The sequence below is a fragment of the Mirounga leonina genome, unplaced genomic scaffold (genome assembly GCF_011800145.1).
Source record: "Mirounga leonina isolate KUSES-001 unplaced genomic scaffold, KU_Mleo_1.0 Mir_174, whole genome shotgun sequence".
Taxonomy (NCBI): domain Eukaryota; kingdom Metazoa; phylum Chordata; class Mammalia; order Carnivora; family Phocidae; genus Mirounga; species Mirounga leonina.
The window spans coordinates 20,749,168-20,821,256 of NW_023270451.1; the positions used below are offsets into that span (position 1 = coordinate 20,749,168).

Consider the following 72,089-nt stretch of genomic DNA (forward strand, 5'->3'; position numbering starts at 1 on the left):
AAGGAATTCTCCAAGATAGAGAAACGGAGCTGCAGGAGGAGGGGAGTCTCCCCTCCTTCCTCCAGTGGTGTGTGGCAGCAGGTGGAAGGCTGTGTGAGGGCAGGTGAGCTTGGGGCAGGTGAATGTGGGTGCTGGGTTCTGTCAGCAGTTCTTGAATCAGCCTCAAGTGCCTTCGCAGTGTTGTGCACGTGTGTGTGTGTGTACGTTGTATGTGTGGGTGTGAGCATGCGCCTGCTTGTGAGGGAGACTAAGAGGCAGAGAGACAGATTCACAAACATGTGGAACAGGGTATTTCATAGACATGCTTCTGCCTTCCTGAATGGATAGGTGTTACAAAAAAGAAACCTCAGCAGAAAATAAGCACTTCATTAACATCTGTCTCATAAAAGATAAAGAAGACTGCTAGTTGCCTACTGAACATGTTTTCCTCTTCTTCCTTAGTAACCAAAACCTGATTTTGGGGGGTGTGGTCGAAGCAAGTTGCCTAGGAAGCTTTTATTTCTCTACCTCCCTTGTTGCTGAGTTCTGGCCAATAGGATGTAAAGTGAATTTATTTGGTGGAACATCTAGGAAAACAGACAGATGGCAGCTCTCTTGTCACTGTAAAGTACCAAGCTAGGTCCTGAGGATGCCAGAGCAGGAAGGCAGAAAGCCTGCGTCTCTAATAGTGTCTCGGTGGTTGCATAAAGACTCTGGGTTTCCCTTCCCAGATTTCCTTTACAAGAAAGAATAAATCCCTGATTTGTTTAAGCCCCTGTGACAGGATCTGCGTTACTAGCAGGCAAAGCCAATTCTTGACTGGTACAGAAGGCAAGCGGCTTACTTTTTTCTCAGTGCATGGGTAGTACACATAACACAAAGAAGTGAGTGCTCAGACTATAAAGTCAGTCAATAAACATAAGCGGTAGGTTCTAACTTGGTGCTATTGCATTCAACCTTTGGAAGTGAATGTCATAACTGTTAATGTCACGAACCCGTTCGAGAAACTGTAGGAAGCTGTAGACGACCTCCTTAGGGAAATGCATATGCACGTTTACACAAAAAATCTTCACACACTATCTCAAGCATTTTATGAAATCAGCGAAGCCCATCCACGAAGCCCTTGTTAAGGATTTCCGCATTAGGTTACAATTCCTTCCAAAGGCAGGAAAGAAGGGACTACTAGATATGGCTTGGCTAATGGTCAGTGCCCTCAGAGTCTCTTTCTCAGGGAAGCTCAGGGGTAAATTGGGTCACCTGGGTAGTCATAGCTACCGGGAGAGAAGCTCATAGCTTTCCGGGAACCTTCTACAAGAGAACCTGAATCTTTTGGGTTTGGAGCTGGAGGGTGAGACCATTTGGTGCAGGAGAAATCAGATGCCACTCTGAGGCCTGGTAGGCCCCCTAGGACCAAGGAACAGGCCAGACCATTACAGGGAGCTTCAAAGAGCTTTTGAGGCTAGCTGTAGTCCGAGGTGAAACAAACAAACAAACAAACAAGCTAATTCATTCTGTAAACCTGAGCAAAGTAAGTTGGAAAGGGCATTGTGACTGAATGTGAACCATCTTTGGAGAAGTATCCATTCTTGTTCATTGGAATTTAGCAGATTTTGAATAGTTTCGTGGGATTTTGTATGTTTGTGGGACACACTGATGAGATATTCTGAACAGTTGGTTGGTTAATGAAAATGTAACAAGATCTTTTACTTATAGAGCAGCTGTTCCGATGTTTGGGCATTCATGTCAAGCTGCTATGAGCTGATCTAGTCCAAAGAGGCTTTACTGAAAGTATGTTGTAATAAACAGTGTCCACTGGGTGAATTTGCCTAGTTTTTTTTGTGTATTATGTCTGTGAGAAAAGACATACGATATTTTGAAAGCTGTTTTGCTTTGATTTCCCAGTGAGGTAATCCTTCTCTCACAAATTCTAATTGTATGATGCCATAAGAACAGGCTTAATCCAGGTTGTAAAAATGTGTAGGTCCTACTGTATTAATCCCCCTTTGGAGGACATGTACAATTCATTTTCTTAGATCTTCGTCATACATGCTTTGCTCTCCAACTATTCGCATATCTTTCACTCCTTAAAAAAGAAACAAAGCTTCACAAACAAAACAAATATCCTCATTCTATTCATTTCAACCTCTAAGATTATATGAAGAACATAAGAACATGGTGTTTGTGGAGCATTGTCTCATATTTTTATAGCAAACAAGATATTCTGGGGCAGTTGTTTTCGAATTTCAGAATACCCATGGAGTACGTTAAAATGCAGATTCCCAGACCCTCGGGGCTCTCATTGAGAGGGCCCATGGGAGAGCTGGTGGCTGCTGCACTTTAAGACAGCCATAAGTAGTCTGTATCATAGAGCCAAAGTCCCTTTGGATGAGAGGGTGAGATTATGGGCTTCCCTTATTTGATTCTTTCCACTGGAAGACCTCGGAACGCGATGCAAAAGCTTTGAAATAATCTTGTGCCAGACAATAATGGAAACAGCGACATCAGGGAAAAACTAGGAGGGAAAAAGTTTGGTTCTCATAATTTCTCTGCCTGGGTAGGGTACAGGGTGACATTTGACAACACATGGGATGATGTGTATGCCAGGAACACAACTGATGCTCAATCACTGGGGTGAATTCTGAAGTACTCCATTATTTCTGTGGTGCTTCCTAAATACCATGTCACCTGAGGATTTGAAAACATCCTTCTCAGACCACTCAAGTTATGACTGAATTGGTGACAATATCAGGAATAGAAACTTAAGCCCTTCTCAGATACTGTTCCCTCTGCTTCACGTCACAAACCAACAGATGGTCTCTTTTCTCTTTAGGGGACTTTAACATTCTTGTTTTACAATGTTAAGAATTATAATATATACAATATGCTTCTCTGAAAGTGTCATTTATGTTTGTAATATACTGTCCTTTAACCCAGAAGCATGTATCATGTAAACTACAGATGTCTGTTTTTTTTGCTTTTACGTGGAGGGTCTCAATTACTTGCTGTCTGCTTTCACTAAAGCTTAGTGTGGAAAGTTTCTCTCTCTATGCTTGATTCCCCTTGTGAGAGGCAGGACGAAGCGAGGCAGAGGAATGGGGCTCCTTCTGAGAGGGACCAACACTGGGGAGGGATGGAGTAATCCATAGTCAACAGTGTTCAAGAAAGGGAAAGATCAAATCGGGAGAAGCCCGGTGCATCCTTCATCAGGGAAGAGCGGATATGGATAGCCCAGGACAAGAAAGGCTGGGATGATAGAAGGGGACAGGAGTTGATAAGAAAGGTAAGGAAGTGAGAGGCTCCAGGCCATTTTTCTATGAGTGGGTCTGGGATTCTCAAAACTTATTTTTAGTAGCATAAAATTCCATTTTCTGGATAACACAAGCCTTTGTGGGTCCCATTTGAAGTCATTATTCAAGGCATTTAGCTCTTTGAACTACCTCCCAACACAGACTCTTCAGCAACTTTGGAATTTATTCACAGAAGGCTGTGGGGCTTTCTAATGGGAACTCACACCCAATATCTTCATGGGATATTTCTATAGCTTCTCTGTTGGTTTCAGACACCTTTGAAGGCATTGAATGGTACCACCATGCCAAGGCCACAGCGCACCTGTGGGCACTGATGCCTTTGTCTGGGACAGAGGTCCCTCAGTGCTTTTCAAGCTGCCAGTCCTTAATGCGCCAGGGCAGGTGCAGTGCCCTGAGCTCTCTGTGAAGGAGAGAATGCTGCTGTCTCTAACCCCGCAAGATGGAGAGAGTATTCTTCCTACCTGACTGTCCTACTTGGCCACCGGGCCCCAAGCAGTATGGCTCATACCTCCAGCCTCACAGAGTTTCTCAGGAAAACTCTTCCTTCAGGCTTTGCCTCCTCAGGGCTCAGATATGAGTCGACGGGGCTGAGGTAAGGAACTAGAACCGGCGATTCACACCACATTCTTCTTCGTGTTCTCCCTCCAAAAGCCCACTCTCTGTTCTTCAGACACAAACCCTCATGCAGACAAATTCCAGTTTCACTGCTTCATTAGACACAGCTGATACGCCTTATCCCACGGTGTGGCAAGTCAGGCCTCTCTGCTGCTGGGGTTTACGTCCATATGCAGGCATTCGCTGGCTTGGTTTAAAGCCTCAGAATCTGTGTAGACAGCAGGAGACACCTTGGGCTCACTGCCCTAACACATGCAACTTTCTAGAATTTGCCATTGCTTTCTCAGAAGACTGGGAAGCAGCTGAGGTAAGCAGTTGAGTCAACTTCAGTGGTAGGGAATATAAGGTTCTCACATTATGGCTAATACATACTTGCTAAAATAGTTCTAGATCTCAGGACCTTGCTATTTCCCGCGCAAATCCCAAGGTTCAGTCATAAGCCTCCAAGGGTGAGCATGTTGTCTAGTATCCTGGGTTGTCCCAAGTGACTTTCAGAAAGAGTAAGCCTGGATAATTAAACTCTATGAATATTAATTATCTTCCCTCCTGAATGGAGCATATTCTAAACAACCTTATGATGTAGACGAGGTTGGTCTGGCGGCACCAGCAGCTTACACCTCCCTTTGCTTCTACCCCCACCTCACCCTATCCCGGGAGCCCTCTGACCCCATAGAATTAAAGGCCAGGAACATTGTGACCAGAGACAAGGCTTTGGGGTCAGAAAATTGTTTCAAAGCTAAGCCTTGCCATAGATCAACAGCATGTCCTTGGGGAGTTCCTTAACATTTGTAAACCTCAGTTTCTTTATCTGTCAAATGGAAATAACCTCATAGTGTTGGCACAAAGGTTAAATGGGATAATGTCTATTCCACAGTTAGAACTCAGTAAATGAAAGCCATTATTATTATTATTAGCTTTCCCTTGTATGATTCTCCCTCCCAAGATGCTCTGGGTCCCTAGACACATCCTCTTCCTCCCTCCCGAATAATACCTGCTCTCAGAAAAAAATGATTCCTTATCATAGCTGCTAAGTGCATTGTACGGAGGGGACTAGCATGGTTGTGGCATGTAGTGGACATCTAAAGATTATTTATTTATTTATTTATTTGAGAGACAGAGAATGAGAGACAGAGTGCATGAGAGGGAGGAGGGTCAGAGGGAGAAGCAGACTCCCTGCCGAGCAGGGAGCCTGATGCGGGACTCGATCCAGGGACTCCAGGATCATGACCTGAGCCGAAGGCAGTCGCTTAACCAACTGAGCCACCCAGGCGCCCCATGTAGTGGACATACATCTAAATACCTCGAGTCCATTAAGGTTCTAGTGATGGATATGCAGATTATATTATTATTACTGAAGGTATTTGCATTATTAAATCATGGTAAGAAACTTAAAAGTGTCTCATTCATTCAACAAACTCTTATTGGGCACCTGCTTTATATCAGGTCCTGCGTTAAGTGCTCACTATATGTACAGTAGTATTAGAAGCTGATAAAATTTCTGTACTCGTGGAACTCTGAATCAACAAACCAAAACATGAGAAGAGTGGGATTTCAAATACCGGTGATAGTGCGGTATGTGAAGGACACCTCAAGCATCCTCCTCTCACAAATCACTTCATTTCATGATTTGGTAGGGATGACAGAGGAGAGAGTTTTAGAGGAATTAGGAAGGAAGATGGTGAATAATGGATTAAAGGAGAAAAACTAAGTGAACAATTGGAATTCTAAGTAAAATATCATTCTGACAGGGTGAAAATAATCACATACCAGCAACCCTAATTTCAAATCCTCTCTTGATTGAGATTCAAGATTGCACCCTGCTCCCCGAAAGTAACTGGGTCTCAAATTCAGTCAAACACACCTTTATGACCTGACTGAGGACAAGAGTCATTCCATAAAAATGAATATTCTGGAATAATGAAAATTGGCTTGTAAGAACTTGATTGAAAAAATTCTCTTCTCCTTCAGTAATCAAATGAGTATACCTCCTTTGCCTTCTCTTATTAAATTAGGATATACAAAAACCTAATGAAATTACATAAACACTCACAAAATTATTCAAACCTTCACCAGTTACTTTGTATAAAACCACCATATTTCACTTAAAATGGTATTATATAAGAACAAAATATTTTATTATAAATCAAAATCTTGGAGCTTTGGAAGGGCTAATCATTTTCGTGCAACGTGTAGCTTTATTATTCTCTAAATGAGATTGTTTTTTAAAAGGAATTAGATTTCATAAACACTATCGGCCCCTTTCACAGTGGACCGGGCACTGTGGTAGGCACATTTATAGAGCTTTTCTCTTTTAATCTCATTTAATCATTGACATCATCCAGTGAAGTAGATTTTATGCTCATTTTACTGACAGGGAACTGAGGCTTAGAGAGGTTAAGAGTGGCCCAAGGTCACCTGCCTCGTAGGTGGGAGAACCAGCACCTACACCTCCAGCCTAGGATTTTGTTCACCAAACCAAGCGGTGGTACACAAGTCTCTATGGCTAACGATCCTGGCGGTTTACATTTTCCCTTTTATCTAAAAATGGCTTAGAGTTTATTCTCTGATGATTTATAATCGGCAAAGGATGGGGATGAAGTTATTCCATGGAAGCAATCAGTCTGGTTTAAAGGGAGTTTGAACCACCTCTGTATGGCAAAACCATAAAATCCATTATGATGTGAATCCTGGGTTGTAAGAAGAAAAAAAAAAAAAGAGGGGAAGGGTGGGCAAAGAGCAAGTAAAGAGAATAAAAAGCTTTTGGTGTAGCAGCAAGGAGTAAGGTACTCTGATTCCTATGAGAAATTCCAAATGAATGAGTGAGAGACCTGTACTCAGTCCTTCAGGACATGGTTACCTGCCTAATGTAGGCTCCCGAAGGCCCTATAAATACTTTTATTTATACTGGGAATGCAGCTAGAGTGGTATCAGGACTCTTCACTGGGAAAAGAGTGGGCATTAGAGTTCAGATACTTCTTACAGTAGGAGGCTCGCTGAAACTTAATACTCTGTATTCATACTCCTACACAAACTAAAACTGCACAACACGGTAAGATTCTGGATGAGTCCTAGAAATATATGACACTTGGTTTCGAGTATGTGCAAACAATAACCTGTTAATTTCCATTTCTATCCAGTGCAGAAACTAATGTGATAGACCAATTTTACCTTAGATATATGTCCAGACCTGTACTGCATTTTGATAATGCCAAACACCACACAAACCAGGAATAATGATAAGCTAAAACCTACTACAGAGGTATTTGAAATCCGAAATCAGTATTTATAGTATAGAAATGATCCAGGCTCCTGCATGACAGGTGATGGGACAGTTAATTGGATTTTAAAGATACTACCCATCTGGGGCATGTATAGTTTCAAAAGCAGAAAAATATGAAATATAAATTTGAATTTTCTATGTTTAAATTCTTAAGATTTCAAACAAAACCGTTTTTTACTATCCCTTTATTTTCATATATTATTTGCAAATGACTTAAAAGTATAAAAACATAAATGAAGAAAAAGGATCCATTGGCCCAGATGGTGAATGGTGACAACGTTTTCCTGGTATACTGGAGATTATTGAGCTCTATTATATCCTGTTGTATATCAATCATTGAATGAATAAAGGAATGACTCTAGACCCAATTAATAACGATGTGAGGGACCTTCAAGAAGAATACACAATAAAAGAAGGTAGAATAGAGAGGATATCAAACTGAAGGAAAAATAAATTGTAATTTTCAACTTCCGGCCTTGCGAAATGGAGACAAATACGGATGCAGGTTGTAGCAAATGCTGATCTTTTCAGCTGCAGAAAACCCTACGACTATTCCTGTTCTTCTCATTATTTCAGAGTTATATGGGGGAGCCAATTCCACATCTCCGTTAGTTATAAAGTTGGAGAAGAGCTCTGCATACCTACAGGTATGTTATCTTATGAAGATATTGTGAGAACGAAGAGTCTCACCACTACGAAAAATAATACATTTCACACCCAAATGCAACTTTGAGTGAGTCTACTGTTTCTACAAGCCAGTGGCAACTCATTGCTTTGCAGCTTGCAGATTTATACCTGATGCAATACCCATAATTCACTTCTTGTAGTTTCTGTCTGCTCAACTGATAGTTTGCTTGCACAGAGCAAGGGCATCCAAATATGCTATGCTTAAAATTGGTGATGTATATGCAAGAACGTTTATGACAGCATTTTTTTGTATTACTGAAAAAATTGGGATAACTTAATTTAAAACCATAAATATAAGAAGGACTATACCACAGTACACTGATATTCTGGAATATTACAGACCCATTTAAGAACGTATATACTGATAAGAAAAGCTGTCCCTGATATACATTTTTGAGTAAAAAGAAGGAAGTGACAGAACAATATGTTTAACAACATCCCATTAAAGAGAATAGATCCTCTCTATGTAGATACGTTACATATCTATTTCCCTTTACATGTAGATGTAACACACATATACATGTACATCATTTATGTTCATGTATGAAAAGACTGGAAGGATACTCATAGACTTGTTTTTTTTTTTTTTTAAAGATTTTATTTATTTGAGAGAGAGAATGAGATAGAGAGCATGAGAGGGGGGAGGGTCAGAGGCAGAAGCAGGCTCCCTGCCGAGCAGGGAGCCCGATGCGGGACTCGATCCAGGGACTCCAGGATCATGACCTGAGCCGAAGGCAGTCACTTAACCAACTGAGCCACCCAGGCGCCCCGATACTCATAGACTTGTAAGTGATCATTTCTGAGGAGAAGGAATGAGAGTAAAATGTGCACTTTTTATTTTAAACATTTCTGTATTCTTTTTTTCTTTTACAAGAAAGTAACACATTTATAATTTAAATTCCTTTAAAAGTTAGAGCATATCCACTGGCAAGATTGTACGTTAGGAGTGGATGTCCACTTTTACATGTCTTCTCCAAAAGTGCATTGCGTGTGAAACTGGGACTGCCGTGCCTGACTTTTCATCCCTCGCTCAGCTGTTTCCTAGCGTCCGGACTCTGCCACTGTCATTTTCTATGGGAAGCGTAGAAAAGGCAAAAAAAGAGGTAACACGGTTGTTTTATCATCATCCAAGCTCTTGCTGGTGGAAGGCCTCATACTTTAACATTCCAAAGGGCTACCTTGGCAGGCAGGGGAAGCTTTGGACCAACTTGCCAATGGATGACATGATGCAATGACATGAGAGCAAATGTTATTATATATGATGAGTGAGAACTTTGTGTGTGACACAAACACGTACCGCAGACCCTCAGCCAGACGTCACGGTTGCTTCTAAGACGTGCAGCACTAAGACCGATGGGTTTTTCCCCTGCCACTCTCATCCCCCAATTCCTGGGAACTCAGTTACTGAGAAACATGCAAAGCTGAATTTCAAATTATTTCACAGGGACAGTTTTTCTTCTTTTGTTTTTCTCTCCCCACTTTCAACCCCATCAAGGAGAGCTTTCTTGTTTATGGGTTGCTTGGCTGCAAGATATCTTTATGGGAGGGAATTCCCCAAGAATGCAGTCTTGGAGAGGTAGGTTATAAAAACACATATGGGCCTGTTGCACTTTCCTAGATATCTGCTTTTTTCAGAAATGCGTCCATTCTTCCACCCTCTTTTTAAAAATTCATTATTCACCGGAATAAAAGGCACAGCATAGGGAATAGAGCTAATGATACGACTCTGTAGTAGTGTCTCATGGTGACAGATGCAGCTGCGCTTGTGATGAGCACAGCATAATGCAGAGCTGTTGAGTCGCTGTGTTGTACAGCGGAAGTTGATGTAACATTGTGTGTCAACTGGACTGAAAAAAATTCATTAATTCATCCATTCATTCATTTCTGCAAAGAACGAGCCCCTGTATGTATACACATGAGCTCACATAGGTGCGCACACACGCTCTCTCCCGGGTACTGGGATGGTGCGGCAGGCCCATGCAGTCAGCCACGTACCACAGAAACTCAGGCCAAAGAGAACCGTGGTCCTGTAGCCCCAGAGAGGAGCTCACGTGTGCCCCCTGCTCAGAAGCTGTGCAGGCAGGCAGTTCCTGTGAGGGTGAAAGGCCCATCTGTAAACTGATCTCATCCCAGTCCTCCTGCTGCCGTAGCCCAGCACTGAAGCCAGTGAGGCCAGCCAGGCAGAGGCTCAGGAACATAAAACACATTCCAGCGGTTGGCATCTGGGAGCACAGCTGCCAGGAGCAGCCAGTGTGTGGCCTTGAGGTCTTGGCGTGGGCCGGGGTGGGGAGCGGGGGGAGGAGGGCAGGTCCCAGGCCAAGGCGTTCAGAAAGCCGCCTGTGGGCCGCTTTGGCTCTACAGGTTCTGGCCTTGTTACCGAGAGCAACAGTTTTATCTAGAAAGTGTGTTGTGGCGGTTGGAATCCGCCCCCCCACCCCCACCCTGTGGGACCAGGGCTCGGGGTGTAACGTTGGCACGCCTGGGGCTATGGGGCGGGGGAGGACTCAGCGTACCTCTGTGCTCTTGACTCAGGCCAGAGGGAAACCCCAGAATTACCACAAAGCCATTCCAATTCTGACTTGGCATCACCAATCAGCTAAAAGCAATTTTTGGAAGATGCTTTCATCTAGCGCTTAGGAGTGCATGCTTGTGTCCAAGGACGTGTGTATACTGTAGGCCTATTTTTAAGAATGAATTCTCTTGATTTTCATTTTTGCAAACAGAAGGGGGGGGGTGCCCTAATGCTTGTCAGAACTTCAAGGAGTTGGTTTTCAAGTGAGAGAACTTCAGAAATGAGAAATTGTTGAAATTATCTGGTAGCAGCTTTTGAGGGACATTTACCATGTATTTATTTTTAAAATTTCAGTTCATTTGAAAGCTGGGATAGTTAAATTAAGCAAAATCTAAATTAAAAAAAAAATCCCTCGATTCTTCCAGACCTACTTCACATCATCAAACTGGGCCCCTGCTGGAGGCCCCATTAAAATGGCAGCTCCCACTGAGAGAGAGACAAAAGCCCCCTCTCTGAATGGGGATGCTGAAACAGTGATGGGCTCTCAGAACTGCCTTTTTTTTTTTTTTTTCTAATCCATTAAAAAAAAGTTACCTCTGCATTGACTGTGAGAGAGTATTTATTTAGCTCTCCACACTGTGGGAAACAGGGCGTTCTCCCTTATAAGGACACCCAGACCTTCTTGGGAGAGGAGAGAAATATGAATCCATAACATGGCTGAAAAAATTCCTCCTCGCAACTGAATTCATGGAATGTTTTGGATGTGAACAGCTTAATTTTGGTGTGGTCTGGGACAAATTAATATGACTTAAATCCCACCTCACACAGGAAGCTTCTCCTGATGACGTGGGTGGGGTTAGCATACTCACTTCCCTCAGAATACTAAGAGTCCTCTCTATTACATTTAAATGCGGCTCCCCCTCTGCCCCAGCAAGAAAATCTTTAGGAATAGAGAAATCAAAAAAGGAATGGAGAAATTGTATCTAAACGGAAAATGTATCTAAAAAACCTAACTGTGCAAAGTATTCAGTATATGACTGTGATATTTTAGGTTACATGAATCTTACAAGAGTCTTCATGCAACAGAATAAAAGCTCCTAGAGGGTGGTCCAGCACCTTTGTATCTGGGGACTAAAGATATTAAAGACAAGGATTGCCCTTCCAGCATTTCTCATGAAGCCCCGGGAACGGTTATTCCAATCACACAGGCTTAGGGACTAACAAGGAAGCATCATCCTCTTCTTCCAGAAGATGAACAAGGCTTTCACCTTAACTCTTAATCAGACAGTTCTGTTCTGTCATAGATGGTTCAGTCTCTTTAGCAGAGAAGGATGATTACCTGCATCTTAAAATGAACTTTGACGTCATCCTTTCCAGAACTAAATTTCTTTACTTTTGCACATTGGGAATAAAGAATTACTACCTCATATGGGAGTAGGTTCTTGGGTGAAAACTACTATAAGTATCAGCTATGTGCTTTGGATTTGGGAACCCACTTGCAGATTGCTCACACACTTTACCTCTTTAGTTACCATGTATTTGTAGAAGGGAGTAGTAAGAAAGATTACTTCTTGATGATCAATAATAGAAATCACTTGTATTTGGTTTTGAAATGCATCATATGCTTGTTCTTTCTGCAGACATATGCACATAATTATGTCTGGGTTCAGTTAGTGTTAAAAGTAGATTACTTTCCCTGAATCACTGATCATCGAGAGAAGTTCTCCAAGACGCAAGGTGGGTTGTGAGGCACTTAGGGGTGGAAGCCCAGGCATCTTGCCATTTTTGAGATGTCCTTAGGCTAATGTAACCAGATGAGGGTGGTGAGACTTAGAGACCATGAAATATGGACAGAACTAGCTGACAAAATCACTCGATGGGACCTGTCTCTGTAGTGGGGAGGGGTGTAAAAGCAATCTAGGACAGGGCTCCTATTCCAGACCAGGCTTCTCAGAACATGTCTCTCTCCATATGGATCTATAATACATCATTTTTCTATCAGAATAGTATTTTGCCCAAGAATAATAGAGCCATGTAATTTATTATCACTGATAGAAGTCCCTGAAAAATGTTTATCAATAAAAGGTACAAATTTATGCATTCCTTTTTTACTACAGGAATTACAGGCCTTTGGAGATAGAAAGAACATCCTTGAGAATGGGTTTTCAGATGCTTTTTCCCCTAGTAGTAGATTCCTTTAAAAAATAACATAAAAATAAATACAGGCCTACACGGAATTCTAATATGTAGTATTCTACATATTCTACATATTACCAGGGCATCTTATTGAATGAGGAAAAATTTAGGGTCCAGAAGCTTGTTTTGAAAACCACTGTGTGAACATGGTTTTCAAACTTCCTGAACAGGAAGCTGTACAAATCGCCTGAGAATGCAAAAAGACAGTAACAAACAGATGTCCTCAAATATTAGGGAAATAGGGTCGTTGTACTATACGAGCACTTAATACAGAGACGGAGAACGAGGGTTTGCAGCAAGTCGCCAAAGGTTACACAACTACTTTGTGACAAACTCAGGACCCAAATTCATTTTTTTTCTCCCACTTGCAAGCCACCGTATGATGCTGTCTTTGGAGTCTGGAATGCCTTTGAAATCAGACTGTATGACACTCTAATCAATTTTAATGATCTACAACTTTTAGAAGTTGGTAAAAGAATTTTATAGCAAAGAACAACTTTCTACATTTTTCTTTGCTGCTGCAAAACTGATCATGATTTTCAGAGATATTTTTATGTTAATAATAATCATTTTTTTATACTTCTTTGGCCTGGTGTGCACGGTTTAAACACCATCACTTGCATTCTGGAGTTGGGACATAGGACATGACATCTCTGACCAGTAAATCCCTTGAATGAGTGCATTTCCCCCCTCTGTGCATGTCTCCTTCTCGTCCATTGTCTGTCTTCTTTTCATGCCTGTCAGGCGGTGGCCATGACTGTGCACTTATAAAGGTCAGTGACCCAGCAGAGAGGGCAGGCCCTGCAGAAGGCCTGTTGATGAAGCATTTCAATGCACACTGAATTTGTTAGCTCTCTGGCTTACTCCCAGGGGCAGGGTACAATTGTCTCCTGTGTGGCATGGCACCCACCCGGAACTCTTATGGTATGGGCCATTCCAACCAGGAATCTCTAAACCACATCCTACAAAAGAAACACCCGGCACTTCCCAGCTTACTAAATTCTTTTACCTGGCTCTCCTTCCCTTAATTTGTCTAGTATACCCAGTAAAACGAATTAAAACAAAGGCTTCCCCTTATTTACATAAATGGTCAGTCATAGAGATGCTTTCAAAGGATTATTTGTAAAACGGAGAGGCCACATGGACAGTAAACTCCCATCTTTCAGGCTGAAGAGTTTTAGAAGGCTATTGTCCTCAGCTTCTCCCTATGACAAATTCTAAATTAAGCAAAAGCAGACTTGGTATTTCTTTTGAGCTTGTCTCAAGGAAGGCAAGCATTTGGTTCTCTGTTTGGAGCATCTACCTTTTAGTAAAGCAATGATGATCTACCAGTGGAAACCACTGACTGAAAAATGAAAGGCTCATCCCAAATTTCAAACTGCTGCAATCTTTGCTGCAAGTAAAGAAGACAGCTCTTACTTGGATGAAATCAAATGAAAAAGTTATGGGTGTGTATTCTGGTTCTGGTCATAATGGAGTACCATGTACTAGACTATCCTCCCTACAGATAGCAGTTATAAAGTCTAGACAAAAATATTAAAGGACAGCTATTTAAATGTATTGGACAGAGACAAAAGCAGGCAGAAACCGGAGGGAGTTTGATCCTTGAAGTAAGGAACCATACTGGATAAGATCCATATGTTTATGGATTTTCTTGAGGATGCTCTAGAGTCCACTTGGTACAAGACAACTAAAACTCAAGCAGAAAGTCATAGTCTTATTGGCCTGAGGATTTGGAGAATGGACTTTGGGAGCTATCATAGTGACTGGAAATTGAGGAGTGAAAATCCCAGAAAGAGGGACTATAGAGGGAGTAGTCCCCAAATCTACTTATATCATCCTCTCAAATCCTTGGCTAACCCCTGAACTACACACATGCAGGGGAGATTCCAAGTTGCCCCATGGAAAACTACAGCTGGGAGGCTGAAAGAATAGAACAGAGATTCAGCTTCTGTCCACTGCATGGAGACAGAGTGTAGAATCTGAGTCATGCTTCAAATATGAAGCTTTGAGGAGCTTCATAATTTTTCAAGATTTTTACTTAAACTCTAGAAAGTCATACCCTACATATGAAGACTAGATATCATATTTAAGGGATTTGCCCTAGGCCTAATGACAAAACTGAAACAGACCCCATCAAAGCCTCAAGCCAAGTCTCTCCAAGTTCAGGGTGATCAGCCAGCAATATAATTGCCAACTAGAACAAAATTCAATACTGTTCAGAGGAAAATAACAGAAACCAGAGTCTATAATGAATCCTTTACAATGTCCAGTATACAATAAAAATTACTAGACATATGAAGAAAAAAAAATGTGATAAAATAGTAAATGACAAAAGATGACCAAGATGCTACAAAGACTTTAATGCAGCTATTATAAATTTTAAAAGGACTTAAAGAATAAGATAATAATAATGGGCAGACATGTTGGGAATTACAGCCAAGATATGAAAACTATAAAAATGAACCAAATGGAAATTTTAGAACTGAAAAATATAACATTTAAAATAAAATTCAACAGGTAGGCTTAAGAGTAGTAAAAAGGGTCAGGAAATTTAAAGACATCAATAGAAACTATCCAATCTGAAGAATAGAGAAAAAAAAGTTTTACAAGTATGTGAAAAGAACTTTAGGGTCCTGTAGGAAAATATCAGTCTAAAAATAATTTACTTGGGTTCCCAGAAGAAGAGGAGAGAGGAAGAGAAAAAAAATTAATAAATAGAGGAAAATCACCCAAATTTGTTAGAAAACATCAAATTATAGATCCAAGCATCTCAGCAAGGTAAGTACAAAAAACCCCACATCTAGGCCCAGTTTAGCCAAGTTTCTGAAAACCAACAATAAAGAGAAAATCCTGAAAAGCTGTCAGAGGAAAAAGCCATCACATAAAGGGACAGTGATGCAGATTATCACTGGCTTTTCAACAGAAACAACTGAACGTCTTTAAAGTGCTGAATGATAAATTTGGCTCATCTAGAATTCTACATCCAGCAAAACTATCCTTCAGAAATGAAGGTAATGTCTGACTTCCTAAAGATACGTTGAATAAAACTTTTCAGGCTAATTGGAAATGATCACAGGGACAAACTCAGATCACTGGAAGCAAGAAAGAATACCAGAAATAGTTATACAAAAGTTGATAAATGTAAAATATGTTTTCTTCCATTTAAAAAAAAAAAGAGCTCACTGTTTAAAACAAAGTTTATAACATTGTATTTTGGTACTTATAATACACACATATGTAATATATAACTGGGCATTTATGGAATTTTACTGTTGCTGGATTTTTACATTTTACATGAGGGAGTAAAATATTCACTCTAAGGCCATGGTAAGTTAAGAATGCATAGTTTAATTCCTAGAGCAATAACTTAAACAACACAAAAAGGTAGAGTTTAAATCCATACAGAATTAAAATGAATATTCTAAAAATGTGATTAACCCAAAATAGTGTAAGGAAGGAGAAACAAAGGGAAACAGGGCAAATAGAAAACAAATAGAAAAATGGTAAGCTTAAATTCAATTATATCAATATTAAATATAAATAAACTCAGCACCAATTAAAAGATAGATATTGCCAAATAGCATTAAAAAAAGCAAGATTCAACCATATGTAGTCTATAAGAGCTATAAAAAGACTAGTAGATTGAGAATAAAAATGAAGAGACAGTCATGCAAACTATAAGCAAAAGAAATATGGTGTGGCTATATTAACCCAAGCAAATGTGGACTTTGCACAAAGGGTATTACCAGAATTTAAAGGCATTCCATAATGATAAAATGCTCAATTCAATAGGAAGACATAATAATCATAAATGTTTATTCAGTTAATAATATAGTCTTAAAATACATGAAGCAAAAACTGACAGAACTAAGGAGAGAAATAAACAAATCAACAATCACAGTTAGAGACTTGAACATCATGGTTTCAGTAATTGATAGAAGAACTAGATGAAAAGTCAAGACTATAGAAGATTTGAACATTATCAACCAGTCTGACCTAATGGACATTTATAAAATGCTACACCCCAAAACTTCAGAATACATGTTCTTTTCAAGTACACATAGAATATTCATCAGGATAGACAATATGCTGAGCCATAAAGTAAGTCAAATTTCAAAGGATTGACATTTTACCAAGTTATTTTCTTACACAGTGGAGTTAAAGTAGAACTTAACAGTAAGATACTTTGAAGACTGCAAAAGGAACTGTGGGTCAAAGGAGAAATAAAAAAGGAAAATTAGAAACTATTTTAAAAAAATGATAGTGAACATATAACATATCAAAATGTGTGGAATGCAGCTAAGTCAGTGTTTAGAGGGAATAAACATTAAATGATTATATTTTAATAAAAGAAAGATAAAACCAATGATGTAAGATTTTACTTTAAATTGCTCTAAAAAAAGAAGAAATCAAGCCATATATAAAAATTTCACTTATACAAATTTTTTAAAAGAGCAAAAATCAATAAAATAGAAAATAGAAGTTAACAAAAGATGAAGTTACTTTGAAAAGATTAAATAAAATTTATAAACTAGCAAAGCTGATCAAGAAAAAAAGAGAAGCACAAATGACCAATATCAGGAATGAAATAGAGAATAATACTATTGATCCTATAGACATTAAAATGATACTAAAAGAAAATAAGGGAGTATTATAACTTTATGCTAATGAAAGTACTGGAACAACTGGATAAACATATCAAAACCATAGGAACCTCAGCTCCCACCTCACCACGCACAGAAATTAATTGAGATAGTTTTTAGATCTAAACCTAGAATCTAAAACTAGAAAGTTTCTAGAAGAAAATACAGGAGAATATCTTTGAGACCATGGGTTGGCAACAATTTCTTATGAGGAGACAAAAACATTAAACATAAAAGGGAAATTTATAAATTGGACTTTGTCAAAATTTCTAAACTTCTGCTTATCTAAAAGACCCATTAATAAAATAAAACAATAAGCCACAGACTGTGAAAAAATATAATGCACATCTCTGAGAAAAGACTTATATAGGGAATACATAAAGAACTCCTACAAATCGACAATTAAAAACCAGACAAAAATTTAAAAATTCATAAAATACTAGAACAGATACTTCACAAAAGAAAAGATATGTACAAGAATACTCAAATGTCATTCATTGTCGGAGAATTGCAAACTAAAACCATAGTAATATATCATTTCATACCAAATCTTGGTGAGACCGTGCAATACCTAAAACTATCATACTGTGTTAGTGGGAATATAAAATGGCACCATCTATATGGTATTATCTTAAGAAGTTAAATATACAACTACTGTATCATTCAGTAATTTTACTCCTAGGTACTTACTCAAAGGAATTGAAAATATGTCCACAAAAAGATGTGTAAGAGAATATTCATGGAGGTTGGGATTTACTGGAAGTGGCTGACATGGAATTTTCTGAGGTGATACAAATATTCTCTATTATAGTTATCAAGACTCATTGAATTGTACACTTTAGATATTAAGCTTCACTGTATATGAATTTTACTTCAAAAAAATTTTTAAAAAGCCAACAACATTGTCAAAATGTCAGTTCTTTCTAAACTCGATCTATAGATACCATGCAACCCCCCAAAAGTTCCAGCAAGTTATTTTGTGGACACTGACAAACTGATTACAAAGTTTTTATGGAGATGCATAAGACCCAGAATAGCCCACACAACATGGAAGAACAAATTGGAGGATGGACACTACCTGGCTTTAAAACTTACTATAAAAGCTGTAATAATCACGACAGTGTACTAAACAGGCAGATCAGTGGAACAGAATAGAGAGGTCAGAAGTAGATTCACATAGAGTCAACTGATCTTTGACATAGGAGCAAATACAATACAATGGAGAGAAGATAATCTCCTCAACCAATGGTGTTGGAAAAACTGGACATCCACATGCAAAAAAAAAAAAATGAATCCAGATACATCCTTCACAAAAATTAACTCAAAATGGATCAAAAACCTAAATGTAAAATGTGAAACTATAAAACTGAAATTATAAAAGATAATGTAGGAGAAAACCTGGATGACCTTGGGTATGGTGATGAATTTTTAGATACAATACCAAAAGCATGATCCATGAAAGAAATAATGGATAAGCTAAACTTCATGAAAATTAGAAACTTTCACTCTCTGAAAAATAATGTCAAGAGAATGAGAAGACCAGCCAGAGACTGGGAGAAAATATTTGCAAAAGACACATCTGATAAAGAAATGCAAAATATGCATTATATAAAAAATATATATGCAAAATATACAAAGAACACTTAAAACTCAGTAATAAAACAACCTGATTAAAAGATGGGATAATACCTTGACATCTTACCAAAGAAGGCATACAGACGGCAAATAGGCACAGGAAAAGATGCTTCACGTCGCATGTCATTGGGGAATTGCAAATTAAAACAACAACGAGCTATCACTACACGTCTATTAGAATGGCTAAAATCCAGAACACAGACAACACCAAATGCTGACGAGGATTTGGAGGAACAGGAACTCTCATTGATCATTGGTGGCAATGCAAAATGCCACAGGCACTGTGGAAGAGTTTGGTGATTTCTTATGAAACGAAACATACTCTTAGCATATGATCCAGCAGTTGCACTCCTTGGCATTTACCCAAAGGAGCTGAAAACTGATGCTCACACAAAATCCTGCACGAAGATGTTTTATTGGTAAATGCTAAAACCTAGAAGCAACCAAGGTGTCCTTCAGTAGGTGAACGGATAAATAATGGTACATGCAGACAACAGAATATTATTCAGCACTAAAAATAAATGGGTTATCAGAGGTACATATCTGTGATTCAACAGTCTTGCACACTTCACAGTGCTCTGAAGCAAATAATACATTATATGTTAAAAAAAAAAAAGAAGAAGAAGAAGATAGCAGGAGGGGAAGAATGAAGTGGGGGAAATCGGAGGGGGAGACGAACCATGAGAGACTATGGACCCTGAGCAACAAACTGAGGGTTCTAGAGGGGGGTGGGGTGGGGGCATGGGTTAGCCTGGTGATGGGTATTGAGGAGGGCACATTCTGCATGGAGCACTGGGTGTTATGCACAAACAATGAATCATGGAACACTACATCAAAAACTAATGATGTAATGTATGGTGATTAACATAACATAATAAAAAAAAATGGGCTATCAAGCCATGAAAAGACATGGAAGAACCTTGAATGTATATTACTAAGTGAAAGAAACAGTCTGAAATTGGCTACACACGATATGATCCTAACTATATGATATTCTGGAAAAGGCAAAACTATGCAGGCAATAAAAAGATTACTGGTTGCCAGGGATTGGGGAGGGGGGAAATTATAATGATGGATATTTATCATTTGCTCAAACCCATAGAATATACAACGCCAAGAGTGAACCCTAGTGTCTACTATGGACTTTGGGTAATTATAATGTGTCAGTGTGGGTTTATCAATTGTAACAAATGTACCACTCTGGTTGGGGCTATTGATAATGGGGGAGTCTATGGGGCAGGGAATATATGGGAAATCTATGTACTTTTGCAGTGAACCTGAAATTACTCTGAAAAAAAAAATAAAGTCTTAAAAAAAAAAAAGCCAAGAAACAAACCAGTTTCCTCCTTGCCACTCTTTATGAGATGAAGTAACAATTTCATAAAACATTGAAAGAAAGGTGTAAAGGGATTCTTAAATGATGATCCTTAAGCCTTTGTATATTCTCTATTCATCACTTCCATTTGCTTGTTTTGTGGAAGTAAGAATTGTTTTTATTACACAGAAAGAATTAAAAAGAAAAAAACCCCTAAACTAATAACTGGTAGATCTGTAACTTCTTAGAGACTTGGGAGGACACTTTGACAGGGCCTATCAAAACTGTAACTGCTATACTTTTGACCCAGCTATCCCCCTTGCAGAAACCTGTCCCTAGAAATATTCACATTAAGTACAAAAAGAAATATGGGCAATGACCTCACTGTAGCCTGGCTTGGAATAAGAACAAACTGGAGACAGTTAAATGTCTATCAATAGGGCCATGGTTGGGGCGCCTGGGTGGCTCGTCGTTAAGCATCTGCCTTCGGCTCGGGTCAAGATCCCAGGGTCCTGGGATCGAGCCCCGCATCGGGCTCCCTGCTCAGCAGGGAGCCTGCTTCTCCCTCTCCCACTCCCCCTGCTTGTGCTCCCTCTCTCGCTGTCTCTCTCTCTGTCAAATAAATAAATAAAATCTTTAAAAAATATAGGGCCATGGTTAACAAATTGTGGCCATCTAGGTTAATAAATACTGTGCAGCTGCTACAAGAAAGTATAAATATTATGTGTGTGAGATAGTTTCATGTGAAAGAACCGGGCTATAGAACAACATGAATAATATTATCTCAGTTCTGTAAAAATAACTCCCTTCCTTCTCTTTGCTTCTCTCTTCCTTTTTCTTTGTAAATGCATAGGAAATGCCATAAAGGATACACATCAAAATATTATCAGTGGTTACCACCTGGAGAAAGGGAGTGGAAAGATGGCAGGTGAGAACTTTAATCTTGTTTTACTTTCTATATGCCTACATAGTTTAATTTTTCTTCTCAATGAATGGTTGCTTTGTAATGAACATTTTTCTAATTTTCTAATTTTCTTGAGATGTAATTGACATATTGTATTAGTTTAAGGTGTACAGCAGAATGATTTGATATATGTATGGATTGCAAAATGATTTCCACAGTAAGCTCAGTTAACATCCATCAGCTCACATAGTTACAGACTTTTTTTTCCTTGTGATGAGAACTTTTAAGATCTGTTCTTTTAGCAATTTACAAATATACAATACAGTATTCTTTACTATAGTCACCACACTATACATTACATCCCCAGAATTTAATTTATCTTATAGCTAGAAGTTCGTACCTTTTGACCATTTTCATTCATTTCCCTATCACCCCCTCTTCCTGGCCCCACGTCACCTCTGGTTGTTTCAAAAATAAAGGAGGAAAAGGAAAGGAAGGGAGAGGATGGAAGGAAGGAGGAAAGGAGACAACCGTTATCTGTACTTGCAGAGCCAAAGGACCCCTAATCGTCAGTGTTCATGATTGACCAGGCCTTGGAAGAATGACTTCAGGTAGGGCCAGATTCTATCCCAATTGCAAATAGTTCTTGTTTTTAAAGACAGAATAGGAGATCCCACAACTTCCCCTGGTAACCATTTTCATTTTTTTTTAAAATTTTTAAAATATTTATTTATTTGAGAGAGAGCGAGAGTGAGTGGGGGAGGGGCAGAGGGAGAGAATCCTGCAGCAGACTCTCCGCGGAGCAGGGAGCGCAGCTCCACCTCACGACCCTGAGATCAGGACCTGAGCCGAAACCAAGAGTCAGATTCCTGACTGAGCCGCCCAGGCACCCTGGTCACCATTTTCATTTGTAATGATCTTTACAATGAATATCACTTTCTCATGTCTGAGAACCTCTGTCCCTAGTGTAGAAACGGAACAGCTGATCATCACATGTTAACACACACTGTTAACTTTCAATTACCCATATTAAGGTTAAGGCAGGAGCAGTGACTTGGATAAGGAAACCCACCCCACTTCCTATTTTCATGTTTCCTTTTTTAGAGTCCATCACTGTAAAGCTCAAGAACCTGAAGAACAGAGGTGCGCTGCACAGGCCCAGCCCTGGAGTCCGACACAACTGAAAGGCCCGCTGTCTCCTGCCACCTGTGTGCCCTTGGGCAAAGTAATTGACGTTCCTACAGCTCAGTCTCCTCATTTGGAAGTGATTACAACCATAATGGTGCTGGTGCTGGTGGTAATAATCCCTTCTACCTTGCAGGCCAGTTGTAAGAACTGTGAGAACTAGGGGCGCCTGGGTGGCTCAGTTGGTTGAGCGACTGCCTTCGGCTCGGGTCATGATCCTGGAGTCCCGGGATCGAGTCCCGCATCGGGCTCCCTGCTCGGCGGGGAGTCTGCTTCTCCCTCTGACCCTCACCCCTCTCATGTGCTCTCTCTCATTCTCTCTCAAATAAATAAATAAAATCTTAAAAAAAAAAAAAAAAGACTGGCTCTTTTGAGGGGAGCCTGGGTGGCTCAGTCGGTTAGGCGACTGCCTTCGGCTCAGGTCATGATCCTGGAGTCCCGGGATCGAGTCCCGCATTGGGCTCCCTGCTCAGAAGGGAGTCTGCTTCTCCCTCTGACCCTCCTCCCTCTCATGCTCTCTCTCATTCTCTCTCTCTCAAATAAATAAATACAAATCTTTAAAAAAAAAAAGAATTGTGAGAACCAGTTAAAGCACCTCGCTCGTAGTAGGCGCTCCATCGGGAACCCTCTAAGGTAACCAGAGTGCTAGCGGAGTAGAGTGGAGATAAGAACTCACATCTCTTCACGTCAAGGATTGGTCTCTACATTACAGGGTTTCTGTTAGAGTCTCTTTGACCACGATAACTTTCGGGCTATTACTACCTTACCTGACCGTCGCTCATTGCTGCCTCCCGCGTTGGGACCCACCTTGTAGTTGAGGAGAGCCTTACACACAGCGGTCCCAGCTTATCCGCCACTTGGCTTCCCGTGGTTTCAATTTCCCGACGACTTGCGGACTTCCGGTCAACCGCGATCCGGAGGCGGAAGAGCCTCCTCCTGAGGCGCTCCGGCCGCAGTGCCTACGTCATTCCCCTCACCGAGTCTCATGACGTAGGCATTTTATCATCTCACATCCGGGGAAGAGGGGGGAGTACTGTACAATAAGATATTTTGAGAAAGGGACCACGTTCACATAACTTCTATGATAGTGACTATTACAATTGTTCTATTTTATTATTAGTTATTATTATTATTTTTTTAAATTTTTAAAAAAGATTTTATTTATTTATTTGCGAGAGAGAGAATGAGAGACAGAGAGCATGAGAGGGGGGAGGGTCAGAGGCAGAAGCAGGCTCCCCGCCGAGCAGGGAGCCCGATGCGGGACTCGATCCCGGGACTCCAGGATCATGACCTGAGCCGAAGGCAGTCGCTTAACCAACTGAGGCAGTCGCTTAACCAACTGAGCCACCCAGGCGCCCTATTAGTTATTATTTTTAACCTCTTACTGTGCCTAATTTATAAATTAAATGTTATCATAGGAATGTATGCATAGGAAAAAACAGTATGTATAGGGTTCAGTAGTGTCCGCAGTTTTAGGGGGGGGTCTTAGAACGTATCCCCCATGGTTAAGGGGTGGGAGGACTAATGTACACCTATTCCAGAATGTAAAGGGTTATTCTCTACCTGAGGGTGGTGGGCAGTTTATTCCTTCAACCTCTCTAGAAAGGTTCACGCTAAAGGAAATGGGATTATTTTCACCAGGAGGGATTTAGATTAGACGGGAAGAAGAACTTCCTGACTGATGATTTCCTTCCCTGCAGTCCTTAAAAATAGAATAGTTGCCCACTTTTTCAATTTTTAAGATGCAGGCAGTTAGAATAGACGGGTTTGCAAGATCTCTTTTAATATTAATATTACTTTGGTCACAGGCTGTGTTTCTAAGAGGCACTCACTTTATGCACATCTATGAATTAAAGAATATAGAGGGATATTTGTTCCCAAAGCAATAGGAAATAATTTTTGTCTTGACTTTGTCTCTTTAAAGGCCTATAAAATCATACAAAACAGCTTTAGCAAGCTAAAAAATAATCCACGGGAAATACACAGGGAGAGATTTAGAAAAGTGTGATAAAAATTTACTTTTGTATAGCACATTAGAATTATTTATTATAAATGTTATTATTTATAGATATTTGAATGAAACCTAAAAGGGCTTTGGACTGGGTCCGAAACCTAATTCTTTGGACTGGGTCGTCTAACCTGTAATTTTACTCCACCATGGGGGCAAATGAAAATAAATATGAAGTAACACTGACATCTAGTGGATTCCCTGTGTTACTGCCATTGTTTGAGGTGGAGCTTAAACTCAAATTCAACTCCAGTGTCAGAAATTGGACTGGATTGGACCCGAGAGTCCCTTCTCCTTATTTTAAGAGTACATTAAAAAAAAGTTTCCAAACATATGTTAGCACTTAAGAATTGTTATTTTATTGTTGTTTTCTAATTTAATTTTACTGTGGGGACAGAATGTGATCTATGTGATAGTGACTTGGAATTTGTTGAGACTCCTTTGAAAGCTAACCTGTGCTAGCTTTTTGTCATTGTTCTATGTGCGCTTGAAAGAAAATATACTCTTGGGCGCCTGGGTGGCTCAGTTGGTTAAGCGACTGCCTTCGGCTCAGGTCATGATCGTGGAGTCCTTGGATGGAGTCCCGCATCGGGCTCCCTGCTCGGCAGGGAGTCTGCTTCTCCCTCTGGCCCTCCCCCCTCTCATGTGCTCTCTCTCCTCTCTCTCTCAAATAAAGAAATAAAAATCTAAAAAAAAAAGAAAGAAAATATACTCTTGTTTCTTTTTGTTTGTTTTTGTTTTCTGCAGAGTTCTTATATATAACCATGCAGTCTAAATACTAATTTGGTTGTTCAGGTTTTCTATATCCTAAGGATGGGGCGGAGGGTGAGGGACTTACTCAATTTATTATATTGTGATACAAATAAGATAAAAGTCTTCCCCCATGATTGTGATTTATCCAAATCTCATTACACTTTTGTCAGGTCTTTTGCTTTTTGTATGTGCATTGTTAAATGCACCTAAATTCATGGTTTTTAAATCTTAATGAAATGGTCTTTTAAATTATGTAGTGTCTTCTTTATCCCCATTATTGCCTTTTGCCTTAAATTCCATCTTATATATTGTTAGTATTGCTACAATAGCTTCCCTTGGGAAATCATTTGCCTCTATTTCTTAAGTCCTTTTATCGTTATTGACCTTTCTATGCCCTTTTATCTAAGTTGTGTCTCTTGTAAGCCTTACATGGCTGGCTTTAAAAAAAAAATCTGAGGATCTGTTTTTCAACAGTGAGTTTATTCTTTTTACAAATACTGTGATTTCAATAGTGATCTTATTCTTTTTACAAATACTGGTCACTGATATATGTAAACTTACTTCCATCACCTTATTTTTGTGGGGTTTTTTTATTTACTGTTTTTTCTTTGTACTTTATTTTTCTTTTTTCCTATGATCTGTTGGGTGTGTGTGTGTGTGTGTGTGTGTGTTCTTTTCTCTACCATTTTAGGATACATTGTACTACTAGTTTTCTTTTAGCTGTCTTTTTTTTTAAGTAGGCTCCATGCCCACCGTGTAGCCTAACATGGGGCTTGAACTCATGACCCTGAGATCAAGACCTGAGCTGAGATCAAGAGTCAGGTGCTCAACTGACCGAGCCACCGGGTGCCCCTCTTTTAGCTCTTTTTAACATGAAATGGTTCAACTATAAAGATAAGTATATGACACCCCACGTGCCCTCCTCCCAGGTTGTAGAAGTTTTAATAGCCCTAGGATTTGGCTGTAACTGCCTCAGGTTTATTAAATAAGAAAAAAATTACAGATTCAGTTAAAGTCTTTGTATATCCCTCTTCAATCTCATTTTTCCGTTTCTCTCTCTCAAGGACTCACCTCTATTATGAATTTGATGTTTATTAATTCTACATTTGCTTTAAAATTTTATTTTGTATTTTCTAGTTTTAAATGTTTTTTTCTGGTTTAAACATCTACATGAATATCTTTCTTATCAACATTATGGTTTTGACATCCATTTGTGTTCATTGATACGCATCTGTTTTACCCCTTTAATTCCTAAGTTGTAGTATTCTATTTGTTATATACACATTTTTGTTCTACTTTTTCTCCTGTTGATGGATAGTTTTTCCCTAAGTTTTTATTTCAAGTAATGTTAGAATGATGTTCTTTCACCTTTCTCCATGTGCACATGTGTGTGAATTTCTTTAAAGCAACTGCTTTTGTCTATGTACCCCTAAAATCGTCTTGACAAACTATGTAATTTCTTGGACATTTTAAAGATAGTATTTATATGTTTTCATTTAAAATATGAATAGTGGCAAATGAGGTGATTTTCAGTTTATTGTAAATATCACTATTTTAAAATACAACTGTTCAAAATATATAAATGTCAAAGCAGGTTGATAGGCACCATCACTACCAATATAAAGAAACGTAAGAAGTTCTATTATATAATCTGAAATTTCACATTGCTCCTTTTCCAGCTTCAACTCAGATTTCCAATGCACGCTACAGAGTTTTATCCTAATACATTGTTTGCTGTTTGAAAATATTTTCTCTATTGCCCTATCATATTTCTCTACAACAAAATATACATCAAAAATTTAAAAATGTTTTTTCTCTGTGACCAAAAACTCTGAATATTAAAACATTTTACTCTGAATTGAGTTATTAGCACCATTATAAGCAATACAAAATTGATCAAGGCAACAAAATAATTATTTTGGTGAATGGTTATTAAGCAAAAATATTAAAATTTTACTAAAAGGATATTTGATAAAATATATTTGAGTGTTTTTCCATTAGTTTATATATCTATGAAAAAATAATAATTATCGCTAGGAAGTTGTGAGATCAGCATCAATCCTATTCCTGCTTTTTATTTTTATAGCTGAAGCTGCTGAGAATCTTGTTCATATAAAGAAGTGGATGAGAATGGAGTATTTTGCCAAAACTATGTCAATTATTTGAACTTACGATGAGTTATACTGTATAAAATAATGTAATTATCTATCATAAATGTTAATGGTCTATCAGCTGACAGCTCAATTAGATCTGCCTTCAATTTTGTTGAAGCAAAGATTTGGAAACACCCCGACTTACAAAATATTTTGTCATACAGTTACTACAGTCATTTACTTTCTCAGATTTTGGGAAATATACCAGAAAGGTTTTAGCGGTCCTATGGAAAAATCATACCTGTTGCTGTTTTACTTAGAGACATCTTGTTTAAACCAATATAATCAGGAAGTTTGGGGAAAATAGGGGCGCCTGCATGGCTCAGTTGGTTAAGTGGCTGCCTTCGGCTCAGGTCATGATCCCGGGGTCCTGGGATCGAGCCCCGCATCGGGCTCCGTGCTCAGAAGAGAGCCTGCTTCTCCTTCCCCCTCTGCCTGCCGCTCTGCCTGCTTGCGCTCTTTATCTCTCTGTCAAATAAATAAATAAAATCTTAAAAAAAAAAAAAAGTTTGGGGAAAATAAATATATTGTTAATTTCAATACAGCTTTGCTATTACGGTAATTTTTATAAACAGCTATAATTTCATGTTTTAAAGATATTTTCATCAATATCTATTTATCTAATGCAATTCATTGAAAATGGCAAACTGAAATTTAATTTGCAAAGCTATCAGCCAATTAAAGCTTCTGTTAGAAAAATGTGACTTCATTTTAAAAAATTTATAAGTGTGTTAATACGCGTTTCAAGGTATATTATGAAAGCCAATGAGACATAAAAATGCATCCTGTAAAATAGACTAATAGAAGAAGAGGAGGTTAATGTGATATATATACATATCACTGTGATATATATAACTATATATATAGCTCTAATATAAATTATTATTTTCATAAGTCATAATATAAAGTAGGACAGTAGCAATGTTTTTCATTATTTAATTTGAAGTAACACAATGTAATATGTAGCCAAAATAACATGATATATGTGAGAAGGAGTAAGCAAAGACATGGGACTTCTTTTGGTAAGAAAGTGTGTGTGTGTGTTGAAACTCCCATTTTTATCTTCTGGAAATAATTAGGAATCATGTAAAAAATTAGAAATAATTTTAATACTTTCAATAGACATCATGTTTTTTCTCTCTATTAAAAAAATAAGGTTTGGGGCACCTGGGCAGCTCAGTTGGTTAAGTGTCTGACTCTTGGTTTCAGCTCCACACTCAGTGCAGAGTCTCCTTGAGATTCTCTCCCTCTCCTTCTGCACCTCCCCCTGCTTGCCCACACTCTCTCTCTCTCAAATAAATAAAATCTTTAAAAAAAAAGGGTATATTTGTTGTAAATACATTGAACCACAATTTAATAGAAACCAGAAACATTTTATAAGGTGACATCAGATCATCTTATATAATCTTATATAATAACTATACAATTATGTAAGTGGTATAATTCATAATACAATTTGATAAATATGTTTTTAACTATCTTATGGAATATTTCTTTACTAATTTATTTGTCGTTTAAGAGAAAATAGTGTTTATTCTATTCCAAGTGCTCTGCAAATATTAACTGATCTATTTCTCATAACAATCTTACGAGATAGCTCTTGTATTTATTCCCATTTTGTAGCCAAGGAGACTAAGACACAGAGAAGTACCTTGAACACTTACACAGGTAGTGAGAGTCACAGTAAGTTTATATTGAACAATGTACGTTGAATCTGAAAGATAGCCATTCAATTGTCATTCCTGATTCCTTGCAGTATATTTTGAAATATTAGGTAATTTAAATATATTTCCAGTTTCTTGTAAATGAAGCAACATCACTAACTTGTTCTGCTTCAGCTGTTCAAAAACTCGTTTCTTTTCAGATGAAGGCACTTCCTAGGATTTTGAGACTAGCTGATAAGAGTTAATTACATGTGGGGCTCCTGGGTGGCTCAGTCCATTAAGCATCTGACTCCTGATTTCCGCTCAGGTCATGATCTCGGGGTCCTGAGATGGAGCCCTACTTTCCTCAGCATGGAATCTGCTTAAGATTCTCTCCCTCTCCTTCTGCCCCTCCCACCCCACACCCCTTTGCTCATGGGCATGCATGCTCTCTCAGGTAAAATAAATAAAATCTTTTTAAAAAAGAGTTAACTTTATGTAAATATGTGAGAAAACCCTTTTTGGCATTCATTCTTTCTTACTAATGTTCTCCTTGCACTGCTCTTATGGGACTTTCCTCAAGAAGGATTGTGTGGTGACGGGACCGTGACTAAAGAGATGAAGTCGTCAAATGGACGTCATTTCTTCCATCTTCCTCCGCCACAATTTAGGCTCACAATATCCCAGCATGGGCCAAAAGAGCCTGTTTTTTACACTCTGCTTCTCTATCTTAAAACAAGTATGTAGAAGGCACTAAAAGACCTTGGGGTTATGGTACATTAGTCAGTTATTAAAGAAGAAACCAATAACTCAAATTGCTTCTTTGTTTGGTGCCCCTGAGGTTTTTACACTGGGGGCCTGACACCATAATAAAGTTTAGAATGGGAAGAGCCATGTCTCTGTATCAGCCAGGATAGTTCATTTATGCTGCAGTAACAAACAACGCCCACATTTCAGTGGCTTAAAACAACAAAGTTTCATTATTTCCCCTCCCACATTCCGTCTTGGGTTAGTTGGGCTCTGCTGTACATTATCCCCCCACTCTGGGCCCCAAGCTGATATAGCTGCTTCTCCACTTCCATCTGGGGTGTCGCCAGTTATTATAGCAAAGGAAAAATTGCTCTGGAGTGGTTTGCTCTGGTAAGTCAATGCTCCGAGCATTGTAAAGTGGGAAGAACGTTTGTAAAAGGGTCGGAAGAACAGGAAACACTAAATGGGCCTTAGAGTGAGTGAAACAGGCATTGTTTTTAGGTAGATCACTTTTAGGAAAGAATAGATAGGTCTAAAACTAATTTCTTTTTCCATGCCCAGGTATGCATTGAAAGGCTTCCATATACCCTCAAAAAACACAAGTACCTTGGTTTGAAGATCCACAGTTCAAGAGAATATAATTAGAAGTGGAATTGCTGGATTAGAACATGCACATCTTCACCTGTGTAGTATATTGCTAAATGATTGCACTAGTGTTTGTTCCAATTTTCACTTCCATTGACAGTGAACCAGCATTCCCTTTGTCCTACAACCTTGCCAACACCTACTATTAGTGGTCTTTCAAAATTTTTGCCAATCTGATAGGTGTGATTTATTATCTCTTTGTTATAGTAAGACTCACATTTTTCTCCTTGCTACTGAGTTGGAGCATCTGTTCATGTCTTTGTTGGGCATTCAGATTTCTTCTGTAAATTGCTGTTTCTTTTGTCCCTTTTTCTCATAGATTTTTTTTGGGGGGAGGGGTCTTTTTCTTGTCAATGTATAAAATATTCTTGTATTATACCTTTACATATATACAAACATATATATGCCTCATTTATCCTCCTGCTTACTCAGTATCTTCACTTGGATATCTTTCTTTTATATTCATCTTAGACCTACTATGGCCAACATGGAATTCCTGATCTTCCCTCAATACCAACTTCATCTGCAGTCTTTCCCATTTCAGTTACTGGAAGCTCCATCTTTCTAATTTGGCTGAAACTCTTAGAATTATCATTTACTGTTCTCATTTTCTCCCAGTCTATATTGCATCTGGCAGCAAATTCTATTAACTATACTTTAAAAATATACCAGAATCTGACTACATTTAGTCACCATCATCTCTGGCCTGGATAATCACAATAGTCCATAGCCCATAGCTTGTCTCCCTGTCTCTCTCCCTCCTTGTTCCTGCACACCCTCTCCTCTAAATCCAGTCTACTCTCAAAATAAAGGTTTGGGAAAATAAAAAAGATGGCTAATTTCAACAAAGCTTTGCTAATATGATAATTTTTGCTAAAAGCAAAATGGTTTCCATCTTAGAGTAAAATCCAATGTCCTATCGTGGCTTATGCAAACTCCTCAGGTCTGGCCTCTGTCTACCATCCAACTTCATGCCCTGTCACTTTCCCATTTGCTTATTCTGCTCCAGCTACATTGGCTTCCTTTTTGTTGTTCAAATATGCCCAGTCTGTTCCCGCTTCATGGCCTTAGCACTTATCATCTCTTCTGCTTTGTAGATCCCACATGACATGCTCTCTTATTTCCTGCAAAGCTTGGGTTCAGTTTACGTTAATCACCTTTTCAGTGATGCCTTTCCAGAACACCTTGTTTTAAATTGTAATGAACCTTCCACCCACACTCTCTGGCCTGCCATTCTTTATATCCTTTCTCTGCTTTAGTTTTCTCCTTAGACTTACACTAAGCATATACTAGATAATTAACTTGTTTATTTTCTGACTCCTTCTACTAAAACCCAAGCACTGAGAGGGTGGACAATTTTGTGGGGTTTTGTTTTGTTTTGTTTTTGTACATGATGGTTATGATGGTGGTGATGGTATCACAAGTGTGGACATATGTCCCAATTCATCAAATTGTATACATTATATATGTGTAGTGTTTCATATATTAACTATGCCTCAAAAAAGCTATAAAAAGACTAAAATATAATAAATAAGGTAGATGACATAAATAATATAGCAAACTATAAACCATAATAACAAAAATTAAATCTTTATTTAAAAAATTTTTTAAATTTTTTTCTCCAACTTTGTTCTTTTTAAAAGATTTATTTATATTTTAATTTAAATTCAATTAATTAACATATAATGTGTTATTAGTTTCAGAGGTAGAAGTCAGTGATTCATCAGTCTTATATAACACCTAACACCCAGTGCTCATTACATCATGTGCCCTCCTTAATGTCCATCACCCAGTTACCCCATTCCCCACCCACCTCCCCTCCAACAACCCTCAGCTTGTTCCCTATGATTAAGAGTCTCTTATGGTTTGTCTCCCTCTTTGATTTTGTTTTGTTTTATTTTTGCCTTCCTTCCCCTGGGATCCTCTGTTTTGTTTCTTAAATTCCACCTGTGAGTGAGATCATATGATGATTGTCTTTCTCTGATTGACTTATTTCACTTAGCATAATACCCTCTAGTTCCATCCACGTTGTTGCAAATGGCAAGATTTCATTTTTTTGATGGCTGAGTAATATTCCATTATATATATATATATATATATATATATACACACACCACATCTTCTTTATCCAATTGTGTGTCAATGGACATCTGGACTCTTTCCATAGTTGGGCTATTGTGAACATTGCTGCTATAAACATTGGGGTGCAGGTGTCCCTTCAGATCACTACATTTCTGTCTTTGGGGTAAATCCCTAGTAGTGCAATTGCTGGGTTGTAGGGTAGCTCTATTTTTAACTTTTTGAGGAACCTCCATACTGTTTTCCAGAGTGGCTCCACCAGCTTGCATTCCCACCAACAATGTAAGAGGGTTCCCCTTTCTCCACATCCTTGCCAAAATCTGTTGTTTCCTGACTTGTTAATTTTAGCCAATCTAACCAGTGTGAGGTGGTATCTCATTATGGTTTTGATTTATATTTCCCTGATGCCAAGTTATGTTGAGCATTTTTCATGTATCTTTGGCCATTTGGATTCTTCTTTGGAAAATGTCTGTTCATATCGTCTGCCCATTTCTTGATTAGATTGTTTGTTCTTTGGGTGTTGAGTTTGATAAGTTCTTTATAGATTTTAGATACTAGCCCTTTATCTGATATGTCATTTGCAAATATCTTCTCCCAGTCTGTTGGTTGTCTTTTGGTTTTGTCGACTGTTTCCTTTGCTGTGCAAAAGCTTTTATCTTGATGAAGTCCCAATAGTTCATTTTTGCCTTTGTTTCCCTTGCCCTTGGAGACGTGTCTAGTAAGAAGTTGCTGTGGCCAAGGTCACAGAGGTTGCTGCCTGTGTTCTCCTCTAAGATTTTGATGGATTCCTGTCTCACATTGAGGTCTTTTATCCATTCTGAGTCTATTTTTGGATATGGAGTAAGAAAATGGTCCAGTTTCATTCTTCTTCATGTGGCTGTCCAATTTTCCCAACACCATTTGTTGAAGAGATTGTCTTTTTTTCCATTGGATATTTTTTCTTCTTTACTCTTTATTTTTAAGATTTTATTTATTTGTCAGAGAGAGAGTACAAGAAGGGGGAGCAGCAGGTAGAAGGAGAAGCAGGTTCCCCACTGAGCAAGGATCCCGATATGTGACTTGATCCCAGGACCCTGGGATCATGACCTAGCTGAAGGCAGACACTTAACCGACTGAGACACCCAGGACTCCCTTCCATTGGATATTCTTTGCTGTTTTGTTGAAGATTAGTTGACTATAGAGTTGAGGATCCATTTCTGGGTTCTCTATTCCACTCATCTGACAATTTTGTGTTTTGTTCACTGTTATATTCCTAGCATCTAGAACTAATGCAGAGTAGGAATTCAACAATCTTGGAATGAGTAAATAAAAAATATTTTGCTTTTATACAAACAAATATATGCATATTTTCTTTTATAACTTCTAGTTTCCTGTCTTAAGATTTCCTCCCACTTAGATAGCACTTTTACTCTCATAGATTTTTTTTTTAAAGATTTTATTTATTTATTTGACAGAGAGAGACACAGCGAGAGAGGGAACACAAGCAGGGGGAGTGGGAGAGGGAGAAGCAGGCTCCCCGCAGAGCAGGGAGCCCGATGCGGGACTCGATCCCAGGACCCTGGGATCATGACCTGAGCCCAAGGCAGTCACTCAACCGACTGAGCCACCCAGGCACCCTACTCTCATAGATTTTTAAAAACATTTTTATTATTTTGAAATTCATTTTTCTAAATATGCACGTACCATCAGAGCACCTAAAGATATTAAGCAAATACTAATAGATCTGAAGGGAGAAATAATACAGTGATAGTAAGGGACTTCAGTATATCACTTTCAACAATCAATAGATCATATAGACCAAAAATTGATAGGGAAACATTGGACTTAAAATATATTTTAGGCCAAATGAACCTTACGGACATATACAGAACATTCTATCGAACAGCTGCAAAACACATATTCTTCTCAAATGCACATTCGACATTCTTAAGGATAGGTCATATGCTAGGTTACAAAACAAGAAGACTGAAATCATACCAAGTATCTTTTCTGATCCAAATGGTATGAAACTAGAAACCAATATCAGGAGGAAACTGGAAAATTCACGATAAGGCGAAATTAAACAACACACTCCTGAACAACCAAGAGGTAAAAGAAGAAATCAAAAGAGGAATCAAAAAATATCTCGAGATAAGTGAAGTTGGCAACACAACATAAAAAATTCAAAGGCTCAACATGCAAATTCAAAAATATAACATGCAAAAATTTAAAACTCATGAGACGCAGCAAAAACAGTTCTACATGGGAAGTTTATAACAATAAATGCTTATATTAAGAAAAAAGAAAGATCTCCAATAAACAACCAAACTTTACATCTCAGGGGACTAAAAAATGAAGAGCAAACTAAGTCCAACATTAGCAGAAGAAAGGAAATAACAAAAATCAGAGTAGAAATAAATGAAATAGAGACCAGAAAAACAATAAAACAAAGAGATTTTGCTTATTTTAAAAGATAAACAAAATTGACACATCTTTAGCTAGACTAAGAAAAGAAAAGGAAGACTCAAATAAATAAAATCAGAAGTGAAAGAGGAGACATCACAACTGATACCACAGAATACAAAGGATCATAAGTGACTACTGCAGGGCGCCTGGGTGGCTCAGTTGGTTAAGCGACTGCCTTCAGCTCAGGTCATGATCCCAGGGTCCTGGGATGGAGTCCCGCATCGGGCTCCCTGCTCTGCAGGGAGCCTGCTTCTCCCTCTCCCACTCCCCCTGCTTGTGTTCCCTCTCTCACTGTGTCTCTCTCTGTCAAATAAATAAATAAAATTAAAAAAAAAAAGTGACTACTGCAAACAATTATAAGCCAACAAATTGGATAACCTAGAAGAGATAAATTCCTAGAAACTATAAAAACTGAATCATGAAGAAATAGATAATCTGAACAGACCAATAATGAGTAAGGAGATTGAGTCAATAATCAAAAACCTCCCAACAAATTCCAGGACCAGGTGGCTTCACTGGTGAATTCTACCAAACATTTATAGAACAATTAATGCCAATTCTTCTCAAACTGTTCCAAAACATTGAAAAGGAGGTGACACTCCCAAACTCATTTTACAAAGCCAGAATTACCCCGATACCAAAGCCAGATAAGGACACTATAAAAACACTACAGGCCAATATTCTTGATGAAAATAGATGCAAAAATTCTCAACAAAATACCAGCAAACCAAATTCAACAGCACATTAAAAGAATTATACATCATTATCAAGTGGGAGTTATCCTTGGGATGAAAGGATGGTTCAACATACACAAATCAAAAATAAAATATACCACAATAATAGAAAGATAAAAATCATGAGTGTATCAATAGATAAATATTTCATGATAAATATTTTCAACAAATTAGATATAGAAGGAATGTACCTCAACAGGTACAAGATACTTAAAAGTTGTTAAGATAGTAAACCGTAAATGTTATTAGCACAAAAAAATGGAGTTCCGTTTCAGAATGGCCCAGGAATTTAAACACAGCAAGACTACATGAGACTGAAAAACTGGTTTCTGCTCTTTGCTCTAGTTCTACCGCCACTTACTCAGCAAAAATTACCATGGGGAAGGAATAATTTATTTATTTTTTTGCTTTTGGAGGTCTTCCAGATTCTAATCTGTCATGCTCCTCCACATTGTCATTGAAAACATGACTGGTTTCTCCTTGTCTTTGGAAAGTTTGCTTCTCTGACTGTACCTGGCCCAATCACTTTTCTCCAGGTGTGGAAGTGACTGCTATTCTTTGCTCACCTATTAGGGCTTGTTCCTCTGAAGAATATACTTCATTAAGAGTAACAGCATCCATTGCTCTTTATAGTTTTAATGAGAAGAATACTCTTAAATTTTCTGGTGTTTTCCTGTTACCATGCATAGTGTGGTCTTCTATATCCTACATCTAAACTGAAAGTAGAACTCCCTTGCACTTTCCCCCCCTTGAATTCAGGGTTAAGTGACGCAATTAACTGTACACATTTAAAGTATAAAATTTGATGTGTTTTGGCTGTTTACATTTTTTACTATTCATTTTCTCTCCTGTTTTTTTGGATATCTTTCCTACATGCATTTAAATGTTTTCAAGATTATAAATTATATTCCCTACTGGAATATACTTTCCATAAGGGACATGTCTTCAACACCACTTAAACTCAGGGCTTGGAATAATGAGTGGTGTAAATGAATGAAGAGTCTGTATGACCTAGCAAAAAATACACAGATTTTGATCTGTAATCAATCTCTGTTAAGCCACTTAGTAACTGTGTGACCCTTGCGAAGTACTTAGCTTCTTTGAGTGCCATTTTCCCCACCTGAATACTAGGATGAGTGTATCTACCTTGTGAGATTTGAATTTAGATATGAATATAGAATAGGAGTTACCTGGCTTTGTAAGGATTTGCATGAAAAAGATGCGAGTGTTGTAGTTGGTTCAGTATCAGTCAGGATGATGGTGTGGACTGGCTGCTAAAAAAGAAGGCATGTATAGTCTTGGTGACATTAAGCAGTTTAATGTCTGTATAGCAAGGTAGCCTGTGGGTTCAACTGGTTAAAACGTGTCTCCTGAATTGTGTTTTACACTGAGCATGAATTTTTAAGAATGAAGGAACCCTGGAGCGCGGCCAGGAAAGAGCTACAAGCATAGTGAGGGGTCTGGAAACTATCCCGTGTCCTCATAGTTTGAGATCTGGTGATGACGGGTGATTTTTGTGGATGATTTTAAGTGAAGACATGATTACTGTTGGCTAATATTTAAACTGCCCTGTAAATAAGGAGGGGACCTGTTCTTAGTTTTTAGAAGGAATGCTTCGTACTAGCTGGTGTCATACACAGGATCATACATTTTGAACTTCATATAGGGAAAAACTCTCTCACACGTGGAGTGCCTGGCAAAATAATGCCAAAGTAAGCATTCAGGTAGCTGAATGACCACTTGTCATGGAAATGAGAGCAGGGCTTAAGCAGGGAAGGGAAGTTGGGCTAAGTGGTCTTGAAAAACACGTTCTACCTCCACGTTTCTGGGATTCAACAACTCACAAATTGGAAGCCACTAAATTATACCAGATGGTATGCTTAAGCCTAATTACCACTGAGCCTAGGTAGGGTTCCTAGAGGAAGATAAAAATAATTGGACTCAAGTCAACTCAGCTGGAGGTCAGGATTTGTAAATAACCAAGGAGGCATCTCTGTTGACAAAGAAATGGATCATCAGAGCTTTTGAGTGGCTGTTCCTAATAAGCAGCCCCTTATGAGACATAACTTGAAATACACTGGACTGGAATAACCTGACTCTAAATCTCTACATTGTCACCAGATCCACTGTTACCTGAAATTCTACCATTAAAGTTTCTTTTTAAATCTTAAAGAGTTTTTATTCATCAGTGGTTACTTATTAAAGTGAATTAAACCAGTGCTTAAAAATTTTTTAATTGGTGGAATGAAAATTTTTTTCAAATAAAAATTTATATGGGACAATAGCATATATATTTTTCTAAAAAATGAGAAGTGTTCTAGATAAAATGGAAAGCTCTACCTACTGAGGTTGTCTTCATTTTCACTGTACTTTATTCTTGAAAGACCCTCCACCAAAATTTTGGGTTCTTCAGGGTAAAGATTAGAAAACAGTCTACAGAATTACTGTCAGCAATCAGTTAAGGGAGGGTAATACAGAATGTCTGACATGAGGGGTGGGGAGGAGGAAAAAAGCCAGATGCAAATTTTTCCTGTTTTCTCATTTTGGTAAGCCTGAGGCTCTAGGCTTCCTAGTACCAAGAACGAGACTTTGCTTTAATGTTTGCATCCCTTTTGGAACTGGCTCATTCCAAGTTAATCATATCCAACCCCTAGGAGATGCTTCAGGGCAAGGCAAAGAGTGTACATGCATCAGTAAGATCCCGGGAGGGAATGGATGACACATGCAAACTGGGATAATTTGGGGAAGATTATTAAAGGGAACATATACAGAGGTGTTAGTATAGGAAACCATAAGCACTGTCCTGGACTTAATGTCAACAGAGCTGTTCCCCTTGAGGCCTAAAGAAATGAATACAGGAGAAGGTTTTAGAACCCAAAAGGAGAGAGTCTTGTCAAGCAGGCTCACTGGAAAGTTGTTCCCTTTAGTCAGGAACACAGCCAGAAAGGTGACTTTGCAAAGAGGAAGCAGGGTAATAAATACCCTTACTCTTGACCTTCCCCCTAGTTTCTTATTGAGGCATCCTAACAGCCAACCCCAACTGGAGACCAGCAGGTGAGAGTACACCTCTTTTTTTTTTTTTTTTAATTATTTATTTATTTATTTGAGAGAGAGAGAGAGAGAGAAACAGCATGAGAGGGGATAGGGTCAGAGGGAGAAGCAGGCTCCCCGCTGAGCCGGGAGCCCGATGTGGGACTCGATCCCAGGACTCCGGGATCATGACCTGAGCCCAAGGCAGTCGCTTAACCAGCTGAGCCACCCAGGCGCCCGAGAGTACACCTCTTGATGTGGTCCATACAGGTGAGCATCTTGGGCAGAAAGGAGGGTGAAGAAGGTGGAGAGCAGACCCATGGGGCAAATGGAAGTTATCAGAACAATAAAAACCGTTGGAGAATAAAATCTACTAACAAACAGGGTTTGAATGCTGGCTAGTCCAAAAGAATGCACTATATATAGAGCAGAGGAGGAAATTATTCTTCAGTTTTCCAAAACCTTCAGCAATGATTCAGATGAGAGGACTGCTGGGCTTTGGGGTGTTGACCAGTGCACTCCAGCTTCTACAACCCTGCGGTGACGTGAGCATGCCATTCTCATTGCGTCAATAGACCAACTAATCCCGCAAGCTTCATCCTTACTGTTTTCCCGCTACGTCTCAAATGCCAAAAGTATGATACAGGGGAGTGGATCTCCTTCCACTGTATCCCATCCAAATTTACCACAGATGAAAGTAACTGCAGTGCTATAACATTCCAGTGGCTATTAATAGTTATTTTAAGTCATATTCCATATATATATTATGCATGTGTGATATACACACATGTATGTGCAATTATATACACATTTATTCATTTACTTGAGCTTACCTAAGTTATAGAAAACTTACAAAATTGACTAAAAAAGGTAAGTTTGAAAAGTCTTATGACCACTAAGGAAACGGAAATCATGGTTTTAAGTCTTTCTACTAAGACAACTGATAAGCCAAACAGGCTTACGTACAATTTCAGGAAATTATAAATTATATACATATGTATATAAACTTATGTGTGTGTGAATAAGTTTTGTAAATATAAATTTATATATACAAATTTATTAATTGTTTTCACAGTTGGTGTAAATTATTGATAGTATTCTCTTAACTTTAATTAAAAAACTCTGGAGGGGAAGATTAGAGATTCACATGCAGTTGTTAAATAATACAGAGAGATCCAGTGATATAGTCAAGATACAGATAATTTTATCCCTCTAAGGATTACTTCTATTACCCTTTTATAACCCGTTTTTCTTTCTACTTCCCCAGACTGGGACTTAACTCGTGGCAACCAATAAACTTGTTCTCTAATTCTATCATTTTGTCACTTCAAGAATGTTATATGAATCGAATCACTCAGTATATAAGCTTTTGGGATCAGGTTTTTAAGAAAATACTCTGCCAATTCTCCCAAGTTGTTGAGTGTATAAATAGTTTGTTTCATTTTATTGCTGAGTAATATTTCATAGTATGGATGTTCTATAGTTTGTTAAGCTATTTACCTATTGAAGGACATCTGGGTTATTTCCAGTTTGGGAATATTATGAATAAAGCTGCTTTAAACATTTATGTACAGGTTTGGGGATGAAAGTAAGTTTTTGTTTCTCTGGGATAACTTCCCAGGAGTGCAGTTATTGGATTGCATAATAGTTGCACAGTTAGATTTTTAAGGAACTACCCAGCTGTCTTCCAGAGTAGCTATTATTTTATATCCCATCTGTGATGCATGAGTTTCTCTGTATTCTGCCAGGATTTGGTGTTGGCACTATTGTTTTTTTATTTTTTTATTTTAGACATTCTGATAGGTATGTAGTGATAAAACATTGAAGTTTTAGTCTGCATTTCCCTAATGGCTAATGAGGTTGAGCATCTTTTCATGTGCTTATTTACCATCTGTATGTCATCTTTGAATGAAGTGTCTCAATGTCTTTTTATGTCCCTCGTCTGTTTCTAATTGAAATGGGTGTTTTGTTTTTCAGCAGTTGAGATTTGAGGGTTCTTTATATATTCTGGATAATAGTCCTTTGTCAGACATGTAGTTTGCTAATATTTTCTTCCATTCTGTATCCTGTCTTTTCACCTTCATATACAAAGTTTTTTTTAATTTTGATTAAGTCCAATTTATCAATTCTTTTCATGGATGGTGCTTTTGATATCAAGTCTAAGAATTCTTTGCCTGGCTCTAGATACTAAAGATTTTCTCCTATTTTTTTTCCTTAAAAGTTTATAATTTTATAAAGTTAAAGTATTTATTATTAAACCTAAACCTTTGACTCATTTTGAGTTAATTTTTGCATAAGGTATGAGGTTTAGGTTGAGGCTCATTTTTTTCAGCTTATGGATGTCCAAATCACTCCAGCACCATTTGCTAAAAAGGCTATCCTTCCTCCATTGAATTACTTTTACAACTTTGTCAAAAACTTATTTTGGTCTATGTATAAGTTCTCTATTCTGTCCCATTGATTTATGTATCTCTCTCTCTGCCAACACTACACAGCTTTGACCACTGTATAAGTCTTGAAATCAGATATATTGATTTCTCCCACCTTCTTTTTTTCTTTTTAAAAATTGTTTTAGCTACTTCCTTTGCCTTTCCATATAAATTTTGCAACAATCTTGTCTATATCTACAAAGAATCTTGCTAAGATTTTGATAGAAAAAACTATATATCAATTTGGGAAGAATAGATACATACATATACTACGTTCAGTCTTCTAATTCATGAACATAGTGTGTCTTTCCATTTACTTAGAAGTCTGATTTCTTTTGTTAGCATTTTATAATTTTCAGCCTAAGAGTTATGCACATATTTTGTTAGATTTACATTTAAGTTTCAGTTTTTTTGAGTGATTACAAAAGGTATTGATGTTTTATTTTAGTGTCCATGTATAGAAAGATATAGATTTCATATATAGAAAGATAATTTTTTGAGTATAGTTGACCAGGGTTACATTATTTTCAGGTACAACATAGTCATTCAACATCTCTGTATGTTATGCTATGCCTACCGCAAGTATAGCTACCATCTGTCACCATGCAACGCTATTACAATACCGTTGACTATATTCCCTGTACTGTGTCTTTTATTCCTGCAACTTATTCATTCCATAACTGGAAGCCTGTGTCTTCCACTTGCCTTTGCCCATTTAGCCCATACCTTCACCCCCTTCTTTCTGGAAACCATCAGTTTGTTCACTGTATTTATAGGTCTGATTCTGCTCTTTGTTTATTCATTTGTTTTGTTTTTTAGATTCCACATGTAAATGAAATCATGTGGTATTTGACTTTCTCAGTCTGATGTATTTTGCTTAGCATAACATACTCCAGGTCCATCCATGTTGTCACAAATGGCAAGATCTCATCCCCTTTTTATGTCTGTGTAGTATTCCATCATGTTCCTGTGCACCGCCCCTACCCCCCACATCTTCTTTTTTTTTTTTTTAAGATTTTATTTATTTATTTGAGAGAGAGAGAGAATGAGAGACAGAGAGCATGAGAGGGAGGAGGGTCAGAGGGAGAAGCAGACTCCCTGCTGAGCAGGGAGCCCGATGCGGGACTCGATCCCGGGACTCCAGGATCGTGACCTGAGCCGAAGGCAGTCGCTTAACCAACTGAGCCACCCAGGCGCCCCCACATCTTCTTCATCCACTCATCTACCAGTGGACACTTAGGTTGCTTCCATATCTTGGCTATTGTGAATGATACTACAATAGACATAGAGATGCATATATTTTTTGAATTAAGGTTTACGTTTTTTGGGCAAATACACGGTAGTAGAATTATGGGATCATATGGTATTTCTATTTTTAAAGTTTTGAGGAATCTCCATACTGTTTTTCATAGCAGCTCTATCAATTTACATTCCCACCAACAGTGCATGAGGGGTTCTTTTTCTCCACTTCTCTATCAATACTCATTATTTCTTATCTTTTTTATTTTAGCCATTCTGGCAAGTGTAAGGTCTCATTGTGATTTTAATATGCATTCCCCTGATGATTAGTGATGTTGATTTTTGTAGGTTTATTTTGTATCCTGTGACCGACCTTGCTGAACTCACTTCTTAGCTCAAGATGTTTTTTTTTTAATAGATTCCTTTGGATCTTGTATGTAGAAAATCATGTTATTTTCAAATGGTAACAAATCTATCTCTTCCTTTCTGATCTGTATGTTTTTATTTGCCTTATTGCATTAGCTCAGGTGTCTAGTTTAATGCTGAATAAGCGTGGTAAGAGCAGTGATCTTTGCCTTGTTATCAATCTTAGGGGGAAAGGATTCATTCAGTCTTTTACATTAAGTATGGTGTTAACTGTAGGCTTTTTTTTTTTTTTGGTAGATGATCTTTATTAGGTTGAGGAAGTCCCCCTCTATTCCTAGTTTTCTGTGAGATTATCACAAATGAATGTTGAATATTATCACATACTTTTTCTGTCAGTTGATATGATCATGTGATTTTCCACTATAGCCTGCTAATAATGGCAATTGATTCATGTTTTTTGGTAGTTGATTAATATTCGAGTATTTAGTCAGCCTTACATCCCTGGCATAAGCCACACTTGCCATGGTATATGATTCTTTCATATGTTGCTGGATTGTATTTGCTTATATTTTGTTAAGAATCTTTGTGTTCATGTTCATGAGGAATATCAGTCTCTACTTTTTTGGAGGAAGACATTCTCTGTCTGGTTTTGGTGTTGGGGTAATTTCAGTTTCATAAAATAAATTGGGAGTTTTTCTTTTCTTTTTTTTTTTTAACTGAAACCCTTCTTAGCTCTCATGTTTGAGTGCTGTCTTTTTTTTTTTAATTTTATTATGTTATGTTAGTCACCATATAATACATCATTGGTTTTTGATATGGTTATCCATGATCCATTGTTTTCATATAACACCCAGTGCTCCATGCAGTACGTGCCCTCCTTAATACCCATCACCGGGCTAACCAATCCCCCCTCCCTCTAAAACCCTATTTGTTTCTCAGAGTCCATAGTCTCTCATGGTTCATCTCTCCCTCCAATTCCCCCCGCCACATTTTTCCCTTCCTTCTCCTAATGTCCTCCACGCTATTCCTTATGTTCCACAAATAAGTGAAACCATATGATAATTGACTTTCTCTGCTTGACTGACTTCACTTAGCATGATCTCCTCCAGTCCCATCCATGTTGATGTAAAAGTTGGGTATTCATCCTTTCTGATGGCTGAGTAATATTCCATTGTATATATGGACCACATCTTCTTTATCTTTTATTTTCTAAAAGAGACTGTTTAGAATTGGTGTTAATTCTTTTTTAATTTCTTGGTAGAATTCTCCAGTGAAACTATCTCGGCCTAGAGACTTCATTTTGGGAGTTCCAAATTATACATTCAATTTCCTTAGGAGTTATAGGGTTGTTCAAATGATCTATTTCACATTGAGTGAGGTATAAGAGTTTGTGCTTTTCTGAGGATTGATCTGCTTCATCTAAGTTGTCCAATTTATGTGTTCCCTTATTTTACTTGTAGTAGTCCCTTATTATTCTTTTGATGTCTTCAGAATATGTGGTGCTATGCCTCTTTCATTCTTGATATAGGTGATTTATTTCTTTTCTCTCTTTTTTTTCCCCTTTGTCAGTCTTGCTAGAGTTTTGTCCATTTAATGGATCTTTTCTAATTACCAGCTTTTAATTTTATTTATTTATTTTAAAGATTTTATTTATTTATTTGAGAGAGAGCATGAGTTGGGGAGAGGGGCAGAGGGAGGAGAGGGAGAAGCAGACTCCCTGCTGAGCAGGGAGCCTGACTCAACTGGGGCAGGGAAGTGGGGGTGGGGGGCCTCTATCCCAGGGCCCTAAGATTATGACCTAAGCTGAAGACAGACACTTAACTGACTGAGCCACCCAGGCACCCCTAATTACCAGCTTTTTAAAAAAGTTGATTGCCTCTGTTTTTATTCTGCATTCAATTTCACTGAATTCTGCTCTTACCTTTGACTATAGTATGTCTTGCTGTGGTTGTCTCTGGGTTTTCAGTTGAAGTTTACTCAGTGTTTTGAATCTGTAGATTTCTTCGCTTTGCCAAATTTGGAAAGTTTTCAACCATTATTTCTTCCAGCACTTTTACAGTATCACCCTCTTTCTCTACTCCTTCCAGGATTCCCATTAAAGAAATAATAGATATTTTTGTTATGGTCCCATAGGTCCTGAGTCTCTCTGCACCCACCCTCTCCCCACCCAGTCTATTCTCTCTTTCTTATTCAGAGGGGGTGATTTCTATTGTTCTATCTCTAAGTTCACTAATTTTTTTCTCCTGTCTCCTGAACTCTACTGTTGTGTCCATCCGTTTAGTTTTCTATTTTCAGTATTGTGTTTTTAGCTCTAAAATTTCCATCTGGTTCTTTTTTATATCTTCCATTTCCTTCCTGAATCTATTTCTTTGCTGAAACTTTCTATTTTTTTCATTTGTTTTAAGCATCTTCATAATTCCTCATTAAAGTATTTTTATGATAGCTGTTTTAAAATCTTTGTTAGAAAATTCTAATTTGGGGGGCACCTGGCTAGCTCTATTGATAAATCATGTGACTCTTGATCTCGGGGTCATGAGTTCAAGCCCCACGTTGGGCGTAGAGCCTACTTAAAAATGAAAAAGAAAGAAAGGAAGAAAGAACATTTATTTATTTATTTATTTATTTATTTATTTATTTATTTATTTATTATTTGACAGACAGAGACAGCGAGAGAGGAAACACAAGCAGGGGGATTGGGAGAGGGAGAAGCAGGCTTCCTGCAGAGCAGGGAGCCGGATGCGGGCTCGATCCCAGGATCCTGGGATCATGACCTGAGCCAAAGGCAGATGCTTAATGACTGAGCCACCCAGGCGCCCCAAGAAAGAACATTCTAATCTTTTTGTTATCTTGGTGTTGACATCAACCAATTGTAGTTTTTCATTCATGTTAATGTTTCCCTGGTTCTTGGTATGATGAATAATTTTTACATTAAAACCTGGTATCTGGGTATTATGTCCTGAGGCTTTAAATCTTATTTAAACATGTTTTAGTTGGCTTTTTGATACCACTCTGTCAGAGAAAGAGGGGTGTCCCTTGCCTCATTACTCCCAAGTGGGGATGGAGATCCAGCTTTCCTCCTTGGTTTCCATTGACACTTGATTGGGGACATTATTACTGAATAAGGGTGAAAGTTCTGGTTTCCCAATAAGTGCTGATAACGCCCTGGCATTGTGTTATTTCTTTGATCTCTAAGTGTCTAGTTAGTTTACCTTTCTTTCTCTACCTTTCAGAGCCACCTTTTATACTCAGCGGAAGGAATAAGAAAAAGTATGTTTACTCCATCTTCCTAGAAAGTGAAATCTGTCTTTTTCACTTTAACTGTAATTATGTTTCTTCTTCATTCATTGTATCTTTAATAGTCTTTGATTAATTATATCAGAATTTTTCCTATTTTATTAGTTTTTTCAAAGAACTAGTTTTTGCTTTATTGAGCTCTTCTGTTTTCTTCTTTTCTGTAACATTAATTTCTGCTTTTATCCTTATTATAATCTATCTTTTATTTTCTTTGAGTTTATTCTATATTTTCTAATTTCTAAAGTTTATACCTAATTGATTATTTTTCATTCTTTTCTTATTATTTGGAATAAATAATTAAGGCCATACATTTCTCATCATGTAATACTTTTGCTATATTGCATAAATTTTGAAATGTAATTTTTAAATTTTTATTCAGCTATAAGCACTTTAAGATTTCCTTTTTGATTTTCTCTTTACCTCATGAGCTGTTTTTAACTTTCAAATATATAGTGGTCGTTCTATTTAGTTATTTTTATTATCCATTTCAAACTTTCTTTCATTACAGTCAGAGCATGTGAGTCTCTATTAAGCTTATTACTTGAAGCTGATTAAGACTTCAACTCTAGGCAATAAATTACCACAAACTCAACCAAATACTAGCCCTAATTGCAACTTCTTTGACAATTGTGGCATCTTTGCTAGAGAAGATTAAAATGATGTCAGGTATTTTAGCTATTGCCTGTTTTCTAGCCCTATCAGAAAAAAGGATCAGAAATGGACAAGAGTATACATTCATAGCATCTTCTTCACTTTCAATAAGACATCTATCCCACCAGCCCAGAAAACTTGTCTGCTTTTAAAACTTGTAGACTTCTCTGATACAGTTCTACTTGAAGTGGCAAACTAAGCCTTGATTTGAGATCTTTGTTTTGTGCTTTCCCTAAGGGATGAAATATATCTGCAAATTTTTAAAATATACAGCCATCTTTCTCTGAGTTTTGGCCTGTTCTTTGTGCTTAATGTTGTTCTTCACTTTCAGAAGGACAGAATAACCATTAAAAAGTCAAAGGATTCTTTCAAAGAAAATTGCAAGTTAATTAGATAAGGAATAAAGTTCTTAAGGGCAAATTTAAAGTCATTCTTTGTATCTCCAGGAATGTCAGTATTGACATGAAATTGATCAAATTTCTTTCAGACATTTCATTTTTATTGTCAAAAAAAAAAAAAAAAAGAATGAGCTGGAGAATTTGGATTGTGTAGAGCCCAACTTCTATCTCCCCTTAATATCCAGCTATATTGTAAGTTTCGTACCATATTTTTTACTTCTGAAAACCTTTCCTTCACTTCATAGTCTCTATCTTCACTTTGCTGTTGAGATTCTTTGAATGTACTGGAGGCATATACAGCTATATCCAGAAGATCAGTTAAATCATCAAGTGAAATGTTCTTGTTTCTTCCATTATCCTCTATTCCCCATCTTATTTTACTTTTTTTTTTTTTTAAGATTTTTTATTTATTTGACAGAGAGAGACACAGCGAGAGAGGGAACACAAGCAGGGGGAGTGGGAGAGGGAGAAGCACGCTTCCCGCCAAGCAGGGAGCCCAATGTGGGGCTCGATCCCAGGACCCTGGGACCATGACCTGAGCCAAAGGCAGACACTTAATGACTGAGCCACCCAGGCGCCCCTCTTATTTTACTTTTGTAGACTTGACCCAGTATATCTGAGGTATAAGACCCAGTGTATCTGAGGTATACGAATTCTCGGGTTCTATCTCTCTCTCTCTCTTTTTTTGGATTTGCCTCATTTAGAGTATTGCAAAATCCTCTTTAATGTGCAAATGTCTTGCAAAGCTTGGTAAATGAATGTATTTTGACCGAATACCTTCAAGCAACGCTTATTTGATTGACATATTTCCCTCATTTTTATGTGTGCTTTAATAAATGGGGAAAATCAAGTTCCAGTTTCACCTTCATGTTCATTATGCTGTCGGGGGAGCAGCAGTGTTTGCACATCTTGGAAAAGTTTACTTTTTCCTATACCAGTATCATAGGACACATTTTCTGTTAGCATATCCAGCATAATTTGACTTTAATCCAAATGATAGCTCATCTTCAGTTCTTCCAGTGAGCAAATGGCATTCAAAGGGCGAGTAATACGCACTACACAGTACTTCCCACATTCCAATTTTTATCCGAATTGTAGAGTTAGTGCCTATCTTGTCTTCAAGTTTTTCTGTTCCCCAGAAAACCTTCTTGTTTGTGATTCCTAAGACTTTTTCACACTATGATAGTAAAATAGTGCTATCAGGCATATATGAATTAGGAAGAGCCAGCAAAGAAAAGAGTTTTGTTTCCTTGGTGGAAGTATTTTGTCTTTTCAGGATGTTCCTGGCCACATTTTCTTTTTTAAATTTCTTTTTATTTTTTTTTTCTGGCCACATTTTCTATGTACTTTTTATTAAAAATTGTTTCTCATAATCATGGAGAAATAAAAATCTTTAAAATTTTTTATGTTGTGCTTCAATTTTTTTCTATTTAAGCTCTGTTCTTTGGGAGATAGTTGTTATATTAGGATGTTATAATGAGATCTTGGCACTTTTTTCAGGACTCTGTGATCTCATGCAAATTAGGAGGATCACTGGAGGTTTCTCATACCAAATGTACTTATTAGCTACGGCTAATAGAGGCCTGGAGAAGATAGACATTATTTTGTTCTTTATCTTTTTTAAAGATTTTATTTATTTATTTGAGGGGAGGAGAGAGAGCGAGAGCATGTGTGTGCATAAGTGGCGGGGGGGGAAGGGCAAAAGGAGCGGGAGAAGCAGATTCTCTGCTGAGCCAGGAGCCCAACTCGGAGCTCAATCCCAGGACCTGGAGATCACAACCCGGGCAGAAGGCAGACGCTTAACCATCTGAGCCACGCAGGTGCCCCTATTTTGTTCTTTAAATCATCAACAAGGAGCAGTCCAAGTAAGTTTTCCTAATGGTTGGTTGCCCCAAAGGTGATTAAATTAGTCACTGTTCTCCAATTTCAGAAAAATCCTGTTTTGTTCTTCAGCATAGCACATCTAAATTTCTTCCTTATTTGCCAAAGAATGTGCACGGCCAAGGCAGTCCCACCACAGCCTGGATGATGATATGGATGAATAATTTCATCACATGTTGGTTTAGGAGAATCTGTCCAGTTTTGAATCATTGCTTCAAGCTTTTCTTTCTTTTTTTAAAAAATTTTATTATGTTATGTTAATCACCATACATTACATTATTAGTTTTTGATGTAGTGTTCCATGATTCATGTTTGTGTATAACACCCAGTGCTCCATGCAGAACGTGCCCTCTTTAATACCCATCACCAGGCTAGCCCATGCCCCCACCCCCCTCCCCTCTAGAACCCTCAGTTTGTTTCTCAGAGTCCATAGTCTCTCATGGTTTGTCTCCCCCTCTGATTCCCCCCCTTCATTTTTCCCTTCCTGCTATCTTCTTCTTCTTCTTCTTCTTTTTTTTTTTTTTTAACATATAATGTATTATTTGTTTCAGAGGTACAGGTCTGTGATTCAACAGTCTTACACAATTCACAGCGCTCACCATAGCATATACCCTCCCCAATGTCTATCACCCAGCCAACCCATCCCTCCCACCCCCCACCACTCCAGCAACCCTCAGTTTGTTTCCTAGATTAAGAATTCCTCATATCAATGAGATCATATGATACATGTCTTTCTCTGATTGACTTATTTCGCTCAGCATAATACCCTCCAGTTCCATCCACGTCGTTGCAAATGGCAAGATTTCATTCCTTTTGATGGCTGCAGACTATTCCATTGTATATATATACCACATCTTCTTTATCCATTCATCTGTCAATGGACATCTTGGCTCTTTCCATAGTTTGGCTATTGTGGACATTGCTGCTATAAACATCGGGGTGCATGTACCCCTTCGGATCCCTACATTTGTATCTTTGGGGTAAATACCCAGTAGTTGCTTCAAGCCTTTCTTATTTATTCATTTTATAGAAAAGAAATTGAAGTTCTACCGTGATACTTTACCACTTCGATAGAAGTCTTCCTCTTTTGATGCCAGAATTCAAATACTTTATTTTTGTCCTTCTCTAAGACTGTACCTTCATATTCATTTTACAGAGAATTTCCAGAGTGGTCATGACAACTTTCTTCCTTTTTCAGAAGGACAGTTAGATGAATCAATGGAGCAAAAATCTCTTTAAAGGTTGAGTGACAGATTTTAGTTTAAGAATAGTACCATTTATCTCTTCAAGATTTAAGTCAGAAATACATTAGCTTGGTAATTCATTTTACTGGTTTGTTAATTTTGCTTCAAGTAGATCTTTACATCCCTGACATATGTGTAAGTGTACACAAATACACAATATATTTTTCAGTCATTTGAGATCTTGGTAGAAAGGAGGAGGTCTCTTGGGTCACCCATGGAGGAGAATAATAGAGTAATAGAGAGTAATAGTCTTTCTCTTTGCCAGGAACTTGGATCTAAGGATTTATATTTTTCACTGTTAAGGTCTAACCTGCCATTGCTGAAAATCCAGCTGCATTGTTGAAAAGATTCAGACTAGAAATCTTTGCATTTTGTATAGCTTTCCCATCCATGTACAGACTTGGAAAGTGAAGGTTTGCTACTTGACTTTTTTTGTAAGCTTTGACTGACCCCTTGCTCACAGACTTGGGATTAAACTCCAACAGAGCAAACAATTTAATTTCCTTTAGGAGATCTAGCTGTTTTATTTGATTCAGATGGCATTTATTTGTTACAAGAATGTGTACTAGTTGTGGTATGAATTATCAAACAAACCCTGATTTCCTCTCAACAATTTAACAAGTGTTGGTCCCTTACTCTCCTTTTTATTCATTTTTACTTTGCATTTTTCTTCTGCCTCTTTTCTAGATCTGCCAGTGCTTTTAAATCTAATTTAAATGTTCTGAAATCTGCATTATTTTTCATGATGTCCTTAGATCTGCCCCTCTCTTGAATGAAGACTAAGTATTTTGGATTTTGTTTCCATGTTCTGTTGTTGTGATTTTGCATTTTAGTCTGGAAGTAATCATGTTCACATTCAGAGTACTTTTGAATGACATTCACTTCAATAACAAATCTGTCAGAATACTTACTGTTTGGCAGTAAAATGTCTACAAATCTTGGCTCTCAATTGTACTTCATTGCTTTTGGGACCTGATGGTCTTCAAAATACTGGTGGATCATCAGTTTGAAGTGCTCAGTGAGAGCTTCCTTGGTGCAATTGGCGACTTTCATGTCAAAAGTTTTTCTATGAGGTTTGCCTTTGACTCCAAAATGAATGGTGCCATTAGTAAGTGAATTTTCTTACAAACTGAAGAAAATTGAAAAACTTCATTGCTAAATTTCACCTTAACATTTCTTCTGTGGGTGTTTATTTGTGAAGGCTTTGAATTCATGTATTGGATAAATGAGATTGAGTAGTGGTCCTGTTTCAGGCTGTAGACTAAAATTCAATTGTAGTAATATGGGTCACGAATTCATCAAAAAGGTATGATACACATGTCAGTTCTCCGGATGACTGCTTTTCCTTTGTGTCATCTATTTAATCTTTCACAAATTTAGTTTTTAGTGGCTGAGAACCTTTAGTAACTGTACTAATTGTAGAGGCGTTAGCGATTGCTGATTTCTCTTTATCATTTTGCTTTGAAGTTTCTCCATTTTCCTCTTGCACCAAAGTTGTATTTTAGTTTAGTTGTACTTATGTTTTACTACCTTTTTTCTTTTCTTTTCTTTTTTAAGATTTTTTTAAAATTTTTATTTATTTATTTGAGAGAGACAATGAGATAGAGAGAGCATGAGAGGGGATAGGGTCAGAGGGAGAAGCAGACTCCCCGCTGAGCAGGGAGCCCGATGCGGGACTCGATCCCGGGACTCCAGGATCAAGACCTGAGCCGAAGGCAGTCGCTTAACCAACTGAGCCACCCAGGCGCCCCTTTTCTTTTCTTTTTTAAAGATTTTATTTATTTATTTGAGAGAGAGAGACACAGCTAGAGAGGGAACACAAGCAGGGGGAGTGGGAGAGGGAGAAGCAGGCTTCCCGCCGAGCAGGGAGCCCGATGTGGGACTCGATCCCAGGACCCTGGGATCATGACCTGAGCCGAAGGCAGACGCTTAACGACTGAGCCACCCAGGCGCCCCTACTACCTTTTTCATCTTACATGTCTGAATAAGATCTTCAGAGGATGTTTTCTGCAATTCTTTGAATAGCTGTTCTAGTTGGATAGCTCATCCATGTGTTATGCCCATATCAACAAGATATTTTTTAGTTAACCACTCCAAGATTGTTCCATGCACATCTTTTGCAGTCAACATTTTGATGAATGCTTTTGATGAATTCTATGATTTCCAACCATGGATTTACATCTCTTTTTGTCCAGTCATCTGTGTTTTCTGTCAGGTTCAGTTGTGCTGCCATTCTGAGAGCTGTATATAGAAAAAGAAAAATGATTTAGTATTTTTATAAGTAAAATTTCAAATAATTAACTAATTTTAATAGGTTATATATAAATATATGTATAATTATAAAATTTTCTTGTAAAATTCAGAATGTTTAAAAGATATGCATGCCATCAACTTCTCCTCCTGAGAGGAAATTACCATTACTGGTTTCTTCTATATCTTATCAGAAAAATACTTCCAAACAAATACATAAGCACTTTTTTTCCCCACACAAATGGCAATATGCTATACACAATTCCCTTTACTTGTTTTATTCACTAACTGTACCTTGGGGATACTTCTAGTCAATATAAATAGAGAGATGTTTTTTCCTTATTAATGGTTGTTTGCTATAATGTGTGTTAGCTGTATTACTTGAAAATGCTCATTTCAGCTATGGAAAATAAGAGAAACAAAGGAAGATATATGAAACTGAATAGAGACGGTTGTATGAAGTAAGGAGGATATAGAAACTAAGTATAGAAGCAAATAGTTTGTGAATTATATTCTGGTAGATGTAGATAAAGTAAATAGAGCATGAGTGTTAAACATAGTTAGGAAGGGATGGAAGCACCAAATAGATATCAAATTTTCATAAGACACACTTGAAGCATTTGATATTTTTGAAGTCCTAATTGGGTTACCCATTGGTGACACCCATTCTGATCCCTTGTATCCTCTACTCAAGGAACATAGACAAGATCCACAGTAGCTTATCAGGCTAATTGATGAATTATATCTGTGGTCAGGCATATGTGCCTCTCTGCATCTCTCTGATTAGGACAAATGTATGCATTGACTTTTACCTGTGGAAGCTCCTTGGACAGACCTCAACTCTCAAAATTTCACAATCAGTGGAGAATGCTGATACAGCAGAGAGGGAGAGAGAGGATATATGAACTTGCATAACTCTGGTAATAAGATTCTTCTACCCCTCTTGTGCCTTATCCAAAGCATGTTACCCATATCTTTCCCTCTACTTTTTGCTGTGTATTTTAATTGATTTAAAAAAGCATATGTCTCAAGCATCTTAATTTGGTCTGTGAGCCATTCTGTCCCATGATTTCTGAGATAGCTTCTTGGGTAGTGGTCTTGGAGGCTACTACTATATCAGAGTTATTTTTTTCACATAATAACTGATAATGGCTGATTCTTGGGCAATATTTGGTCTGCAAATTGGCAGTCTGCTATTTGGAAAATTAGTGGCATTCAGGGTTATAGAAACATAGCAATGGTTAGAATAAACAAAATCCAAATAATAATAGTTAGCTTTAAGTATAATCCAAAAATGGCTCAAAAAATATGAGCCATTCCAATGAATTAGTCATGAGAGAAATCAAGTTAACAGAGGAGATAAGCCTGGAGAATTATGGCAAATAGATTATATAAGCCCACTTCCATGAAATAATATATAGGAATATTGCCTCCCAGTAGTAAATATGAATTCAGATTAGGATTTACCTTCCTGTGACACAACAATTGTCCAAAGCTAAAGGCTATTATTTCTTTGGTTAGTAACTCCCGTATGCATAGAAAGTGAATAAAAAAACATACCTTACAGCTACATTAATGCCAAATAGGCCAAGATATGCAAAACGGGTGGAAATTTGATTCCCTACAATACTATGACAACCAGAAACCTAGAGATTTAATGCCTTCTAAAAAAAAAGTGAGTTAGGTGAAATTTCTTTCAGTAATTTGGCCTATAGAGATCAGGAAGCTCACATTTAAAATAGGCTGGGAAGAGAAAAAAGAAAATGAAGGGAGGAAAATTGCTTTAGGTATACTAATCTTTAAAGTAAACCCTTTTTGTAGGACTACATCAAACTTAAAAAATTTCAGCAAAAGACACAACAGATGAATGGATAAAGAAGATATGGTCAATATATACATATATTTCAGCCATCAGAAAAGATGAATACCCACCATTTGTATTGACATGGATAGAACTGGAGGGGATTACACTAAATGAAATAAGTCACGCAGAGAAAGACAATTACCATATGGTTTCACTAATATGTGGAACATAAGGAATGGCATGGAGGACATTAGGGGAAGGAAGGGAAAACTGGAGAGGGGGTGGAAATCAGAGGGGGAGACAAACCGTGAGAGACTATGGACTCTGGGAAACAATCTGAGGGTTTCGGGGGTTGGGGGGTAGGTAGAGCAGTGATGGGTATTAAGGAGGGCACATGTTGTAATGAGCATTGGGTGTTATATGCAAATAATGAATCATTGAACACTACATCAAAAACTAATGATGTACTGTATGGTGACTAACATAACATAATAAAAAAAAAGACACAACAGAATGAAAAGACAAGCTATGGAATGGGGGAAAATACTTGCAAATTATATATCTAATAAGGGGTTAATATCCAGAATATATATATAAAAAAACTTCCTACAACTCAGTAACACAAATAAGCTAATTAAAAATAGTCAAAGACTTGAATAAAGATTTCTCCAAAAATGATATACAAATACCCAACAAGCATATGAAAAATGACCAACATCACTAATCATTAGAGAAATGCAAACTCACACCACAATGATATATCATTTCACATCCATTATGATGACTCCTATTAAAAAACAGTAAATAATGAGTATTGGTTAGGATATGGAGAAACTGGAAGAAACCCTTGTGCACTGTTGGTGGAAATGTAAAATGGTGTAATCTACACAACCTACCTTAAAAGAATGGTCAAAGGAAGCTCTCTAAACAGAAGGGAAATGATAAGAGAAGGAACCTTGAGGGGCACCTGGGTGGCTCAGCCCAGTTAAGCGTCAGACTCTTGATTTCGGTTCAGGAGATCCAAGCCCCATGTCAAGCCTCACATCAGGTTCCACACTCAGCGGGGAGTCTGCTTGAGGATTTCTCTCCTTCTCCCTCTGCCCCTCCCCCCCACTCTCTCCAAAATAAATAAATCTTTAAAAAAAAAAAGAAAAGGAACCTTGAAACATGAAGCAGGAAAAAAGAACACACTAAGCAAAAATGTTGGTAATTACAATAAACTTTCTCCTCTTCCATTTTCTAAATTATGTTTGTTGAAGCACCATCTGATATGGTTCTAAATGTATGTAGTGGAAATATTTAAGATAATTATATATGTGGGATAACTGTAAGTGGATAGTGTAAGGGGATAAAAAGGGAAGTAAGTTTTTTACACTTCATTCAAGCTGGTAAGATAACACCATTACACTGCTGTAAGTTATGCATATATAATGTCGCATCTATAGCAACCACTGGAAAAAGCTATATGAAATCATACACTCAAAAACACTGTAGGGCACCTGGGTGGCTCAGTCGTTAAGCGTCTGCCTTCAGCTCAGGTCATGATCTCAGGGTCCTGGGATCAAGTCCCACGTTGGGCTCCCTGCTCGGTGGGAAGCCTGCTTCTCCCTCTCCCACTCCCCCTGCTTGTGTTCCCTCTCTCGCTGCCTCTCTCTCTGTCAAATAAATAAATGAAATCTTTAAAAAAAAAAAACAACACTGTAGATAAAAGTAGAATTGTAAAAAAATTTTCAAGTTACCACATGAAGTCAGGAAAATAAGACAGGGAAATGAAAACCAGAGAGAACAAATAAAAAGAAAAAATAAAATGGTAGAATAAGTCCCAAAATGCCAACAATTATATTAAATATAAATTGCCTAGAGACAGAAATTAAAAGACAGAATTAGTAGAGTGGATAAAAACATGATCCAACTATATCCTTTTTGTAAGATACTCACTTGAAATATAACAAGATAGGTAGGTTGAAAGTAAAAATATAGATAAAGATATGTAATAAGCACAGGAGTGGCTATATTAATGTCAGATAAAGTAAACTACAGAGCAAAGAAAATGACCAGAGACAGAAGAATATTATTTAATGATAAATCAATCCAACAAGATGACACAGCAATCCTAAAGGTGTATATATGCCAAAGAAGGAAGTTGCAAAATGTTTGAAGGAAACAGTGATAAAACTTGTTATTTTAGACAAATCCATAATTATAGTTGGATATTTCAGCGCCTTTCTCTTAACAAGTGATAGAACAAGAAGCCAGAATGTAAGTGAGGATATAGAAGAATTTAACATCATCAACCAACAGGTTCCAAACCACAATTATAGAATAGTTCATCCAACAGCAGCAGAAAATCATTTTTTTCAAGTGCCCAAGATAGACCACATCCTAAATGATAAAACAAATTTCAACAATTTAAAAGAACTGAAATCATACAGAATTTATTTACCAATCATGATGGAATCTTATTAGAAATGGATACCAGAAAATAAGAGGAAAATTGCTAAATACTAAAACCACACATTCTTAAATAATTCATGGATCAAAGAAAAGCCTCAAGTGAAATTAAAAAATACATTGCAATAAATAAAAATGAAAATATAACATGTCAAAATTTGTGGGGCACAGTTAAAGCAGTTTTGAAAGGAAAATTTATAGTGATAAATTAGATAGAAGAGATTAGATAGATAGAAATTAGATAAATTAGAAAAGAAGAAAACTTGCAAAACAATCATCTAAGTTCTTACCTGAAAAACCTAGAAAAGCTTGAAAAAGAAGAGCAAAATAAACCCAAAGCAAGCAGAAGGAAGGAAATAATAAAGAGCAGAAACCAATTAAATTGAAAATAGAAAAATAATGGAGAAAATAACTGAAACAAAGATTTGCTTTCTTGAAAAGATCAGTATAATTGATAAACCTCTAAGAATGACAAAGAATGAAAAAGGATAGACACAATTTACCAACACCAGAAATGAAACAGTGAGTATCATTTAAAACCCAGTAGGCATCAAAAGGACAATAAGGGAGTATTATGAACAGTTTCAAACACATAAATTTGGCAACCCAATTAAAATGGACCAATTCCTCAAAAACCACAACCTTCCACAACTCAACTCCCTCAACTCACTCAATATGAAATAGATCCTTTGAATAGTCCCATAACTTCATAGAAAACTTTTTTAAGTTAAAACAAAACAAAACAAAACAAAAACTCCCCCCAAAGAAAACTCTCCAGGCCCAGACAGATTCACTGGAGAATTCTACTGAATATTTAAATAATTAACACTGATTCTACACAATCTTTTCTAGGAAACAATAAAAGAGGGAATATTTCCAAATTCATTTTATACTGTAGTTTAATCCTGATAGCAAAATCCCTGCAGACCCAGCCTCCAGGAGGGCTTCCACAGACCCAGGTTCCTGCTTCAGCCCAATGCCAGGCCAGCTCCTGTGGACTTAGGCTCTCAGCTTGCCTCAGTGTGGGGCCAGGGCCCATAGGATCCAGACTTGAGATTGGCTCCCATGGACCAGGCACATGGCCTGCCTCAGCACCATGCCAAATAAAAAAAAGAAAAAACACAAGAGACAGCAAGTGTTGGTGAGGATGTAGAGAAAAGGGAACACTTGTGCATTCTTGGTGGGAATGTAAATTGGTACATACACTATGAAAAACAGTATGGATATTCCTCAAAAATTAAAAATAGAACCACCATATGATCCAATAATCCCACGTCTGCGTATATATCCGAAGGATATGAAATCAAGATCTTGAAGAGACATCTGTCCTCCCATATTCACTGCAGCATTATTCACAATAGCCAAGATATGGAAGCAAATTTAGTGTTCATCAGTGGATGAATGGGTAAAGAAGATGTGCTATATACTACTCAGCCATGAGAAAGAAGGAAATCCTGCCATTGTGACAACATAGATGAACTTGGAAAACATAAGAAATAAGCCAGAAAGAGAAACACAAATACTATATGATCTCACCTTTATGGGGAATCTAAAAACAAAACAAAACAAAGTAAAAATCATGGAACAGTGGCTACCAGGGGCTGGAGGGAGAAGGGATGGGCAGAGGTAGATCAAAGGTATAAATTTGTAGTTCTGTAACATGAATATGCCAGAGATCTAATGTACAAGCATGACAACTGTATCTAATAATACTGCATTGAACACTGGAAATATGCTGAGAGTAGATTTCAAGTACATTTATCACACATAATAAATGGTAACTGTGAAAAGATGATACGTTATTAGCTTGACTGTCATAATCATTTCACTGTGTATATATATATATCAAATCATCATGTTGATCACTCTAAATACGTACAATTTTTATTTAAAATGCTGCATTTGAAAACTTGTCAGATACAGCGTCAACAATACTTGGAGAGAATTTATGGCCTATATGCTTTTATAAATTTAGAAGAATGGTTGAAAAGTCATTCAACTGAATGAACTAAATGTCAACTGAATAAGCTCAGGAAAGAATAGAAGAGAAGAATAGAATAAACCTGAAGAAAAAAAAAGGGGGCGCCTGGGTGGCTCAGTTGGTTAAGCGACTGCCTTCGGCTCAGGTCATGATCCTGGAGTCCCAGGATCGAGTCCCACATCGGGCTCCCTGCTCGGCAGGGAGCCTGCTTCTCCCTCTGACCCTCCCCCCTCTCATGTACTCTCTCTATCTCATTCTCTCTCTCAAATAAATAAATAAAATCTTAAAAAAAAAAACCTGAAGGAAGTAGAGAAAGGAGAAAATAAAGATGAGAGCAGAATGGGGAAAAAAGTTACAATAGAATCAAAGAAGCCCAAAAGTTGTTCTTGATAAAGAGTAATTAAATTGAGGTGTGCCTGGGTGGCTCAGTCAAACATCTGCCTTTGGCTCAGATCATGATTCCAGGGTCCTGGGATCCAGCCCCCAATGGGACTCCCTGCTCAGTGGGGAGCCTGCTTCTCCCCACCTCCCCACTGTGCTCTCTGTCTCTCTCTCTCAAATAAATAAAATATTCAAAAAATATATTTAAAAAAGAATAATAAAACTGACACATCTGTGGAAAGAGTAACCAAGAAACAAAAATGATGACACAACTAACCAATATTGCATGCTGTAAAAATTCTAAGGATTAGAGGATATTGCAAACAACTTTATGAATAAGTCTGAATACTGAGATGAACTGAAAACATTCCTTGAAAAATAGAACTTACCAAAACTGACCCAAGAAGAAATGGAAAAGGTCCCAGTTCCCAGTGTGATATCATAGATCACAGCAGGCCACCAACACTCCCACAGCAACAACTAGAAAAAAATCAGACAAATTATAAAGCTTATTTTTGAAGTTATCACAGACTTGATTACAAGGACTGGATGAGCTAAAATTCCAGAGAGGGGAGATCCCTCCCTAGGTAAGTAAGCTTTAGAGCATTTGTTGATTCTGGGCTAGAGTTGAGGACCAGCCTTGGCCTACTGGGAGAGGGAGAAACCAGTAGGGTTTTTGACAGTCACATGGGTGGATATGATGGATTGGAATCTAGAAGTGCTCCCAAATTTTTAACTATTAACAGAATGCAAAATAAAACTACAATGAGGTAATACCCTATACCCAGCAGTATGGCTGAAATTATAGACTGACAGTACCAAATGTTGGTGAAAATGTGGAGTCAGTGGAACTCTCACAGAGTGCTGGTGGGAATATAAATTGTTTCAGCCAGTGTGGGAAACGATTTGGCAGTTTTAATAAAGTTAAGTGTATACCAACCCTATGACTGAGCAATTATAAAGAAAAAAATTAGAGTGCTGAATCACACACATATGATGTCGAGCAAAAGAAGCCAGTAACAACAGAAAACATATTGTAGGACTCCATTTATATGAAATTTAAGAACAGGCAAATTAGTCTATTGTAACAGAAGTCAGAATAGTGGTTACCTATCGGGAGGAAGATATTTTCTGATAGGATAGGATAAACTGATAGGATAAAACTGATAGGAAAACTGATAGGATAAAAATGTTTATGTCTCGATCTGGTCAGTGGTTCCATTGATGAATACATATAAAAAAATTTGTAGAGCTGTATCCTGCAGATTTGTTCCTTTCATAAACATTATACTTCATTTCAAAGGCAACAATCCTCCAAAATGCATGATAAAATAAACAGATGAATAAAATAAAAGAGGTACTTGCATAGAAAAAAAATGATGATGTATTAGCAATCAAGGATAATGATTAATACAATTTGGGGCATCTGAGGACTAAAAGTTTCCCTGGAGATTTATAATTGCAGCCTCAGATTATGCAGATATAGTTGTGGCCTCAGAAAGCTCTTGGTTTCACATACCACTGTTGATTCATATTGGTCTTATAGTTGTCTTTTTACCCAACCCTCCTCCAGTTACTCTGCTATCTAAGTCATTTTTTTATAAAGATTTTATTTATTTATTTGATAGAGACACAGTGAGAGAGGGAACACAAGCAGGGGGAGTGGGAGAAGGAGAAGCAGGCTTCCCGCTGAGCAGGGAGCCCAATGCGGGGCTTGATCCCAGGACCCTGGGATCATGACCTGAGCCGAACGCAGACGCTTAAACACTGAGCCGCCCAGGCGCCCCTAAGTCATTTAAAAAAAAAATTTTTTTTTTGATGTAGTGTTCCATGATTCATTGTTTGCGTATAACACCCAGTGCTCCATGCAATACGTGCCCTCCTTAATACCCATCACCGGGCTAACCCATCCCCCCACCCCCCTCCCCTCTAGAACCCTCAGTTTGTTTCTCAGAGTCCATAGTCTCTCATGGTTTGTCTCCCTCTCCAATTCCCCCCCCTTCATTTTTCCCTTCCCGCTATCTTCTTCTTTTTTTTTTTTTTTTAACATATAATGTATTATTTGTTTCAGGGGTACAGGTCTGTGATTCAACAGTCTTGCACAATTCACAGCACTCACCATAGCACATACCCTCCCCAATGTCTATCACCCAGCCACCCCATCCCTCCCACCCCCCACCACTCGAGCAACCCTCAGTTTGTTTCCTGAGATTAAGAATTCCTCATATCAGTGAGATCATATGATACTTGTTATCTAAGTCATTTTCATTTGTCCATCTGCTAAGTGACATCTACTCTGCTCCATCAAATACAGCTCACTTCGGTTGCACCCACACCACTGTAACACCTGAAGCAGGGAGCCTGATCACTCTGCTGCCTCATCAGACTCCTGTATTCTGTATGCCCCACCTCTTGCCCCATCCTACCAGTATACATCTCTTGGGGTCTCCCTGACTTTCTCTCATGAGAAATTATATGAGCTCAGCCCTTATGCACAAACTGCATACCATACACATGTAAACATAAAAAGCCAGGTTCTCAAATAAGGGTTGGGCGATGGGGAGCTAGGCCTGAATGTTTGGTTGGGAATGTGAGCAAATGAAAAAGGAATGACTTTCGACAATTTTCTCTACCAGATTATGGATCTTTACATTGCAGTCGAACAGCTTTCACTTTCGTGCTGCTTCCCTTATAGGCTTTGTCAGAGTCTTTCTTGATAGGCCTACGTTTCAATAACTTAACTTTTCAAAAAATTGTTGAAGATACCACTCTGGGCGAATATACCCTTGAAAAATAACTGCTGTCTACCATCTGGGTTTTCTCCATTTATGCCACTGCTCATAGGTATTTCACGTAGTCATGATCTCTTTATACCCTTCTTGTCCCCAAAAGAGTTTTTATATAATTTAGGAAGGGATATGGGATCACGCATATATGAAAACCCTTGGGTAATGAGATCAGGAAAAGGCTAAAGGGGGAAATTAGGAAGGGAAAGAAAGCCATAGAGTAAAGTGAGTGCCTAAAATAACTGTTTGCAATTCTATATGCTTTACTAGAAGTGGCCTGAAATTTTGGGTCTGAGCTCAGCATACAGTATAAAAAAAGGAAACACAATCTGAAGGGGCATGTGCACCCCAATGTTTATAGCAGCAATGTCCACAATAGCCAAACTATGGAAAGAGCCTAGATGTCCATCAACAGATGAACGGATAAAGAAGATGTGGTATATATATACAGTGGAATATTATGCAGCCATCAAAAATGAAATCTTGCCATTTGCAACGACATGGATGGAACTAGAGGGTATTATGCTGAGCAAAATAAGTCAATCAGAGAAAAACAATTATCATATAATCTCACTGATATGAGGAATTTGAGAAACAAGACAGAGGATCATAGGGGAAGGAAGGAAAAAATGAAACAAGATGAAACCGGAGAGGGAGACAAACCATAAGAGACTCTTAATCTCAGGAAACAAACTGAGGGTTGCTGGAGTGATGGGGGGGTGGGAGGAATGGGGTAGCTGGGTGATGGACATTGGGGAGGGTATGTGCTATGGTGAGCTCTGTGAATTGTGTAAGACTGATGAATCACAGACCTGTACCCCTGAAACAAATAATACATTATATGTTAATAAAAAATTTTAAAAAAATAAAATAAAAAAAGACACACAATTTGTTAGATAACTGCCCCATACATTTTTTAACTCTCGTGTTAACTGTAGGGTTTGCTAGCTTTTCTAAAGTCAGTTGAAGATAAGGCCTTTGTTCAGAAATGTAACCCTCTCACCCCCTTGCATTACCTTGTTCCTTGCTTTGGGGGAAGTTAGACATAAACCTAGGCTTTTTACCAGGAAGAGAAAGCTGCCATAATTTCAAGGACTTCCTGTGGTAGTCTGTCTGTCTCTGTCTCTGTCTGTCTCTGCCTCTGTCTATCTGTCTGTCCCTCTCTATATATCATATGATCCCTAACTTCTGAGAAGCTATTGGGGAGTTTTATTTTCCAGCAGTTGCCTACTCCTTAGAGTAAATGGTGGAAGATACATTTGATCAATGTGAAATACATCTTTAAATTGTCATCATATGTTCTTTCTGAAGATGCTGCTAATGCCCTGGGGATTTCATCAATAAAAGTGCCTGTAGTTTTCAATGACATCTTTTATGGAATGTTATGACTCATTTTTCAACTAATGCAAAGCAGATTCCTGTCACAGTAATGAATAGTCTAGAATTTCTAGGCTTAAAATATTATTTTTTGTTTTGGGGTGTATTTCAATCTTCTAATTGAGAAGTAGACTCCTTCCTATTCAATGAAATGCTGTAATAGTAACAATAATATTAATAATAGATGTTATACTCATCCAGACTGTCTTGCAAATTTCTTCTGCATAAATAAGGGGGGAAACCATGTCTGTCAGTGCAGAAAACATCTAACATCTGTGTTTTCTTCCTCCTACAATGTTAGAGGAAAATATTTTCTTCGTTCTAGTTTTTATGAAAGTTTATTTATCCTCTGCTTCTACGTCAGTTGGCTTAGAAACTACGGGGTGTGTTTCAGAAATGAGTGTGCTGAAAACTGGCAGGTGGGGGGAAGGAAGCCTGCAGAGCTGATTTCAGTTCTGGTTTCCTAGATCTGAGTTTACAGAAGTGACTTTTCTCTATGAAATGCTTTTTCAATAAGTCATTAATTATTCTGTCACAGTCTGGTCTGTTTGGTCAACATCCAAAGGTTTTAAAATCTGTTCTTTGTTTGAGAGTTTTTGAGGACTGCAGAGAGCCCTATTGTCTTGGCTGCAAAGTCCCAGATATTCTGAGTGGATCCCTTTGAGATAATGATTTGCCTTGCCCTTGGGAGCCTGTGGAGCTCCGGGTAAGGAACAGCATATGCTGGTTTATCATCGGCCTTCCAGAGTGGACTAATCACCCATCTTTGTTTTCAAGTGTAAAGGAATGGCTTTTGGGGACTCTTTGAGGTCCCTATACATGCTAAAGTCCTCTGTGTTAGTTCTGGAGGGCAGACCAGGGTTAGATGGCCACATTTCAGGGATTTCTCTTTTTAAGGTCAGCCTCAGGGCCAGGTAGAGAATGGCCTGAATGAGAGCGACAAGACTAGTCAACGTTTTAAAGATTAACATCAAGTGCTAGCATTTATGATGCATGCTCAATTAGCTTTTGGTTTCCGCATTCCACTGTTGATTCACGCTGCTCTTATATGGATTTTAAACATTTATCTTGCACTTACTATGTACCAGGCACTGTTCCAGGTGTTTTATATGAGCATCTTCACTGTTCACAACCATCCTCTGAGGTAGATGCTACTATTATCTCCATTTTATAGCAGAAGAAACTGAGGCACAGAGATGTTAAATAATGTGATTCTCTCTTTCTCTCTTTCTCTATATATGTATGTTTAAATGTTTATGCATTTATGTATACATATACACATATATCTATATATCTATCCTATGGACTCTGTTTCTCTGAAGAACCCTAATACAATCAAGATTATAAAAATTAACATCTGCTCTGCTCTCCATACTGAGTTTTATTCCAGTAGCTTATTCAGTGGCTCGGGCTCCCTGTGAAGCCAGGTCCTAGGCCTTCAGTATGAGCGAGCCCCCTTTTCTGTCCTGTGTCTCTTTCCTTATGCTGCCTCTCTCACCACCAGACCAGTTCTTCTCAATTTTTTAAAAATCCCATTATTGCCCCTTAAGGAACAACTTAGTTGTTCCCTGACCCCCTTGAAATTTTAATGCTACAGATATACTATATATCTGTGCTTTACACATAAAAAGGACAACATCATATGTCACCAGAGAACAGCAAATTAACACAACAAGATACCACTACACATCTATTAAAATGGCCAAAATCCAGAACACTGATAACACCAAGTGATGACAAGTATGTGTGGCAATAGGATATCTCATTCATCGCTGGTGGGAATGCAAAATGGTAAGACACTTGAGAAGACAGTTGGTGGTTCCTTACAAAGCTAAACGTACTCTTACCATACAACCCAGCAATTGCACTTCTTAGTATTTAGCCAAAGGAGTTGAAAACTTATGTCCACACAAAAACCTGCACACTAATGTTTGTAACAGCTTTATTTATAATGGCCAAAACCTGGGAGCAACCAAGATGTCCTTCAGTAGGGGAATGAATTAATAAACTGTGGTGCATCCAGACCATGGAACATTATTCAATACTGAAAAGAATTGATCTGTCAAGCCATGAAAAGACATGAAAGGATATTAAGTGCATATTATTAAGTGAAAGTAGCCAATCTGAAAATGTTGCTTACTATATGATTCCAATTATATGATATTCTGGAAAAGACAGAGCTATGGAGACAGCAAAAAGATAAGTGGTTCTCAGGGATGAATTCGTGGAATACAGAGGATTTTTAAGATAATGAAATTATTCTGTAGGATACTAGTGGTGGATACCTGTCTGTAGATACACACACATACATATATACATATATATGGTGTATATTTGCCAAAACCCATAGAATATACAACACTGTGAACCCTAATGTAAAATATGGACGTTGGGTGATGATGATGTGTCAGTGTATGTTCATCAGCTATAACAAGCATGTTGCTGTGATGCTGGATGTTGATAATGGAGGAGGTTGTGTGTGTGCAGGGGGTGGTGGGCAGGCAGAGGGTATATGAAATCTCTGTACTTGCCTTTCAATTTTGCTGTGGACCTAAAACTGCTCTGAAAAGTAAGTCTTTCCTTTTTCATGACTGAGTGATATTCCGTTGTGTATGTGTTTGTGTGTGTGTGTGTACCACATCTTCTTTATCCATTTGTCTATTGATGGACATTTGGGCTGCTTCCGTATCTTGGCTATTATAAATGATGCTGCCATAAACATAGGGGTGCATATGTCTTTTTGAATTCGTGTTTGTTTTCTTTGAGTAAATATCCAGTAGTGGAATTATTGGATCATATCATATTTATATTTTTAATTTTTTGATGAAACTTTATACTGTTTCCCACAATGGCCGTACTAATTTACATTCCCACCCACAGTTCATGTGTGTTCCTTTTTTCCACATCCTTGTCAACACTTGTTTCTTGTGTTTTTACTACTAGTGATTCTCACGGGTGTAAGGTGATATTTCATTTTGGTTTTGATTTGGATTTCCCTGATGATTAGTGATGTTGAGTAGCTTTTCATGTGTCTGTTGGCCCTCTATATGTCTTTTTTGTTTTTTGGGGTTTTTTTTAAGATTTTATGTATTTATTTGAGAGAGAGAGAGAGAAACAGCATGAGAGGGGAGAGGGTCAGAGGGAGAGGCAGGCTCCCCACTGAGCCAGGAGCCCGACGCAGGACTCGATCCCAGGACTCTGGGATCATGACCTGAGCAGAAGGCAGTTGTTCAACCAACTGAGCCATCCAGGCACCCTGTATGTCTTTTTTGGGAAAATGTCTAGTCAGGTCCTCTGCCCATTTTTTAATAAAAAAACAAAAAGCAGAGTCAGACCTATAAATAAAGAGAACAAACTGATGGTTGCCAGAGGGAAGGGGGTGAGAGGTTGTGCAAAATAGGCAAAGGGGAGTTGGAGATCAAGCTTCAGTTATGGAATGAATAAGTCACGGCACGGGAATAAAAGGTGCAGCATAGAGAATGTAGTCAGTGGTATTGTAATACCATTCATTGCATGGTAAACGATGGTGGCTCTGCTTGTGAGTATAGCACAAGCTATAGAGTTGTTGAATCACTATGTTGTACACCTGAAACTAATGTAACATTGTGTATCAACTATACTAAAAAAGAAAGTCTATAAAAAAAGGTACAAATTTTTTTTTGCTCCCAAGAACCAATTTTCACCCCTTTGAAGTTGATACTGCCCCAGCTGAGAATGCATAATCTAGATTTGCATATATCGACTGTTGGGATTTCTTATTATTTCACCCACCCTGTTGGCTCAATCCTGCTATTGCATATAAATTTCTTGGGGCAATTGTTTCCTGAAACAATCCTGCAGGAAATGGAAACCAGTGATAAAGGACATGTCCCACTATTAATGTTTGTGGGCCCTGCTCCTGGGCTTCCAGAGAAGTTATACTTCAACATTTACCAAGGTCAAAATGACTCAGCAAAACCTCAAAGCATGGGCTCTTAATTCTGCCCCAAGCACACATTGAACATCTGCTTCATTAAAGAAAATAACCAAAAAGGAGTATTCTGAACACAAAAGGTAAGAAAAAGGAATAAACTTCCCTCATTCCCATAAGATTAAAGTCACAGCTCTGAATATACTAGAAACTTAAGAACTGCAACTTTCTGAATGTCCTTTGTCTAATGATTTGCAACATTTTATGTAAAAATATATGTAACCTACACCAAATGTTCCCTTACCAGAGCACTCTCCTTTTTAAAAATTTTTTAAAATTTAAATTCAATTAATCAACATATAATGTATTATTAGTTTCAGAGGTTGAAGTCAGTGATTCATCAGTCATATATAACACCTAACACCCAGTGCTCATTACATCATGTGCCCTCCTTAATGTCCATCATCCCACCCCATCTGTCACCCACCTCTCCTCCAGCAACCCTCAGTTTTGTTTCCTATGATTAAGAGTCTCTTATGGTTTGTCTCCCTCTCTGATTTCATCGTGTTTTATTTTTCCTCTCTTCCCCTATGGTCCTCTGTTTTGTTTCTTAAATTCCACATACGAGTGAGATCATTTGATAATTGTCTTTCTCTGACTGACTTATTTCGCTCAGCATAATACCCTCTAGTTGCATCCATGTAGTTGCAAACGGCAAGATTTCATTTTTTGATGGCTGGGTAGTATTCCATTATACATATACAACACATCTTCTTTATCCATTTATGTGTCGATGGACATCTGGGCTTTTTCCATAGTTTGGCTAATGTGGACATTGCTGCTATAAACATTGGGGTGTCCCTTCAGATCACTACATTTGTATCTTTGGGGTAAATTCCTAGTAGTGAAATTGGTCAGAGCACGCTCTTCTTTGTGAAGATTGTGTATCCTGGGCAGCTATCCTAGCTGAGGCTCAAATAAAACGCTTTCCTTTTTTTTAGGAATTCTAAAAAGTTTGTCATTTTGTACTAACACCAGTTATGCCTTGCCATGGGAGAGAATGGGTTCTACTGTTGACTTCTGAGGTTATCTACCACCTCACTGTCCCTCCATTTTGGATCTTAGCCTGGTACTCCACCCATCAGCCATTTCCCACTTTGAGTAAGTCTCTGCCTAATTTGGGGGTGTGGCTTGTCTCACTAGTGCCCATGCTCTGTGTTTGAGGGAAATTCTCTGTTAAGGATCAGGGGAAGTTCCTTCCCTTTTCCAGGTCTTATAAGCAACTTGTTGGAATGAGATTTTGTTATCCTGGGTTTTTTTTAAAGTTTTAATTTAAATTCCAGTAGAGTTAACATACAGTGTACTATTAGTTTCAGGTGTGCAATATAGTGATTCAACACTTCCGTACAACACCCAGTGCTCATCACAAGTGCAGTCCTTAACCCCATCACCCCTATCCTCCCTCCACCTCCCCTCTGGTAACCCTCTATTGTTCTCTATAGTTAAGACTCTGTTTCTTGGTTTGCCTCTCTCTTTTTTCCTCCTATGTTCGTTTGTTTTGTTTCTTAAATCCCACATATGAGTGAAATCATATGGCATTTGTCTTTTTCTGACTGACTTATTTTGCTTAACATTATACTCTCTAGCTCCATACACATTGTTGCAAATGGCAAGATTTCATTCTTTTTTGTGGCTGAGTAATATTCCATTGTATATATGTATGTTCCACTTTTTTTTTTTTGAGAGAGAGAAAGTGGGTGGGGGGTGGGCAGAATGAGAAAGAGAGAGAGAATCCCAAGCAGTCTCCATGCTCAGCACAGAGCCAGAGGTGGGGCTCAATCTCACGACCCTGAGATTATGACCTTATCTGAAATCAATAGTCAGACACTTAACCAACTGAGCCCCCCAGTGGCCCCTATATATCACTTCTTTATCTGTTTGTCTATCAATGGACACTGGGCTGCTGCCATAATTTGACTACAGTAGATAACGCTGCTATAAACATCAGGGTGCATGTTATCTTTTTTTTTTTTAAAGATTTTATTTATTTATTTGAGACAGAATGAGAGAGAGAGAGAGCACGTGAGAGGGGGGAGGGTCAGAGGGAGAAGCAGGCTCCCTGCCGAGCAGGAAGCCCGATGCGGGACTTGATCCAGGGACTCCAGGATCATGACCTGAGCCGAAGGCAGTTGCCTAACCAACTGAGCCACCCAGGCGCCCCAGGGTGCATGTTATCTTTTAGAAATTATTTTCATAACCCAGACAGTGAGGTCCCTTTCATAAAGAAGATTGTTTAAAGTTTAGCTCCCTGGATAACATCCCTGGATAATTTTTTCTTTTATTTCATTTATGGTCTTTTGGGGGAAGGGGCTGGTGTAAGGAGGTGTTTCCTTATTATAAAATTATAATTTTATAATATGTTTCCTTATTACAAAATTATAGAATAGCAAGCACAGAAATTTTTTTTTATGACCTAGAAAGACCTTGTAGAATATCTCTTGCTTTTATTCCTTTCTCTTGTTTTTATATGAAATTTATCTTGGAGACAGAGCCATCAAAGGTTTTGCATTTTATCATGTTCCTCTTTCTCTTTGATGAAGGAAGTATTGCCAAATTATAATACCAAGAAACCTCTTAGCCTATATTCTTGGTTATTTCTTTTAACTAACATTTATGGTATATTTTTCTAATTAAAAAAACTAATATGTGTTCAATTAAAAAAAATCAGAAACAACTAGAAAGAATGAAAAACATAAGACACCTGGATCCCATTCCCCATTCAAAATTATTAACACTTTAGTATACAATCTCCCAGTTTTTTATGAGTAGGCAAATATTCACCCAATAGTAGAAGCATGGGCCATTCAATATTGAGATTTTTACTCAGCATAATATAGCTTCAATTGTTCTTACATCATTAAATAGACTTTTACAGCATAATTTTAAAACCCTTTTCTTTGGAAAATTTCAAATATAAGCAAAGGAAAGAAAATAGCATGATGAACCCCCTTGTATATATCACCCAGTTTCAAAGCTATTAATATTCTGTTATCCCTCTCTCTTTTTTTATTCTTCTACTCCTGTTTTAGCTATACCTCCCCTGAGGTAAAATTGGAGTCATGCTTATTAAATGTAAAATTATGACAAATGGCTTGACAAACTGGAGTAACCCATGCCCCAATCTAGATATAGAACATTTCTGTGATAGCATGTCACTCCCCAGTTACTACTAACCCCCTGCAGAGGAAACCACTCTTTTGATTTTTTTTCTCCATAGGTTAGTTTCCAGGTGTGCATATACATGGAAGCATATAGTATGAATTCTTCTGTGGCTGGTTTCTTTTGTCCAACATAATGTCATTGTGATTATTATTAGATTAGACATTTGAGTTATTCCCATTTTTGGCAGTCACACATAAACCTGCTGTGACTATACAATACAATTGGTTGAAAGAACAAGGTAAAGTGATGTTATGAGGGTCACATATGGATATTGTATCCTACCAAGCAGATATTGTTCCTTTGTACACCGTTGATACTTTTTAAATAATAGCAGACCGCATGGATATTGCCTATTTATTTTCTAGCTATTACTGATTATACTTTCTAGATGGAACTATAAATTGTGTGTCATGACTTACTTGTAATGCTGCTTTCCACTTTTCTACGACTGTATTTTCCTGTAGCTATTTATGGCCAGGACATACCTTCAGTCTTTGGACACATGAGGTTCCTTGAGGAGCTGACTCCCTTTAGGAACTGGCTTGTGCCCTGTGAGAATCAGATACAACATTGCCAACTGTCCATCTTAGAAGGCCCAACTTTCCCACAAGGGCAAGTCATGTTCGGACAACAGAGTCTCTATTTCACAGAATGTTAAAAAAAAAAAAAGATTAGTTAGAGCCAGAGCATATCAGTATGCTTTAATTACCCAAGGGTTATTCAGCTTTAAGCAGAAAACTGTGACCTTTGACTTCTCTTTAAAAATTTCTTCCTGCTTGTTACATTTCTGTTTGTTAAGAGTCTGGTAACTTTAGTACTATTCACATGATTATAAATCCTACACTGGTTGTGTATTTCATACGATAGGTGTTTCCCAACTAATATACCAGTAATCCCTTCAGAGTGATACCTAGCTTAATGTAAATTTAATTTTCTCTAACCCAATGTCTTTGTTTATCAAGTCTTATGTTCTGAGGAAATACAAAAAGCATTGCTAATACTGGAAAGCGGAATGATTGTACCCCAAGGGATTTGGCGATCTGAAGGGTCAGCATTTATCAGCCCCTCATGAGATAGTGTAATGTGGCTTCACAGTGCTCAGTGTAAGCCAACCATGTTTAAAGACATTCTGCCGCTCAGATCACTCATACGTATTTGACACTCAGGAATAGTATTTTCTCTCTCAAATAAGGATGAAAAAATAAAACATTTTAAATAGTCCGAAGAAACATCTGGGATATAATTTTTTTTCAGTTCATGCTTGACTTGGGTCTGAGGAATGAACTATGGGTTTTTTTGTTTTTTGTTCTGTTTTCATCTAACTATTCAGTTCCTTTTTCCCAGTGTGACAGTTTTTCAACTATTGGGGAAATGTTTTTATTTAAAATTATATAAACTGATATCCTGCAATGTACCTACTTGTGAAGATGAATATTGGAAAAGAGATAAACAATACAGTGTGAGAATACCCAGGTTGTATGATTAGGGGCAAGGGCTCGAATTAGAGTGTCTTTGGATAAGCTCCTTTAAACAAAGACTGACGCAGAGTGACCAAGATGGCTAGTATTTAAATTCAAGATGGCCTGGGGCCCCTGGGGGGCTTAGTCAATTAAGCATCCAACTCTTGGTTTCGGCTCAGGTTGTGATCTCAGGGTTGTGAGATCAAGTCCTGAGTTGGGCTCCGTGTTGGGCATGGAGCCTGCTTAAGATTCTCTCTCCGTCTTCCCCTGCCCCTCCCCCCTGCTCTCTCTCTCTCAAAGGAAAAAAAAAAGGGAAAGAAATAATGCAAACTTGGTAAAATGTACCCATCTTAGATCAATAAAACCTCACTCATTTAGTGTTTCATAAAAATAAATGGCCTTTCGTGACTGGATAAACAAAATGTCATATATCCACACAATGGAATTTTATTTGACAGTAAAA

General features: G+C 37.9%; 1 pseudogene; it reads right to left on the minus strand.

Annotated features, from left to right (window-relative positions):
* Positions 1-911: 911 nt before the first annotated feature.
* LOC118021277 lies at positions 912-59,345 on the minus strand (annotated as a pseudogene).
* Positions 59,346-72,089: the final 12,744 nt, after the last annotated feature.